Raw genomic sequence first — 70,931 nt, forward strand, 5'->3', positions numbered from 1 at the left:
GCGTCTACCTTCTGGAAGAACTGCAACAAGTCACTGCAAAAGGCGTGCAATTCTAGAACAGGCTGCGCCTGCCCTGGGGCTGCCCTGATGCGCGAGGGGCGCTGCCCAAGTAGGTTTAAGCTTGTAATTGACTTTCAAGGAAGCATAGGCCTTTCAAGTGAGTATAACTTTAGGCCACCGGACCTTCGCCTGCTTCCTTGAAGCCACTGGTGCATGTGCTTTCTCTGGGTGAAGAGGCCAGTGGCCTCCCCAGTTTCCTAGCTCCTCCCTAGCCCCACCCTAGAGTATCAGAATCTGTCATCTGTGTTCATGATTGCTGACTAATCCTCTCTGAAGCCGCCCCCCCCCCCTTTCAGGAAAGTTACATCTCTTGCTTTATCTCTCTCCTGTCTCTCTTTGTCTCTCTCCACCTTCTTGCTGAGTTAGGAATTTGCCTGCCCGCTCACCTAACTGTGCTCATGACTAGCCACCCGCCCCAATGCCACCAAAGTGTGGGTTCCCTGCTACGTGACCTGCTTCTCTGCCAATAACACGCTCTCAAAGGTCAAGTCTGTGTTTAGTGCACAGATCAGAGGAACAGAAAATGGTAAACCTCACACCTTTGGGAGGCTGCCTCTGACCTCTGGGGGAGTAAGGGGTGGTGCAAGGTGGGAAGCACCAGTTTCCTTCAGTTTGAGACAAAACTGGAGGCGGAGAGGATCCAACCTAAACTCTGAAAACAGCAGAACAAGGGCTCCCTCGAAGGGATGCAGAGCACAGCCAACAAGGATGGTAAAGGGCAGACACTCTAGGCAAGGAGCAGGAAGGAGCAGAGAATGAACCTTGAAGTGTCACCATAATAGTCAAGGACTTCGGCAAAGCTGAAAGCAGCAAGCAGGCCTGAGACAGGCAGGAGAGAGTATAGGAAAGGCTAGAAGCGCTTAACATGGCCCTTCACCACTTACTCCATCTTTTGCCATCTTGAGGGGAGGACAGAAGGTAGGAAGGGAGACAGAAAAGTACCGCATCAACCCAGGGGGGAGTGAGGCCAAACACAGACAGCAACCATGGATCAGCACAGTGGAGAGGGACACGAGGTTGGAAATTTAAAGTCGATTTTATAAACAACTGGAGACTGAAGGAAGGCTTCAAATCTTCGCTTTGAAGGGGGAGGGGGGAGGCAGGCATGGTGGCGAACACCTTTAATCTCAGCTCTCAGGAGGCAGAGGCAAGCAGATCTCAGCGAGTTCAAGGCCAGCCTGGTCCACAGAGCAAGTTCCAGGACAGCCAGAACTCTGTTACACCGTCTTGGGGGATAGGGTGGGAAAGTGGGGTGGGAATATTGTTCAGTGGTAAAGTATGCCCTGGGTTTCATCTCCAGCTCCCGGGGGGGGGGGGACGGCGGGCGAGGATCCCAGAGGACCATCAGTCTAGAGATGGAGAGATGGTCCAACCGTTAAAGCTGTTCTTGCAGAGGACTGGAGTAGGCTTCTCAGCATCCACTTCGGGGAACTCACACCTGCCCAAACAGCAGCTAGCTCCCGGGGGGGCACCGTTATACACACAGCACACACTTACACAGACATAGGCAGACAAAAAAATAAAGCACACCTTAAAAAAAAAAAAAATGCGACCTGGTCAGGTGTGCAAGGGTCAGGTGCAGAAAGCCTGAGCCAGGGTCTGGAAGACTAGAAGAAGTTGATCTGGCAGGAAGGTCTACAAAGGCTTGTGTCGTCGTCCCCCCCCCCCCGATACTGCTGAGTCAGCAGTACACGGGGTCAAGGCTGTGGGCTTGTGTGACCCATCTAAGGAACAAGGCTCTACTCCCTAACCCTAAGCAAGCAGCCGAGACACGGTTTCATTTCTTATAAATTTATTACATAATATTATAATAATTATTATTAATAATAATAATAATATAAGAAACATAGATCTCTGTGGGGTGTATCACAACGTCAGGGTCAGGAGGGCCTCAGGACTGGAGCAGGGGGTGAAAGCCCCCAGATGGAACTCCATACAAAAGGAGGGGTGAAGCAGAACTGACCCTGTAAAGTTAAAAACCCAAATTGAACAGAACCAAAAACCCACAGGTAGATGTGAGACTGTATGTGGCAGTCGGGTGCAGTGACTGCTGCTGTGTGTGACCTGCTCTGTCGGTAGAGGGTTAGTGTGGGTGTGACTCTGTGTCTAGGGGATGGGGTCGGTGGGCCAGGGTGGGGCAGGTGGGCACAGACCGGCGTGCCAAGCCCCTGGGCCATGAAAACATCTGTTTTCTGTCTTTTTTATTTATTTATTTTATTAAAAAAAGCTAGAAATAGAAACAGAAACTTGTGAGTGACGTGGATGGAGCTTAGTCCAGACTCCAAACCCTATGTTTAAAAATGCCCCAGGGCCCCCCACCCCACAGGTCATTGCTGAGTGTGAGGAGTCACAGTAAGGGGGCCAGGGTACCCTCAGGAGTCTCTGCCTCTCTCCAAGGGCTGTTGTCGCCTGATTTTAGTGGTCCCCACAATTCCCTTCGAAGCCCAAAGGGGGTACTGCCTGGAAGGGCCCCTTGAGGCCTCCTGAAGCTGAAGGGATTCACCAAGAAACCCTGCTTAAGCTGGGTGAGGCTCAGGAAGAACAGGCTGAGGAAACAGCAGGACCCAAGAGCAGGACAGCCTTTCTTTGGAGAAGACAGGGCGCGTTCACAGGCACACACCCATGCATGCACCCTGTTCCAGCTTCCACAACCTCCCACCCATCCAGAACAGCCCCCCCCCGCCCCGGGGACCACTCCACAATCAGGCACATACAGGGCACCCATGCGCTCAGCCACACCCAGTTTTCCACAAGCACACAGGCATGCGCACACGTATGTGGCGCACACACACAGGGCAGGAATTGGGGAGTCTTTGGGGTGCGAGGCAGGGAGGCTTCTCTGCTGTAGTTGCCCAAGAAGTGGGAAGGTTAGACCCCTCCTTTGGGAGAGACCCTGTGAAGATGATGGCTGGGGTTGGGTTACCGGGGCCCAGCCCCAGGGCAATAATCTCCCAGGCCACCTGGCCCTGCTAGTGCCCAGCAGGCAATGCCTGCCACCCGTACCCCTGAGCAGCACCTAAAGGGTGGGTGGGGCATACTATAGCTCAGCGAGGGGAGGGGGCTGAGCTGGGGTCCCCAGGGTGGGCTGCCAGGACCCTGGCTAACCCCAGGCCAGCTGGAGTGTCCCCTGCCCTGTATGGGGTGGCAGTGAGGGGCCGGAGATGGAAGACTGGGCAGCTGTGGCGGGGACCAGCGAGAGGACTAGAGGGGAAGAGGGTGGGAACTGTTACAGACAGAGATATTTGTTCCTTTTCTCGTTCCAAATATAGAGTGGATTAAAATATGTAAAACAGGGGGCTCCTTGGCCCCCGTCGAGAACCCCAATGTCTCCCCCCCTCCCCCCGAGTCACCAAGGCGTGTCCTGACCTCGCATGCTGGACTAGGTTCTCCCTCCGGGAGAATGGCCACCAGGAGCTGTGGAGGAGGTGGTCAGGCCAGAGCACCCTGCCCCAACCCCAACCCCCTTCCACCCAGCCCCCCTGGTCCGCGCCCTTACTGTGTGCTGGGTGGGGTTCAGCGGCAGGGGAGGGCACTAAGCAATGTACAGGGCAAGTCTCCAAGCAACAGCAAACAGGACGATTCATGCAACATTCCTGGCCCGGGCGCCGTGGTAGGGGGCGAGCCGAGCCTGCGGCCTGGAGTAGGGGTAGGGGCCCTGCCGGCAGGGCGCAGCAGGAACAGGAGAGGGCGTGGGGCGTCAGCTGCCATCCAGCTGCCTGAGCGCGCGCTCGATGTTCATGCGGTGGCCAACGCGTGTGACGCCCAGCTCCACGAAGTCTTCCTTGGTGAGCGCAGGCAGGTGTGCGCCTTCGATCTCATGGTCCTCGAAGCGGTCTCGGTGCTCGCCTAAGTGGATGCTCTCCAGCCAGTCGCCCACATCGAACTTGCTCCAGAGCTGCAGGGGCTTCTGCTGGAATGGCCGCCGCGGGCCGGGGCTGGGGCCGGAGCCGGGAGAAGGCGAGGGCAGCGGAGATGGCGAGGGGGAGCGGCTGCGCGCACTCACACTTCGCACCACGAAGCGCACTTCCTTGGGTTCGTGCGGGATGGAGAGGCTGGACGACTTGAGGATGGTGGGAGGCGTGAGGCCGAAGGGCCGCCCCGCGCCTCCCACGCCCGCCCCCAGCCCCTCCACCCGCTCCAGCGATGCGGGTTTCACTGGGCTCGGGGCTCGTCTCGCCACGGGGTACCGGCCGCTGGGCCGCACCGAGTAGGAGGCCCCTCCGCCCGGGGCCCCGGGGCTGCGCTGCGCTGAGATGGTGCTCAGCTCACCGAGGCTGCTGAAGAGCCTGCGGAGGGAGAGCGGGTGAGGGCCAGGTGAGGGGTGGAAAGTAAAGTCAGAGTGGACAGAGGGGGGACAGAGCCAGGAGGACTAGAGCTGGAGGAATATTCTGTGGCCACTTTTTCGGGGCCAGTGCCTTGCTCCGGGGGATTCTCACACTGCCTGGAATCTAAGGAGTAAGACTCGACCCCGACACTGCCCTCCATGGAGGCCCCAAGGGCAGTTCACCAAAGGAAAGAGTTTCTCATGGACAAAAGCTGCTTGCCCCTCCCTGCCAGCCTCTAACACAGTCTCCGAGTTCCATCTGTGCTTCCAGCCACAGATGCTCTCGCTGGATTGGAACAGTATCTCTGTTCTCAAGCTTGAAGAAGACCCGGAGCAACCTAGGCCAGTTTTAGGGATGGCTGGGTCAGAGTAAAGGCTGGCAGTGGCACAAGCAAGACTTAACAGGTCCATGAACGCTGGAGACAAACACCAGGCAGGGCTCACACCCACAGAACGTACGAGGCCACAGCACACCACCACAGGACACCTTCCCCACACAGGAGGGCGCACCACAGCAGCAAACCTGACGGACTGACTACATGTGCTGCAGACATGCAGCTGTAATGACAGGAATGCAGGAGCACACAGGCGGACACGCAAAGCTGATGGTTCCTCGCTTTCCAGCCTCGCCTGGCAGGACCCTGGACTTCCAGCCCAGCCACCAGTCTGCCTGGCTGGAGGGAGGCCAGCCTGAGGTGGCTGCCTGAAAGGAAGCCTAGTCCCACAGCCCCTCACTCCCACCTCTACCCCTTACTATGCCCGAGGACAGCCTCGGGAGCTGCCGGTAGCACCAAAGCCCCCACACAGCCATGCAAGAGCAGCCAGGGGCAGCCAGGCACAGCATGTGGACTGCGAGAGGCATGGGATGGGCATGCTCACTTACACAGCCGGCACTCGGGACCACCGCGCAGCTAGACAGAGCAGCCACATGCAGATGGGCAGGAGAGAGCAATGAGAGAGAGTGTTAGCAGGCCAGGCCCACAATGCCTTCAGTCACAACCACACAATGGGCAGCCAGGTTCAGGGACCCCTGTGGGACACTCTATGGAGGCTGGAACTTAGAAGGTAGTTAAGACCCATCTACTTCAGAGGGACCTGGGAAGAGAGAGTCCCTAGGGTAGCTAGGCTAGAAGGCATCTTGGCTTGCCTGCCCTGGAGGAGCTCTCTGGCTCTCTCCACTATGCGGCGCACACCATGAGGGTTGCTTAGCCGCACTGTGCGGTCTGACAGTCTCTCTACTGTCTGCCCAACCTCTCTCCAGCTGCCGTCTCATCCCCAACAACGCCCCCTCTCTCAGGCTGGCCTCAATTTCTGTCCACCCTGTTGCAGGATCGGCAGTACCTATCCCACACCAGCAGGAGTTCCCTCGACACCTCTCTTCCGGTGATGGCTCGGCCATGCAGCACCCCCCTAAAAGGTGTGCTTTTTCTGAAGGCAGAGTGGTAGGTAGATCCAGTCACTGAGAGGTGACTGGTCAGGAGGGCTCTGCCCTAATCAATGAATTAATACACTGATGGGGACTGGTTATGGTGGCACACACCTTTAATCCCAGCACTCAGGAGGCAGAGGCAGGCAGATCTCTGGGAGTTTGAGGCCAGCCTGGTCTATAGAGCAAGCTTCAGGCCAGCCAGGGCTACATGTTGAAACTTCGTCCTCCACGCACACACACACACACCCACCCCAAGAAACCAATAACAATTACAACAATAACGTCAACGATTTCATAATTTGATCATCTTATTCCTTGCCCGTCTTGTCCCTTCTTTCTTCCTGGCTGCCATGAAATGATTCTCCACAACCTCCCCCTCCCCCACTGTGATACTCTCACCAGCAATGGGGCCAAGCAATCACAGACTGAAATCTCTGAGACTGTGAACCAAAATACACCCTCCCTGCTCAGCTTGTTCCTGTGTGGTGAAATCTGTCACCGAGAAAAGAACGCTAACATGGTCCCCTAAGCAGCTTTAAAACTCTTAGCTTGAGCTGTGTGAGATTAATCCTTCCCCGGAGACCTCATTTCCATGCCTTTCGATGGCCTTCTCCTCAGCCTGTCCCTGTTGCTTCCTCCCAACTGCTCAGACCCAGGGCAGAACTTCTTGAAGAAGCCCAACAATACCCCCAACACAAAGATCCCAGGAACATCTGAGGTTTATACGGGGGAACAAACAGGGGAACAAACAGGCAAAGCCTCCAGAAACTTCCGAGCCTGTGGAACCTGGCCTTATGGAGCCGCCTTGGCGTTGGGGCAAAGTGGGTGGCAGCAGAGGTGAAGGGGTGAGGCAGTGCTAGAAGCATAGTTGTGAGGTCAGACTGTGGCCACCCACAGAGTAAAACAAGGCCAGGAAGGTCACCTTCTCTGCTTCTTCCCTGAGCTCACACTGACCCTAGCCTGAGCATCTGGATCACAGAATAGACCTACCCCAAGGCTTGGTTTTCAGCAGCATCCAGATGAAGTGGGGGCGGGGAGGACAAAACAGCTGTAAGGCAGTGCAGTGGGGAGGTTCTGGGTCCAAAGGTCTAAGCTGGGCCAAGTAGCTATACCTGTCTGGATGGCACCTACGCTTTCTTTCCTGGCAGGAGTGACCTGGTGGCCTAGGCTGAGAGCAACCTGGCTTCAGAGGTGCCTAGAGTCCAGAAAACAAGTCTGTAGCCAGTTGTCTACGAGTAGAGAGAGAGCCGGTCATATACCTCAACAAGCTCCACCAGTGCTGGTGATGGCGACAGGCCCAGAGGAGAAGCCCAAGGAAGGGTTATCCTCGGGACTGGTTTTGGTTTCCTGTCCGCCTCTTGGGGGAAAAGCACTTCCCACATTGCAGCCAGGGCAGAAACCCCAGCAGTGTGCTAAGCTGACTTTAACATGTGCGCACACCTCAGCATACCATCTCTGGCTGTTGCCACTGACTGACGCCCTTCTGGCCAGGCTGTGTCGATCACAAGGTCACCTCCCAGGATCGGCTCCCCTCTAAAGGGCTCCTGGCTAGTTCATCCTCTCAGACATCACCGAGGCTGCAGGCAGGAGCCCCTGGGATGACCTGCATCTTTGTAGGGACCCTCTCCTCAGCATCCTCCTTCCTGGATGGCTCCCTCTTTAGTAGTCTGTCCTCTGTCATCTACCCCACGTCTTTGCTATGACTAATAAGCCCAGAAATGCCGTATGTGAAGACCCTTCAGTGTCTTCTGAGCCCAAGGTTTCTACTGGGATCTCTTAACACCTTTTAACATACAGCATGTCCAACCCTGCCTCAGTGAATAGCACCCATACAAAAGGCCTGGGGCTCCTCCGCCTTTTTATCTTCAGGGAACGTCACCAATCCCTCACACTAACCCAGGTCTTCCCTCAGAGTTTCAGGGTCTTTTAGCATCCACCCTCCCTTCCTTTCTTCTCTTCCTTCTTCCTTCCTTTCTCTTTCTTATCCCTCTTCTCTTGCTCCCCCTTACTCTCTGTCAGGGATAGAACCCAGGCCTCATGCATACCAGACAAGCTCTCTACCACTGAGCGACATCCCAACCCTTCACTTCCTTCTCAGCAGCTTTCCTTGACTCCTGGAACCTGGCACAAACTCAGGAATGCAACTCACACTGACAAAACAGATGTCATCCAAAAAAAAAAAAAAAAAAAAAACAAATTAAAAAACCAGCACCCTCCTGTGATTGCCTTACCTCTGTCAGCCCACTGGTACCAACAGTCAAGAAAAGTCCTTACTCAGCCCTGGCCTCTACCTCAGGCCTACTGCCCTTCCACTCATGTGGGTCAGCCAGGTCCAGGCCTGTGGCCTTTGGCAACTTGGAGGCCTCATCATGAGACAATTCTTAGTGGGAACACAGACTAGGCAGGACTCCAGAGCTCCTGCATGTATGCCTCTCTGAGCCTCAGCCTCACTGCTCAGCGCCCGGCCTGTTCAACACTGACAGTGTCCCCGTGCCTCTTCTATGATCCCTTTCCATTCCCTAGGAGAGTCTGGGGCTTTTGAGAATGCCTCTGTGTGATCTGTGCTCGGCCAGGGCACAATGCATCCTATCCCCAGTATCCAACTGCTCTCAAGAACCTTCACGTACGATCTCCTCAGCACACACGTTTTGTCCATACCCTATACACGCAGGCAGAGCCTGTAGCAGACAGACAGGGGAGGGCTTTGTGGAGCAACCTGATTGGAAAGTGGGTCTCCCATGAGATCTCAGCAGCGACCGCAACAGGACACACTTTGACCACCCACACACAAGCATGTGATAATAAAAATAATTTTAAAAGGCACTGAAACGTACTGCAGCAAATATTTCCATAGCTATTTCACCAAGATTAAAAAAAAAAAAAAGATGTGAGGATCACCCAGGTGTAAAATTGAGTCAGCTAGCACACACCTGTGATACCAGCACTTGGGAGGCAAAAGCAGGAGGATTTTAAGCATAAGGCCAAGTTGGGCTACACAGTGAGTTCAGAACCAGCCATAGCTTTATGGGAAGACTCTATCTCAGGTTGGCGAGATGGCTCGGTTAGTGAACACGCTTGCTTGCAGGCAAGCCTGACGGCCTGAGTTCAATCCCTGGGACCCACAAAGTTCAGAGAGTATTAATTCCCATAAGCTATTCTCTGACTTCCACATGTACACCATAAAGTTTGTACAATACGCGCACGCGTGCGCACACACACACACACACACACACACACACACACACACTAAATAAATGTATGTTAAAAAAAAAAAAAAAGGAAAGGTCCCATATCTCAATAAAGCAGAGCAGGAGATGCAGCTCAGTGGCTGACCGTTCACTTAGTATGCACAGGATGAGTTCAACCCCCGGGAACCCTCCCCAGAAAGACCCTGAAAGCCAAGGTAAAAACACCATTGCTGTAGGTTCAAGCCACATGTAAGAGTCAAGTCCAAACATGAGACCCAGAAGACAAATGGAATCAGAGACAGGTGGAGCTCTACAAGTGGACTTTCCAGGTTTGGAGTCCAAAGTGGGTTTTAAATGAACAAATATGATGCAGCCCAAGCCAGGCCTGGGGCTCTCAGCAGACAAAGGACCTGTCCAGCCAAAGCCAGACCTGCTACCTGAAGTGTGCACAGGTAGGACCACACACCTGAGCAGTAGCACCAAGAACAATGTACCTAGCCAACTGCAACCCCAAAACCAACAGTGGCCCCTCTGTAAATAAGCTGATCTACAAGTTACTGAGTTTCTTCCCAGGACACACAGGGAAGTTTAACTTGTCTGCCAAAAAGAAAAAAAAAAAAAGCTCCAGTTGCTGAGCACCTGTGGCTAAAATGTATCATTGCCTGGACTGAGCCATCTGAGAAGGTAGGGTCATTTCCTTCTTGGTGGAATCCATCAAAAGAAGAGAAAGATGAGCCTGGTAGGTAAAAGTTGGGACCCATACACAGACCAAAGATGCAGCTCACGGGTGCCAGGACAGCTCCTGAGAAGGACATGGTCACACCTAGACATCAGAACTTCACACACGTTGGCCACTTCTCTAAGAGGAGGGCTCACTAGTGATTTTATCCCAAAGCAAGACATGAATGCTAGATTCCAGCCCCCGATGGCTACAAGGCCAAAGCCGAGGCACAGCCCTGAGAGACATCAAAGTCAGGGTGTCTACAAAGACCAGATAAGACCAGCTCTGAAATAAGCTAGATGTACACAAAACCACAAGTGCCCCATGCCTGTAGCCAGGAAAGAAAGAATTGTGGCAGGCGGCAGGACACACTCCAGATGGCCATTGCTTCACGCAGGTATGATGGATGATGTGATAGCTCACACTGAGGGGACGGAGGTAGGAGGATCAAAGCTAGCTCAGACTGCAGAGCAAGACCCTGTCTCCAAAATCAAAATCAAATAATAATAATAATATAAAAAAAAAGCCCAAAAGGTAAAAGAAAAGTGAGTGGGAACAGAATGGAATGATGAGCAAATGGAGGAACACAGGGTGCAAGGTGGTTTAGTGACGCAAAGCTGGCTGATGAACACTCGGTATGATTTATCGCTTATCTATCTAAGAAGTGCGTAACCACTGTACCACAAACGTCTGTCTCTGCGATGTGAAGTGACTGGACGCAAACTCAGCGTGTTATTGGAAGGCACTATCAGTGACCAGCAGGTCTTTGTCCACCTGTCCTTCCGTGAAGTTTGCCTTAGGACACCTTTTTAGATTTCAAATCACGACACAGCACTGGCATTAAACTTCCTTCTTTTATTGGCTTAATACATCTTTTTTTTTTTTTTTTTATCAAAACCCTACTCTGGGCTAGGCAATATGCTATGTACTTTTAAGTGACCTTAATTTTCATCAAGAAAAGAGTCAGAAAGAGACAGAGAGGAGATGGTGATGGGGGGGGGGAGACAAAGAAGGGATAAAAGGGTCTGGGTGAGGTTGTTTTAGGATACCCTATCTTTGAGGATCCAGTTCTGTAGACAACGCTGGGCCCCCAGCCACTTGTCCTGACTTGTCCATAGCCACTGTGCCCACTGTTAAGGACACTTTCATCGCTGAACTACTGAGAAAGGCTTTCAAGTTGGAAGAGGCCAAAAAGGGAGAAGGCCCAAGAACAGGACACTAGAAAGACAAGAATGTCCCTGAACCTCTCAAGAGACACAATGTGAGCGTCTCAAGATCCCACTCATCTTTTGGATCCTAAACTGGAAGAGTTGAAACTGGGCAGGCCCCTTCGAATAAGACCTGAAGCCCTTAAGCTGTGCACTGCTCGATACTTTGTGAGCTCTGGCTTCCACAACTGACAGCAAAGGGCCCCTGGGAAACGAGTGGGCAATCAGGAGGTGGCATCCCGCCCAAACCCAGAATAGGAGAACCTTGCAGCAGAGGCAGAAGCAGCATGAGGTGCATAGACAAGAGACTGGCCACAGGCTGGCCAGCTGTCACCAGAGCCCCTGTAGCCCACATGGGAGCTCTGGGAAAGGTTCCCAAAAAAGGGCCTGAGGGATCAACCACAGCTCTGGCAGCTTCTGCCTACAAAATGTAGCAACCTCAGCAGCACGCAGACCCCATTTCAGCACCTCCCCCTCCTCGATCACCACTGGGGGAAAGGATGAACAGGACAAGGAGGGAAAAATAGGTGAGAGAGATGTGTTGATGTGTTGAAGGATCCTAAGAGGTGCCATAACACAAATGTTTCTAGGGCGGAACGTAAGAAATGTGTATCAAGTCCCTGAAGAAAAGGAACCGGCATACTCTGGCCTGAAAAGGAAGCAAGGCAGGAGGCTGCTCCAGGAGAGGTGGCGGCGACCATACGTGGTTCTCAGAAAGAACCAAAATGGAGCCATGGGCCAGCAGACAAAGCTGCTGAGAGGGAAGCACAGCTCAGAGTACAATGTGAGAAGATCCTTAACTAAGGATCCGCTAAGGCGGTTTGAGTTAGAAGCCAGAGTATAAAGTTGCAAGCCTACAGCAGGGCCTGCAGCGGGGCCGGGAGGTCTCATGACATATCTGGGTCTCTCACGGGTACCCAGACCCACTGCCTGTGCCAAAAGGGATGCAGAGAGCAGCTGTACTAAAGAGCCTTCTATCTCAGACTGCAAAGCAAAACCGGACAAAGATAAAAAGGTAGACAGGGAGAACCCGTGCCATGGACAGATGAGAATGGGACAGAATGAGGAAGAACAGAGGGAAGCCTGTAGATGAACAAAAAGGAACAGAAGACAGGGGGACAGACCCCTCCCCACATCACCCTGCTCACCGAGCTGTTGCAATGGGCGACTTCTTAGCAGGGTCCAGCAGGCTGCCCAGGCCACCAACTGGTTCCTCCCCTAAGGAGCGTGTGTCTTTATTCAGCTGCTGCAGACGGGAGCTGAGCTCACTGATCACAGTTGGTTTGTCATCTTCAGGCCCAGGGAGCCCCCGACTCTCCACGGGGTCCCCCCACAGCTTGGACCTTCTCTGGAAGAGGTAGCGAGGGCGGGCAGGCCCAGCAGCAGAAGCCAACCCAGTAGAGGCAGCGTGGTGCTGCTGGGCCATGAGCTCACTGTCCGAGGATTGCTTCAGCAGCGGGTCCCTGAAGGTCACCGGCCCCTTCCCCAGCGGGGACTTGAGCTTGGGCTTGGGAGGCACTGGTGGCTTCTCGAGTAGAAAAGTGTGTCCATCAGCAAAGGAGGTGTGGGTGTCAGTGAGCTCCCCACTCTCCGAGCTCAGGGTGGACATGCTGGACACTGTGGAAATGGTGCTTGTGGTCTCCAGATGGGGGTCACTGGAGCTTCGAGTGTCTGCCTCCTCCACTCCAGAGTCAGCTGCAGACTCAGGGGCAGGGGGCAGCTCGCTGCTGGGCTTCCCTGAGGCCGGGCTGGGTACCGTGGTGGGCAAGGGGCCCGGTCCAGGAGGTGGGGTGGACAGCAGGATCCCGTTGGCAAACTCTTCAGGGGGTGGCACTAGCCCAATGCGGGCTAGCTCCTCCCTGGTCTCCTCGTCGCTAGAGGACAGCTGAGCAGGAGGCAGGTTCACTGCGAATACCAGCTCTGGCTCTTCCTCTGAGCTGCCTTGGCCTGGCCCGGGGTCTGCTGGGATGCTGCCAGGGGGCTGGGCCCGGGGACTTGGCATGGGCTCTGCCACAGCTGTTGCCTGCATGGGGGCTGGGGCCAGCTCCGGAGTACCGGGGCGCTCCTCTTCAGCCCCCAGCCTGTTGGGCTCCTGTCCATTGCTGGTGGCATGCACAACAATGAGGCCAGCTGGTCGCTGCAAGGACGTATCCAAGACGCTGAGGATCATGGATTTCTTGTCCTCTGGTGACTTCCGCTCTTCCCGAGGGGGCTTCTCTGCCTCTCTGCGAGCAGGCACTGGAATCCAGGCCGGGCTCCGAGGGGAGAAGGCTGGGGAGGCCAACGGCCCTCGCTCGGAGTCTCGGGTTTGCACGTCCACAAAGAGGGGTCCAGGGCGGTCAGCATCAGGACTGTGCACAGGTGTAGGGGACCGGGAAGGCGTTTGCGAGGCCAGAGCCCGCTCTCGGGCAGCCAGAGCAAGAGCTAGGGGTGAGCTAGGATCTAAGGGTTTGCCAGTGAGAGGGTGGATGAAGGTGGAGCCCGAGGGCCCAAGGCTGGGGCCACCGACCAATGGCTTCAAAGCAGAGACAGGGGAGGGAAGCAGCAAATCGCGGCCAGTGGTGGCGCCTGTCCCCAGGAGGCGCTCATCAATGGAGCGGGAGGGCTGTAGGGATGGCAGATCCGCGCTGGGAGGGCTGCCTTCGATGGCACCCACAGACAGGAACACAGTGGAACGGCGTCGCTCCTCCAGGCGCCGCTCCTTGCCGGGGCCGGGGCCGGGGCCACCAAAGGCGAGCCCCATGCCTTCTCCGGAGCTGTAGTCGAGGCCACCCGGCCGGGGCCCGCGGTGCGTTGGGGAGGGTTCTCGGGCAAAGCTTCCACCTACTGGGCCCGGGCTACCCACCGCCAGGGCCGCGCGCTCCTGAGCGTCCTCCACCTGAAGCTGCTTCACCAGCGGACTCTTGCGGCGCTGTGGTTTCGACGGAGCAAAGAGGCTGGCACTGAAGGCGCCCAGGTTGGCATAGGGACTATCAGGGCCTGCCGGCCGGGGCCGCCGCTTGGGGCGCTCAGGCGGTGTAGCTGCAGGGGGAGGCCGGGGGACGTCGCCCACCTCTGGCGCCGAGTCCTGCAAGATGATCATGGAGCGTGCACGCTTCTGACGCTCAGGGTAGGGCAGTGGGCCCAGAGGCGTGCCAGAATCATACAGGCCGGCGGCCCCCGCACCCAGGCGAGCCTCCAGGCCCGGCTTGAAGCTGGAGCGCACAGTGTCATAGGCCCGGCCGGGCGGTGGCGGTGGTGAGAAGGTGGGGGGTGGCCCGGAGTCGAAGTAGTAGGGTGCGGGCGGGGGTGGCGGGGCGGTCTGCGGCGGGGGCGGAATGCCACGACCTTCGCGCACTGTGTCCTGCATTGATGTGCTGCGTGGGAAGCGCCCTTCCAGTAGAGATGCCAGCTTCTCATCCTCCCCTGGGGACGGAGGAGCCAGGTAAGTCTGGCAAGGATGCTGGCCATTGAAAGGCCTCTCTGGACCCAGCGCCAGTGGCTTAGTCCTATCCTGTCTCCACACCAGAGTGGCAAAAGCCCCGCCAAGGAAGATGGGATCTGGGCCCATGAAAGGCCAAGGGAGAGAGCAAGAGCTCTAAGCAGGATACCCACACTGCCTGCCAAGTCCTGTGCAGGTAGGGAGCGCTCTGGTGAAGGGTCCAGGAGGAACCCCACCCACAGTGTGGAGGGCTGCTCCTGCAGAGCTTCTGGGACAGGACCCAAACTCTGACTGCCTAGACTGAGGCCAGGATCTCCCCAACCCCTGCGGGCATGGGGCAGACCATGAGAAGACACCAGAAGGGTATCGCAGCCCCCTAAAACTGCTGGAGATCACCTAGGGGTTGGCTAGGGGTTTCCCAAGCAAGGATGAGCAAAGCGACTCAGAAATGCTCAAGCAGGAGTCATCGGAAACCCTGATGGCAACCAGAGATGGAAAGAAAGGTGGTCAGAAAGGACACACGCACCTTCATACACCCAAAGTGAAACGTCAGTGAGGGGATGCCGGATAGTGGTAATGGAGACGTGAATCTGGAAGAACTGACATTGATAGCCAGGGTAGGGGGCTAAGGAACAAGTGGTTCCTTGGAAAGACTATCACGGACAAGCCTACAGGATACTGGGAAGCTGGTACCCTAGCCAGAGGCTAAAATTCAGAGAGCCTGGGTAGGTAGATGGAAGGAAAAATTGATAGGTATGCTAAAGTGGAATTGAAGGCCACACAGCCAAGGCTTGTTAGTTTTCCCCCTAGGGTCTTGTGTTGCCCCAAGGCAAGGTGTAAGCCCCATTTGGGGCTGTCCTCTTCATAGAGTACACTTCACTAAAAATGAACCCCATCCTCTTGTCTAGGGATGTCATTAGGCTAGACCCTTACAGAGCCTCCTGTGTCATTGCAGACACAATGTAGGCGCCTGTGCAGCACCCTACACAGCAAGGCTTGTAAATACAGAGTGTCCCGACCTAAGCAGCAGAAGGCTGGGTAGTGGCACACTGTCTCAGGCTCTGTTGCCTTGGGACTAACAGGGGTAAGTCTGTTGCAAACTTTGGCCTGAATTCCAGCTTCATACAAGTCACCTTTGGGAATCTGTTTCATTACAGGACCCTACCTGGCCCTGTCACAGGGCCATGCATTACAACTCAAGGCTGCAGGGAGCCACACCAAGAAAGATGGCTGAGGTCATCACCGGTATTTCAAGGTCTGCCTAGCTGGCCTTGGGCCTCCTCCTGACGCCACTCCTACACAGCACAGGAACATGTACCGAACATTCAAAAAGCCTGTGTGCTAGGTGAAGCTATGTAGGAAGAACTCGCATAGACCTCAAGGTTACAGAAGGTAGGAATGATGTGTGACAATGAAAGAGGGGGTGGAATTTAATACTAATAGCATGGTAGATTGTGCCTGAAGGTAACAGACAAAAAAGAAAAGAGAAGAAAATCACCTGCCTCCCATGGAGTAGGGGTCTGTGCTAACACCAGACTAACGAAAGACTCTCTCTGCTGCCAGTCTGGGCACTCGCTGTGTACTCAAGACACAGCCTGGATGGAGGGGCCGTTGCTGAAATCAGCTCTTAGCAGCTGTATCCATGTTTACAAACTATAGTTCCGGGATTCCAAGAGCTGTATTATATGCTCAGGGGCACACAGCCAGACAGAACCCGCGGTGGGAGTTCAAGGAGCCTGACAACTCAGCCAATGCTCTTGCTGGCAACTGGCAGTGTGCTAGCCATGGGGAACTAAAGTTGAGGACCGGCTAGCCCACGGGTCAGCTGTATCCAGGTGGGAGGAGCTGCTAGGTTTGCAAGGAAGTTGAGGCCTCCACATTATAACTGATGAACTGACCTAACTGGCCTAACAAGTACATAGGTCTGGATTGACTGTACTCAGTTCTGGGAAAGACCACCCAGGAAGAGTGAGGGCAGATAGACAACAGCGAGTGTGGGAAGATTCATGTCACAGAAAGGGAGCAACAGATCTCTCAGGTGAAGCAGGACAGGGCTGTTGCTGTGGGGACCCTGAGACAACAAGAGCCCACACGGGACCAGTTGGAGGGAGATCAGGTGATAAATGTCCTGCAGAAAGCTTCCTCTGCCAGAGAGATGGACTAGAGAACAGATTCACTGCAAGAGGACATGGGGAAGACAAAAGCTGTGGACCAGGCACAAGACAAGCTTGAACAGAGTTCAAGCTGAACAGAGTTATAAGGTAGGTGAGACAGGAAATAAAGAAACCATGAAGGATGCCCAGGATGCTTGGGAGGGCAGAAAGTGGCATCTCTTGGTTCCACAGTAGCTGCACTCTAGCCAGCTGCCCTTCTCCACCCTCCCAAGGAGGGAAATCCTCCCCGTCAGCCCATGAAGGACTCTCCCACACTTACACCTGTGTTTTTTACACACTGGCCTCTGTCAGACACAATCCGCAGGAAGCCTCTGCTTGCTCTGTTATTCTGAGTATTGAATGCTGCTGCCCCTGTGTGTCTGGACCTCCACGGTCAATCTCCATTTGTACATATACCTTGACACCCACATTATAACTGATGAACTGACCTAACTGGAGACGTGTCACCTTCTAACCAAGACCCAGACCCAGCTTAGAGTAAGCAAGAGTCCCAGGATGGGTAATGGGCACAATCAGAGTTTGGATAACTGTTTGGCTTAAGAACGAACAGGAGGTATAAGCAGGGCACCCATGTGACTTTGGGCAAGCCACTTTAACTCTCCTTAAGTAAAATAAATGACTCCCACACACACATACAATACGGCTACTGTAGGTATTAAATGAACCAGTGTGCACATAAGCACCTCAAGTCTAGCCTGTAACTGGGCTGAGCAGGAGTGTACGCTGATGTGAAACAGATGGTGAGGGTGTATGCGGACAGGTTGGAGAGGTGCGTGGGTCAGTATGTCAAGGAGACTAGGCAGGACTTGTTAGAGATCCTGGCCTAGATTTAGAACAGATAGCCAAGTGTGGAGTACAATGGTGGCCAGGGAAAGATGAAGCTCCACGGTATGACGGACAGAAGGAAAGGAGGCCGAGGACACAGCCTTGAGCTGGCCTACATTTGCGTATGCTGAACAAATGCAGCCAAGAAAGGAGGGGAGAGCAAGAAACTCACCCCCCACAATACTGGCAGTTTCACAGAGGAGGGAGCAAAGAAACGAATGCCAACTAAGGTCAGTGAAAGGGGGAGTGCCCTGAGGCTACTGGTGGCCTTAGTGGGAGCAGCCTCACTCTGGCCACAGCCAGAGACCCAGCTGCACCAAACTCATGAACAATTTATGGGTGACCTTTTGGATATGACCATGAAGGAACGGGGAGAGGATGCTACCTGGAGAGATGGAGTAGGTTCAAGGAGAGAGGAATTTTAGGATGAGAAACTAGACCTGCACTCTGGATGATGAGACAGGGGACAGCTGTCCTGGTGGCAGTTGTTATCTGTGCGAGGCAGAAGTGATGGACAGGAAGAGAAGGACTAAGGGGTACCCAGGGATGGGGAGTGGCAAACTGGGAAAAGGTGTTTCAAAGGTGCCTTCCCATGGTACATCTGTGGGTGGAAGAGCAGCCTCAGACCCATAAACAAAATGGCATCCTTGAACTTCGCAGAGAGATGGGGTCCTCCAACCCTGAACCCACCCACCCCAGCCCAGCCATCCCTAACCCCAAGTGGTCCCTCAGCCCAGCCGTACCTACAGATTTGGTCCGTGGAATCCCCTTCCGCAGAGACCCCGGCAGCTTCTCTGGGCCCGGGAGGCCCTGGCGCTCAAACAATGACTGTGGGGTCAGGGAGGAACATGGAGGTTCCAGGGCACTGGAGCACCCAGTTCTCCATCCAGCCCCACCCATCCTAAGCTAGACCAGACACCCCAAAGGCACTGGTGCCCAGGCTCAGTGGGGGCCTGCATTGTATAGGTAGTAAAATGAACCCAGAATAGAAATTAAGTGCAGACCCTGGGCACAGTCTGAGCAGAGAGGGAGAGAGAACCCATGGGTGCTGGGTGGGATATGAGTTCTAACCAGGGACATGCTGTGTGTGCCATATGCTCAGCAAAGTTGTGGACCCTCATGGCCACAGACTAACAGAATCTGACTAAGGTCAGAGGCACTAAAAGCTTCAACTATAGAAGCGAGCTGAACTACGGCCATTCTGCCGGCTGAGATGGTCCCAACTGTCTCCCAGAGAGGCTACGGAGAGCTCCACCTCTTCTGGAGAAGGGGTCCAAATAAAGAACTCTTACCTCAAAAGAGAGGCGCATGACCCTCTGATCCCCAGGCCCGGACCTGACCATCCCAGAGCCCTGGCCCAAGGCTGGCTTACGCTGATCTCGGCAGGGGTAATCCTCCGGCTGGTGGGCCGCTGCTTGACAGTGGCTGCCCTGGAGTCGGCATCTGCAATGTCTGGCCTCAGGGTCGGCTCCGCAGCAACTGCCAGGATCTCATCCAGCTTCTCTGCACAACCAAAGAGATGCCACCTCAGCCCCAGGGCTGCCTTGGCCTCACTATGCCAGCGACGTAGTACTAACAGGAGCCAACGAACCCTACCCACCCCTAGAGACCCTAGATCTTGCAACAATGCCCCTCAGACCCCAGGACGCAATTCCTCCACCAGCCAAACTCTGTCCCTAAGAAGAGCCTGCGTATCTCTGTGATCACTTTGGAGTGATGACAGTGACTGATCACAGGGTGATCAGACGGGGAGGGGGATAAACCACTTAGACCCATTTCCCTCCATCTCTCACCTCTCCTTTTTGCCCAGCACCTTTTCTCAGCAATTGGCTTATCCTCCACCACAACCCACAGTAAGCTATTTCTAGTTAGACCACTGTCCCAGGGACAGATACTAACATTCAAGCAAGAGATGCTAAATGGGTGAATTATATGATAACCGAAGAATGAACAGGCAAGAGGGGAGATATTTCCTAAAGACCCCAACAGGCTGGGGATCTAAGAGTGGCTCAATACATAACAGGAGGCCACAGCTCCCTCCTCCTCCTCCACACAGGAAGGCAGCTCCAGTGGGGCGGGAGGTGAGGAAAGAGGAGAGATAGTAGTGTGGAAAGGATTCTCCTCTCTGAAAGCCTACCCAAACTCCTCAGACCTCAGATCCATTTAAGGCTGATGCCTAAGAAGGGCTTGGTGGAGAGGCACCAGGTGGCTCTGGGCAGCTTCTTGTCACGTCCGTTATAAGATGAGAAGCTCAGTGGAGTCATATTTTTTTTTTATTAAAGTTGCTGTTCTTAAAATGGGACTTTGGGGGCCGTGAAGATAAAGCACTTGCTGAACAAGCATGAAGACCTGAGTTCAGACTCCCAACACCCACATAAAAAGCTGAGCAAGGGAGTGTATGCCTGTGACCTCAGCACCAGGAAGCGGAGACAGACAGATGTCCTTGGGACTCACTGGCCAGCCAGTCTAGTCAAAACGGGAAGCTCTGGATTCAGGGAGAGAGAGCCTGTCTCAAAGGGTGAGATGGAGAATGATCTGAGGAAGACGCTCAGCAGGATGGACCTCTCACCTACAGGCGTGCATGAACAGGTGCACACGCACATACTTACACACACCACACCCTCCCCTCAGAAGAAAGAAAAGTGGTACTTTTAGCTTATATAAAAAAAAAAGAAAAAGTACAAAATCCATGTATGATGGTTCCTGTCAACCTGACGCAGAACTCAATCACCTAGGAGACCAGCCTCCAGATATACCCGGGAGGGGCTTTCCTGACTGTGTTAACTGATGTGGGAAGGCCCACCCTAAATCCGGTAGCACCATTCCCTGAGCTAGGATCCCAGGCTGCTTAAAAAGGAAAACAAAAAACAAAACTGAGCTTAGCAAGAAAATTCATCATTCTCTCCTTCCCATCGAGGGATGGAAAAGCCCCCAAACTGAGAGCCAAATAAGCTCCTTCCTCAAGCATCTTACTTCATTGTACTTTATCACGGCAGCAGGAAAAGTAGCTGGAGGCCCCTGGAATCCCACTCTTTGGGAGACTGAGGCAAGATTACAAGTTTGAGGTCAGACTGAACTACAAAGCGAAACCATTTCAGCAGGGGAAAGGGTTTTGGAAACCTTTCAAGTGTGTAAAGGCTGTCTGAGATATGGTTACATAACCCTTGCCAAGTCCACTCGGGGTCACTGCTCAGTGAACACTAGAGGTGAGAAGCAGTGCTTTCGTCTGCCTGACTGCTACACTAGCCTTCTCACTGGGCAGCCTGGGCTCCACCCGTCCCCAGACCATCTTCAGCTCTGGAAGGTTGTCCCCACCATCAGGGGACACTTGTCCTTCCACTCTCAAAGCACCGTGGCTGAAGAGCTTCTACGGTCAGCCTGGAGAGCTCCTAGTCTTTCCAAACCCAACTCCCAGCTGCTCACCAGCACCTACTGCTCCTATGCTACTTAACAGTTGCTGCGTAGAAGAAAATTCACTACTGAGGCTATCTTAAGTAGCCTATTCAGACCTCCCGCCTTGTACACTGACTCTGTTCGGATGTATACCTCTGAGAGCCGGTGCCTTCAATGGATAAGACAGTCATAAACTGCATCTATGCCATACAGGCCTAGGGGAAATTAGGACAAGGAAGCCCACAACCACACTGGCCAATGACACTGAGGACACAGTCAGGGCATGGACCTTATCTTCCCAAACAATTCATGGGTTCCTCAGAAAGAGAATATACTGTCCCAGTGGCGCCCTGACAACACAGTACTTTGCCAGCAAAACAGGTTCCCACTGTAGAGAAATTTGTAGGGCACAAGCACAGTTTCCAGTACTACCAGCTAACAGTACAGAGGCTACAGATGGAAAAGGCCTTCTGATTTGTCTTTATAATGAAACGAATAACTTCCTTTGGAAAGGTGAAATCACCACCCTGGCCAAGTCCTTGGTGATGTTCAGAACGTGCCAAGTTTCACATGCCTATCACAGTACCCTATCATTGTACTCCTGTTTCCCAGGAACAAAAATGATGCACAGAGATCACGGGCCCTTTCTGCCACACCACCCAGAAACTGCAGAAGACAGAAGGGGAAAGAGAAGCCTGTGACACACTGGTGACGTCTCCTACCAAGGCACACTGTCACCTGAGCCCCAGACTTAAGAGGAAAAAAAAAATACAAAAGAAACCTCCTCCAAGAGAGTCAAGCAGTTTACACACAAAATTTAGAAAAGCAACTGTTAAGGGTAGTATTTCACTAGTGCTGAGGCCAAGCAAGAATTATTTCCAAGAGGAAGAATTTAAGAATTCTGTATATGAAAAACTGAACACTTTTTCCCCAACATAAATTCACAACTAAATTAGAAAAACATAATCCTAAATTGTTTTAGATATTTTTTAAATGAAATAAAATCCCTGAGGAACCAAGTATAGGCATTCCCACCAGCCTTCGAAGGGGCCATCTGGGTGCCTGGCAGAGTGTGTTGGGAATCCAAGCAGGGATGAGAAGAAGGGAGGGCCTGAGGAAGTGACAAATCAGCCATTTCTCCTATAGCTGGGAGAAATGCATCCTGGGAGCCCTACTATTACAGAGCTAGAAAACAGATCTTATGGAGATTGGGGGTTGCTTACTGGTCCTGTGCTGAGAGCTAAAGAGAGCCCCCCTGCCCAGGCAAAGCCCAGTGCATCAGAAAGAAGTAAGAGGCAGGGACTGTGGGGAGGATGCTGGATGCACAAATGTACGCACCGGACGGAGGCTATGGGTAGATCTGAGCCTGACTCTCGTCCTCTCAAGAGGCAGAGGAAACAGTAGAAGCCAGGTAAGATTTCCCCCGATGCTAGACCTCACTACCCAGCCCAGGCCCTGGGTGTCTCTCGCCCCACATGGACACTGTGTCCCCTGCTGCCATGCTGGACACACAAGTCATATGAGAAAGAGGCTCAAAGGACACTGAAGAGAGGACAGTAAAGTCAACAGCCTGGATGGGGGAAGGGGGCAATCTAAGGGGGAGTCCAGCTCCCTTCCCAGTACCACCAGATTCAAACCCTATTCGGAAGCAGCTCTGCTCTGGGCTCAATTCTACAGCTCACAAACATGAAAGTGGCTTAGGCAAAGGAAAGGACAGAAGATACAGCACAGGGCAGAGCCAAACACCCTGATACCACCTTCCCAATACAGCCCTGGCACCCACCTGGCTCCCCTAAGTTCCATGGCCTGATTCTCAGATACCATCCTCTCCCCGACTCTGGGCCATGACATTTGCAGGAGCCCCCACCAGGAGTTCTCCCACCTTCTCCCATACCAGACTATCTTCCTACGTCACATCCCCTAGCTCACCTGAATCCACAAGGGCTATGGTTGTGCTCCCTCTATTAATTCCAATGATACTGCTGGGAACCCCGCATTTACACTTTCAGGGTCCTTCCCCATGTCACTACCAGATCCCCAGGCAGGAACACTCTGACTTGGACTGGAGCCTCTTCACACACCAGTACCCCTTGGTAGGGACAGGCAAGCCAGGCCTTATTAATACAGCAGTGGACTTACCCCCTTTTCTCCTCCGAATGGAAGCTTAGAATTGAAAAACAGAGCAAAGGGGGTTAAGAGGAAGACTTAATGGCATGGTCCCTGGGCCACTCCTCACAACGGTTTCTGCACCCTGTCCTCTCCACCCCCAGCTCCCCAACAACCAGGCCCCACAAATCTGCTGCCATCTATATCTCCTTCTCAAACCAGGAGCGCAAGCCTACCAATGCTCTAAATCTCTAGAAGAGAACAAGCAGAAGCAGGAATATACACTGCGCATGCATGCACACTTACAGGCATATGCGCGCGCACACACACACACACGTGCACGCATGCACACACGGAGATATGCACAATTAAACTGTAGTACTTGGGGCAGCCAAATGTCCGTTCAGAACAAAGATGTAACTATAAAAGACAGAGTTCTGAGTCCACTATGAACCAAGGTGGTCACCTAGGAGCCTTCTGTACTGAGACCTTTGCAGTACTGCAGATGGAGCCTGGGGCCTTGAACACGCTGGGCAAACACCCCACTACTGACACGCTCTTCCATATGCCAACACAGGTTTGTAGCAGGAAGTAGGTTACAATTTTGGTAAAGACATATTTTCTAGACTAAGACAGTAGCAGGGACCTACCCTGACCTCTTGTCATAAAAATAAGACCCAAAAATCATGGGAAGTCTTCATTTTGCCTAAATAAACAGGACTAGCCTGACCACACTAGGTCCCTGACACGGGACTCCATTAACCAGTGTCCCTGATTCAAGCTGAGCATATGTGTACTTGGTAAAGGAGCCCCGGACCAGAAAGAGAGTAAGGAAAGGAGTTATTTGTACTAATTCCCTCTCCCCATCCCCATCCCTTTTTTTTTTTTTTTTTTTTTTTTTTGATACAGTCCTACAACCTAGGTAAGACTGACCTTGGACTCACTTCTGACAGGCTTGGAACTCACAGCAATCCTCCTGCCTCAACCTCCTGAGTGGTAGGTGTGTGCCATACCACAGGATCCTCCTGCTGATCTCTGCCAGACACCACCACTCTCATTTTATTCAATTAGTTCATTCAATTTGGATCAGTCTCTGCTCACTCCATTAGTTCCCAGAAACGCGTCCCTCTCCTTTCTCCTACATCGCCTTGCCTAATCCTCTACATGGCAGGAGCCTCAACCCCGGCACCCACTTCCCCTTTACATCACTGTTTTTTTTTTTTCTTTCGGTGTTCAGGTTATCTCTTTGATGAACATGGCTCCTACAGGGTCCCATCAGTGACTGGCAGGATAGACATGTTCGTAACAGTGGCGACTCAACGTGTCTACCTTTTAAGAACCCAAACAAACCCAGGCACGGCAGCACATGCCTGTCATCCCAGAACTCAAGAGGCACGGGCAGTTCAACAGCAGACTGCAGAATAACCCTGTCTCAGACAAACAAAAAGAACAAACAGTGGATTGTGGGATCTTCTTTTGGGTACTTAGAGAACTCTACGTTGGTCTGTCTTCCTCAAATCAGGCAGAATACCCAGAAGGACCAGGTCGCATCCCAAGAGGTTGTCTTTGTGACTGGGCAGTTTATTGAGCCCCCGACTTTGGTCTTTCTCTAAACATGGTGCCATTTAGAACCTGGTTCCAGTTTCAATAGCTATGACCCTGGGCCAGAACTGTAGGCAGAGGCTCCAGCTGAGCTACCCCACACCCCATCCAGCCTCTGCTCAAGAAATAACACGATACCCTTCTCCTCTGGCCCACCAAGGTCTGTGATGTAACTGTAGTGGCCCTCGCACAAGGCTTCTGGAGCAGAGGGGAAGATTCAACTCTTCTGCTTCCATCTCTACATGCAAAAGCCAGGGCCAGAAGGAGCTCTTCCGCTCTCACGGCGGTGTCTCTAGGTTCCGGATAAATAACACCTCTTTGTGCAGAATAGGAAGCACCTGCTTGGCCTGGTTATGGAGCAGCTTCTAGCAAGACACTCTGGGACTCTGCACTAAGGTCCAATGGGACCCAGCTGTCTACCATACTGGTTTAGTGATCTATGTCATAGGTCTGTTCTCTATGGCCAGCCTGGGTTAGATTAGACCCTAGAGCCAGAAGTCTGCTGGTATCTCTGCTCACTGTGGTCAACCAGTTTGGCTAGGATGTGCAAGTACATGGAAAGGTATCTTCACCCCATCTTTTCACCATCTTCCGCCTTCTCTCAGAGCTGATGAAAGGCTAAAGGCAAACCATCACTCACTTCTAAGCCAAATGGCTCCCTCTACTGGCTCTGGTATTTTTAAAGATTTTTTTTCCCCCTGCTTGTCCATGGTATTCTGAAGTTTTACTCTGACAGACCATATTTATTTGTGACATAGTTCTTCAGAACGGAGTCTTACATTTCTGTTTACTTTTGGGAAATCCTCAGGCTTCCTCCTATCTCTTTCTGGAATTCCTAGCAGTAGATGTTAAGGCTCCCTCACTTGCTCATGTATCCCATAACTGGTCCTTGATGTCCACCTCATCAGCTTCCTAAGCCATTCCGGGTAGTCTCAGATTGATCTTCTCACTCACTGCTGTTTCTTTCAGTGACTCCTGAATACTATGAATCCAAGCCACAGACTCTTCTCTGTGTAGCTTTTTTTTTGATCTTTCAATACATTAGGAATTCTTCACAAACATGGTTGTTGCTCCCCTTATCCTGTTAATTTCATTAATTCTGCTAGTTTTCTTGCCTTTATAGTAACTTAAACCTTTCGCTTTATTCTCATGCTCTTATCTCCAGGTTTGGTTTTTGTTTGGTTTTGTATTTTTTTTTTTTTTTAGTTTACTTTAATTTAGCTTTATTTATTTTTAGTGTTTTTGTCGGCCTGTAGACATGTGCAAGCATGTTCATGCCTGGTGACCCCACAGGTGAAAGGGGTTGGATCCACTAGAACCGGAGTTACGGAGGGTTGAGAGCCACCGTGTGGGTTCTGGGAACTAAGCCACGGTCCTCTGCTAAAGCAACAAGCACTCTTGAGTGCTGAGCCACCACTCCAGGCCCTCTAGCTCTTACGCCAACCCCGGTGGTCGTTTCTGGCTTTCACAAGCACGTTTCCACAGCACGTTTCTAGCCTTGTAGGGGCTTCGGAGCACAGCACCGCCCTCGAGGACCTCGACCAGGAACCAGAAGCACCCGTTTCCTACTCCCCTGGCTTTGACTTCCTGCTTTATTTCTGAAACCAGAGGGTTTCCTCCTCCTTTGCCACAATCTGAGTTTTTTGGTTTTCACATCCAGCGTTTCATCATGGAAAATCCTGATCATGTCATCCCCTTCTATCTTAGTGACTGTTTTCCAAACTAAACTGAACTTCAATCAAGGTACCTGCTTAGAATGTGGCAGCTCAGCCTATGGCCGGAACATGGCTAGCACTGAGTCAATAAGCAAAGGCAGTGATAATTCTGGGATGGATAAGGGTTTCCTCTTATGACTGAGTCAGAGGAAAGTCTGGGATTAAGACTAGGCTCAGACCACAGAAGCAAAGAGTGTTTTGACCTGTCACACGTATTGGAATATACCTATCACCAGATCATTGACAGTTAGGATGCACCCACAATAAGGCTCTCAACAGTCAATATTAGCACATGCCCACAATGACAATAAAATCACATATATCAGTTTCACATGCCTATGATGAAACTGGCAACAGCCCTATGTGTCAAGACGTGATCATGCATATAGGACATACCTATGACGAGGCTGGTAAATGTCACATGTCAGGACATGGCTGTGAATATGAGACATGCCCACGACAAGGTTAACTGGCATATGTGTCAGAATATGTCACACATATGGGACATGCCCATGACATGGCTGGTAACTGCTATACTTGTCAAGACGTGGCGGTCATGTCCATGGGATATGTCCGTGATGAGGCTGGATACTTTTGTACACATCAGAACATCATAGTCATGTACATGAGACATGCCTACAGCAAGCCTGGTAACTATCATACATGCACAGAGGAGGTGTTACGCCTATGGAGCGTGGCCATACTAGAGCTGGTAACTGTCATACGTCGGGATGGAGTCATGTCTCTATCAGTACATGCCCACAAGGAGGCTGTTTGTAGTCCGCCTGGGACTGCACCCGTCACAGCCTAACATACTTTTGCCAGCCTCCGGCAGCTCACAAGGCCCCCATCCCCTCTGTGTCAGAGGTGCTCACGACGCCTCTGTCGGGCCAGGAGACTAACTTGGCAGAGAAGTGAACAGATACCAACCGAGTAAAATAAACACAAAGGTGACCCAGCTCGTGCCCGGCAGATCCAGGAGCAGACGCTAGGTTGCCCTACCACTGCTCTTTGCCAGCTAAGTTGAAATGCAAGAGCAAAGTCTTAGTAGAGAAGCACAGAGCCAGGAGCAGCACTCACACACACATGCATGTGCATGCATGCTGGCATGCTACAGGACCAGACCTTGTTCCCCAGCCATCTGTTCCTCCTTGTCCCTGCCCAGCTCCAGCTCCTCACGCTGCCCTGAGTCCTCAGCCCCCTCAGCCTCCTCATTTGCCATCCCATTCCTCACCCACGGACACCCAATTTCTCCATCACTCCAGTCCCTACCCTAACTGCCGATCCGTCTCCAAATCCATCTGTCCTTCCTTCTTTCTCTACCTGGCCTCGGCCCCAGTCCGGCACCACTGCCCTCCCCTACTGCCGGTGTCCACCCCACCCTGGCCAGCCCATCGTGGAGCATCCACCCACTGTCCACCCGCAGTACTCACCGAGTTCCTCGAGCTCGGCCGTCATGGACTTGGAGCGCAGGGTCAGCGTGGTGCTGGGGGCCCTCTTTGGGGGTGGTGGGGCTGCAAAGAAGAGGGAGGCCTTGGCCCTCCTGTCTAGCAGCAGGCGGCGCGGTGTGGCCAGGTGTAGGTGCCACTTGCGCTCCACTGCCTGGATCTCCTCGTACTCCCTTGAAGACGAGTCACACTGTGCCAAGATCTTGTTCAGGCTGCGGCTAGATGCAAACTTCTTCATGGCGTGAGGAGCTCAGGGAACAGCGGAGCCAGGGCAGTTGTGCCCCGAGGGCCCTGAAGACCTCCCAGGGCCAAGGCCTCAAGTGGTAGTGAGAGCACCAGAAAAGGCTAGGCTGCTGGCTGACTCTGATCGGAACATCCACCCGGCGGGCTCCAAGGCCCCAGTGAGTGGGCACCACCCATGGGGGGCTGGGTGGAATCTCCTACCAGACTACCTCCCGCTGCCTAAAGCACCCCAGGCCCAGGCGCCACTGCTCTTAGTGAGACCACAGCGTGGCCTGGCAAGCGGCACACCTGGGCTGGGCCAGCCGCAGAGCCTCTTAGGCCCAGGCTGTGCCGCGTCTTTGGCGTCGGCGGCGGCGCGGGGAGAAGACGCTTTTCCTCTTCCCTCAGGTGCCGCCTCCCCCTTCCCTGCACAATAAGCAGCAGCAGCAGCAGCGTCAACCTCACAGTTGCCATGACAACCCGGCCTCCAGGCAGCTGCTGGCGTCGGGAAGGAGGGCTCTGCCACACCAGGGCTGGGGGATTCACAGAAGAAGGGGACAGGGATCTGAGGAGGGGAGATCTAGGATCAGGGGTCAGGGGTCAGGCAATCTAACACCAAGGACCTGTGCAGCAAATGAGGGCGTTTTATCCAACCTCAAGAAAGGAATGTGATGTCAGCAGGGTAGGATCAGAGATGGGGAGAGGGATGTGGGGCTGAAGTCAAAGGTCAAGCACCGACTCGGAAGGCCAGCAACCGAGCCCTCACCTCTGCGCCGAGCACTGTCCTCTTCTGGTTTCCTGGTCACAGACACGACCTTCATGACCAGGCGGTTGCCGCCCTGACGTATGAGCCCCACCACTTGCTTGTGTCCAACCTTCACAACGTTCACTCCATTCACCTGGGACAGACAAGCAGCTGGGCGGCGCGCGGAGGTGCGCCCTCCTCAGAGGGCGAGAGCTAGTGGTCCCCTCCCCCTCCCCCTCCCCCTCCCTCTGGGCGGCAGGGTCAGGACTGGGCCTCACCTCAATGAGGAAGTCCCCAGTTCGAAGCCCAGCCCTCCAGGCCACACCTTCCACATCTACAGACTCAAGGTACTGGAGTGCAGGGAAGGCAGGTGTGGGTGTAAACTCCTCGATGGGGGTCTCTGCTGCAGGGAGAGCAAGGTAAAAGGCACTCACAAGCACAGATCATGTCAGGGAGCTCCACGAGGCCGCTTCAGCCAGCTCCAGGTACCTGACTACTAAGGCATGGCAACCTGGGTGGGGTGGGCAGCGGGTGGGGATTCCCCAAGGCAGAATGCAACCCTCTGTGAAGTCTGCCCCCCCACCATTTGCCATCACCAAAAAGGTCTTAAGGAAACCGTAGGCTATAAAGAGAGAGACCTGCTGCCTTCATACTAAGACATTCCAAACCAAGACATACAACCAATGGGAGGAGGCACTTAAAAAGTGGAGCAAGGGACATATGAGGGACACAGAGGACATCACCAGCAATGCAGTACCCCCAAAACCCACACCCATTACCTTTGGCTCCCCGGAGAACAAAGCCAAAACCTTCATGGTCCCGTTTTTGCAGGATAGCCACCTTGTCATCAATGACATAATCACTGACAGAGGAAAGTGAGGTTGAGTGAGGGGAGTTTGCAGGAAGCATGACTGTCAGGCTGACCCTACAGGGTCCCATACGAACCAGGCAGCTCAGACCGACAAAGGCAGAGGCGGCTAACCACCCACTCCTTGCCCATCTCCCGCCTCCCCGTAGCCTGACTTCCCCGTTCATCAGATGCTAGGCCAGGCCCCACCTAGCATCCCTGTGTGTGCACACCCTTGCCAGTACCTGTGTGAACTGAGGCTGTCATAGGAACCCACAGTGTAGTGGCGGAAAAGACGCTTCGTCCGGTCCTCTCGGGTTTCTGGAGGGAGCACCAAGGGCTAAGAAACGGTCACAGCCCTCCACCTAGCTGAGATTTCCCCCAACCGTGCTGATCAGTCTGTGTCCCCACATACCCTGAGGCCTAGATATAAATGGTGGTGGAGTGGGGGCAAATTCTGGGACCCGGGGCCCACAAGTCCTCAGGTAGGAAGGCTCAGATAACCATACAGGGAATCTGGCCTCTGGGAGTTAGGGCCCAAGGGGGAAAGCTGCCCTGCTCATCTCTCCTTACTTAACATGCAGCTAGACACAGAAAGCCATACAAGGCCAGGCTGGTCCCCTCTGCCAGCCTTAGAGCTCAGAGCACATGTATGTGTACCCCACCGTTGGGTATAAACACTGTGTTGGTGCTTGTGTGTGTCAAGTGAGAGCCATGTCTGTCATCTGTATGTAAGCCCAGGATTTAGTAACAAACATGTGTCTGCGTAACCCAGAGTGTATATAGTGTTGAGCTCATGCACACACATGCGCCTGTGCTATCAGCCCGTGTGCACCAGTGTGGAAGCATCCTGTGTGACCACCACTTTCCTCACAATAGCCAGGTACGAAAATCCAAGGAACGAGGACAGAGATTCCAGAAGGCTCCCTCCCTCTCCTGGCTTCACTGTCTCAAAGTTCTTCATGGCCACTATGGAGCTGGCCAGGACATTCCTCCTACTGAGCCTCTCTTAGCCTTGCGGAGTTCCTGAAGGTTCAATCTACACCTAGACCTTAATGCTTCAGAATGGCTCCTCTGGCTCCACTTGCAGTGCCTCAGAAGGCCTCAAGATGGCACCACCACTATTTTCAATTCCATCCTTCAGCACCTCCCTCCTTCATTCTCTCTTGCTATAGCACTTCTCAAGACTTCAACAACCATTCACTAAGCTTCTACTACCTACCAGGCACTGTTTAGAATAGAGCAAAGTCTCCACCTTTGAGGAGTTAATAGGCTAATCTGGGAAGTGGAATAAACAAGCAATAAATATAAAAGGCTAGCTAACAGGAGAGAAGCACGCAGGAAGAGGATGTAAAAGTGCAGTTTTAGGGATAGTCAAGTCCTCATCAGAATGAAGAGCTGTGAAAAGGTCCAGACAGCCAAGGGAACAGCCTGGAGATGTGAGGGAGCAGGGCTTCTGGGGGCAAGAGGTCAAGGCAAAGGCCATGCAAATGGCATTAATCTGGAGCAAGCAGAAACATCGTAGAGTATGCAGCAGTAGAAGAGGGAGGCTCAGAAATAGGAAGTCAGGAGAAAAGAACCAGGAGACCAGAGGCAACCTGTAGGATTTTTTTTTTTTTTTTGAGTTAGGTTCTGTGTTGTTGAGTTTTTTAAATATTTTATTTGCTTTTGCTTTATGTGTTTCCCTGCATGTATATATGGGTACAACACACATGCCTGGTGCATTCAGACGCCTGAAGAGGGAGCTGGATCCCCTGCTAGGGTTACAGGCATGCACCACCATACCCAGCAAAAACATATGGGTTTTTTATGGCCTGACTTCTCAGTAACTATGAGCTAAAGCAAAAGACCAGATGAAATTACCCCTGTGGTTCCAGTGCCCAACTGGCATATAAAACACAGAACATACTTGGCTAGGTGAGTGGGTGGGTGTATGATGCATGGACAAATAGATGAATGCAGGAAGGGACAGAAGATAACCCAAAAAGTAAATGTGTGTATGAATGGAAGGGTTGTTGAAGGTTTGAGGAAATATGTGGATGGGCCAAAAGATATATAGATATATGAGTGGATGGATGGATGGACAGATGGATGGATGGATGATGAATGATGGATGGATGATGGGTGGATGGATGGTTGGTGGGTGGATAGATGGATGATGGAGGCTAGATGGATGGGTGGTGAATGCATGAATGGATAATGGATAGATGGATGATGAATGGATGGATGGATGATGGGTGGATGAATAGGATCTGTGGGTGGAGAAAAGGGGAAGCTGGGTAGGCTGTGTAGGTTGCTGGATAAGCAGATGAATAGAAGAATGAGTAAATGATAAAAAGACAGGTGGACACAGACAGGAATGGAGCATCGCTTAGATGATCTTCATATCAGATAATGTGGCTATCAACAAAAGTACTAGTCCAGACTTCAGCTTTCTGACACTCTGTTGTTACGTCTGAACCTCTCTCTACACAGTAGGAAAAGTCACGTTGGGAGGCCACTGGGTTCTAATAACCTGCTATCACTCTAGCCTCATCAGCTTGCTTACTAAGCAGCTTACTTACTCCTTCTGATTTGTCCTACCCATTTGTCTTACCCTGGCTAAGTGACAAACATACACTTGCTATCCGTTCCCAAGGCCAGTATAGGTGAAGCCTCACCACCATGCAAGTGGGGCCTCAACTTCCTCCTAGCCTCCAGCATCCTTCCTAAGGCTGACCCAGGCACATATAGGCTATGCTAGCTGAACAGGTCTGTGAGCCCTGCAGTTGACAGGAAGCCTCCCATTCCACCGCTCTCTCACTGGCATGACCTTGGCTCACCCTAGCCACCCCTCTGCTCTGCCCTACCCAGATCTTAACCCCAAACCTAAAACATATGCACAGTTAAGCAGCCCTGTCCTGGTCACGTCCTATTTCAAAGCCTCTTGTTTTTTAAATCGTTATCAACCAAACAATTTATTATATAACACAAATCCATGTTCTGGTTTTATTAATCACACCCAGAAAAGCCAGCTGCAAGTAATATGCCAGCACCAGCTCCCAAGTGGAACATTCTAGCAAGGAGAAGGTAGACAGACAGTATGGGAGGGTATGTTAGGCCTGGAGATTCTCCCACTAACTGTCAGCATTCCTCAAAAGCGCACCTCAGCAGAGTTTCTGTCCTTGGTCCTTAAAAGTCCTCCTTCATTCCCACTCTGGTTCCTGAATCAGAGTGGGGGGGGGAGGATTAGGGGGGAGACTTTTGGAAACAGCATCCTGCTGTTGCTAGGGCCCTGTGCTGTGTGGCACAACTCAGCCTGAGTCTCAAGCAAGAAGGTCTGCCCAAAGCAGTAGGACAGGCATTGTAGCTGAGGTCAGAGGTAGACCACCACTGCTCCCATCATTTCCCAAAAGGCAACCGCAGCAGGGCCCTCACCACATGTCGGCAAATGTGGCACCCTTCCACGTAGGTGCTTTTGAACCCTACCCCCTTGGGTCATCTGTGATAGCTGGGGCCCTGTTAAGGAGTCCTGTGGTTGCTAGATAGCCTCCATCTCCATCAATCTCATATCAGCTGCTCTACGACCCTCTCCTTTCACGGTGACCTTGACACACCCCACTCACCTCTCTGTTTGCCCAGATCTTGACCCTAAAATATCTGCTTGGTCAGCTCCCACTGCAAGACTATTCCTTACTTTGACCCCAAGGACGGGTGGCTAGACCCATGCTCCCCACCCCAGGCTTGCCACTCCTCCCAAAGCTAACTGCTTCCATAGCAAAATAACAAGAAAAAGCAACAACAACAAACATTCCTGCCCCTTGTGGCTACTGACATCCCAGAAACATACTAACCACTGCCCCCACCTCCCAGGATTGCTAGGATATGCCCACAACTTCATTCATACAAAAATGCTAAAATCATGTCTGGCACTGCTCAAATACAGAAGTTGGCAACGGACACAGTTCTCCAATACTGTGCTGGATCCCTGTGAACATGAGGGACCCATCTGTAAACTACACAGAGAACTCAACCTAAACACCACCTTTGCTTCGAAGCCCTCTTTGGTTTCCTCAGATGAACTTGGGATCTCCTCCTCTCAATGGCCTTTGGACCCGGGGGTACGCTTGCCATGACCACTGACAACCAGGACAAGGTCCAGCTTGAGGCAAAACTGACAAACATCTGCTCCTCTTGGATTCTGAGTCCAACTCAAACTCCTCTCCTTCCTCAGCTTCAGAACAAGGTCCAAATGTTCCTGGATCCACAGTTCTCAGAACTTTATCTCCATCCTTACGGGGAAGCACAAGACAAGCTCCCATTCAACAGGTGTGCAGCCCATCCCCCTTGTTCTTTACTCTGGAACGAAGGCCCAAACCTCTGAACTCAGTTCCACCTGGAGGGCACTCCACCTACTCTCCACAGGCAGTGAATATGTGGACTGTTCCCGTCCACACCAGGAAAGCCACTAAGGCAGGGCAGGGATAAGCCATGTAATGTAAGAAAGCAAGGCACCTAGCTAGCAGTAGGTCAGTTAATTGAGCTTCTGTGTATCCTATGCATCCATCAAGTCTGACACAGGGCCAAGGTTCCTGGCCACACGGTTGTGGGCTCCCCTGGAAAACTGCCAACTTAGGGTAGAGGCCATCACAACCCAGGGTTCAAAACCTTCTGTGTACAGAGAAAGCGACACACATATCCAATCCAGATACGCCACTAATAATCACTCCAGACCATCACTCAGGAGGAGTTCACTTGTCCTACCCACTCTCTGAGCTGGAAATGATATCATCGATCTTGTGGCCTCCCAGGATACCTGAGGGCTCAAAGAGTATATCCCAGACATGTAACCAGCCCACACAGGGGACTCCAGAGGACCGGCCACTGTTTTCACCAGCACCTAAAGGAAGCCCTCCTACAAGTCCAAGCATTCGGCAAGATTGGACCACAGTTGCTTGGCAGCCCTCACCTAACATCCCTGTGAGAACAGGGGTCAGCCATCCTTCATCAGCTGCCCTCAAACCACATCAACCCCAGGGTACCCGGAACCACTCCTTGGGGCCCAACTGGCCTCATTTCCTCTTAGCTGGCCCATGCCTCCTGCTCTGCCCACTTGGACAATCTGTCCACTTTGGAAAAACGCCTCTTCTCACATTGACCTCTTTACTTATGTGCCAGCCGTTCATGAATCAGGAGCTCCAAGAACCTGGTATTTCTGTGACGACTGTGCCAGAGGGGTGGTCACCATCACTGGAGGCTTATGTGTCAACATGCAGACAGAGGATGGCCATGAGTGTAAGTATACCTCCTGTTGGCATGGCAAAGGTCTGCACTGTTTGTAAAATGTCAGGTTCACATATGCATGTTGCTAGGTGCATGTTTGTTTACCCACAGTGTGTCTGTGCAAATGTGTGTGTACCTTGAGTGTGCTTGAGTTTATTTCTCAGTCTTAGTGAAATGTCCAGATTGGTTACCAAGAGGACCAAAGGGCGACCAGAACACGTGCCCTTTGGGAGCCACCTGGGCAAAAACTGGAGTCACTTACCATGCCGCGTCTCATACTGTCGCATCTGCACTTCCTCCACACAGTCAGCTGGGAACCAGCCTGTACGGCCCTTCACGGTTCCCTCCCAGAAACCGCCCTCCCCAATGCTGAGCACTGGGGAAAGAAGCCAGACAGGTTGTCAGGGCAAAGGAGAACTGCAGGGCGCCTCTTCCCTGCCACCTGAGGCTCAGGTTTTGCCCACAACCCTAACCCTTGCTCTCTTTCCAATCCCATATCCCCGAGGCATTTTCCCTGGGAAGATTCTGGGAGCCACAGAGAAGAGAATTGAACAGATGGCCTCAGCAAAGGATGGACATGTGGGAGACAGACAGACACAGATGGACACACTTGAAGAGGACAAAGGCAGAAGCAGGGGCCATACTCCCCCCAACCCCCAGCCCACAGTGACCACTTTCCCCCAACCGTGGTAACTGACATCCACCCAGGAGATCAGGGTCACTGCGAGGCAGCCAGTGGAGCAAGCCACATGATGTGCCAGGAGGGCTGATCGTCCCAACTACTTCCACCCCACAGGCAGAGCACTCAAGGTAGGGGCCCAATAGCGACAGAGCGCCACATGATGAGGGGGGCTTGTCTCCCCAAAGCAGGCAGCATCCGTGGAAGAAATGTGCACTGTATACAGACAACAGCAACTGTTACAGACTCCCCCGAAGATGGCAAGCCCCCCTCACCTGTATGCCAAGGATTCCCAATGAAGGAGCCCCAGAAGTGACACAGGAACCCCACAAGGCGTAGGAGCTCCGCAATTGGTCAGGGTCCAACACAAGGACCCAGTTGTCACTGGCCCCCATCATAACAAGAACCGCCCCTCGAGAGCCAAGCCTCTACCATGACAGAGCTGGAGCTTCATGCCAGGAACCCATAAAAAACAGGGCCAGAACGGAGACCCCGGCACAGCAGCTTGCTGGAATGACCCAGGGACACCCCAACCACACAGACCCCAAAACGGCATGAAACAGGCCGCGTGCCCCGGGGCCCGCCCCCCACCCGGCTCGCGCCCCTCACCCCGCCCGCGCCCCTCACCCTTCACGGCCTCGCCGCGGTGCAGCGGGATCTCGCCCTCGCCCTGCGGGCTGTGCGCCTTCACAGCGATGAACTTGCGGCCGGGGACGGCACTGTAAAGTTTCCGCTTCGGGCCCCGGGGCGGCGGCGCGGGGGGCGCGGGAGAAGCCGGGCCGGGGCCGGGCGCGGGGCCGGATCCACCGGGCCCGCTGGGGCTGTAGACGAACACGTAGGTGACGGACGCGATGCCGGGGGGCAGCGGGCATGCGAAGCCGGCGCCCGGGGCCTCCATGGCGCACGGCCCGGCCCCGCCGCCGGCCTCACCGCAGCCGCCGCCGCAGCGCCCACCGCCCGCCCGCCGCCCGCCCGCCCGCCGGGGGCCCGGCCCGGGGCCGCTCCATGGGCCGCGCCGCCGCGCCCGGCCCGCTCCCGCCAGCGCACGAGCCGCGCCCGCTCAGGGCTCGGGGGCCGCGGGGCTGCGCTCCCGGGCGCGCCGGGCTCGCTCCATGCCACGGCCGCTCCGCGCCCCGCCTCCTCCGCCAGCTCCTCCCTCTGCGGGCGGCGGCGGCCGGCGCGCCCTGAGTCCGCGGTGCCCCCCGCAGACCCCAAGCGGACGGCTGGACAGAAAGGACGAAGGCCAGGAGGTGGGCGCACGGGGGACGGCGGGCAGGACTGCCAGGTAGGAGCTGGAGAAGGGCTGGCACCGAGGCTTCGGGCGCCAGAGAAGGGCAGGCGGGGCGCAGCGGTCCGGCCTCCCTGACCACCAACATGCCCTGGGCGCCCCAGTTCTCCTGCCTCTGGGCCTGTCTCCTCTCGTCTAGGAATCTGCTCCTAGGTCCATTGTACGTGGACCGCCTTCCCGCACCACTTCTCGGGCTCGGATATAGAGTCTGAGGTCCTGATCTTCCTTTCTGTCCAGAAGCCCGCTTGGGCTCCCTAGTGCCCAGACAGGCCAAATTCACCTGCTCTTCCAATAACCAGGCTCTCCTAGACTTAGATGCGCCACACTGCTCCCACCCCTAAACAGCTGTGACCCTGCCCTTCTGGCCAGAGAGTAAGTTACTGACTGGGCTTCGGAATTGCCCTTGTGGGCTCTACTGTGGTGCGGGGGTCCAAAACCTGCAGACAATATTTCTGGGCTCTGTGCCAGGCTCAGCCAACAGGGAGCAACAAGGAGCCACTGCAGCCCCAACAGGGTCCATGCATTCCACCGTCTGGGGTTCTGTCTTAACAACAGGCAGCCTCTGCCTGAGGGTCACTTCCTTCTCAGTGCACCCAACATGCCCTGCCACATCCAGACTGGCGTCTGCCTGTCACACCGGGTACGCCCCCTTAACCTGCATCACAACTTCCTAAGTGCTTCTCCTCGGCCCGGAGCCCACCTGCTACCTCCTCAGCACCGGTCAGGACCACTGCTGTGAGAGGGGGAGTGGGTGGAGGCGGGCAGGGGCAAGCCACACACACACACACACACACACACACACACACACACACGTATGTACACACACGCACGCACACATACGCACACATATGCGCACGCACGAGAGTAGATCTGGCACTCCAGTCACCTAATAAATGTGTGGAAATAATTCTGCCCTCCCAAAGGGCAGGTGAGCTGGAGACCCCAGAGTAGAGGTGTTTTTTGTTGTTGTCGTTTCTGCGCCAGCCACAAGCGTAAACAAACACAAAGGAAAGGGGCCAGTGGCAGCCACACAGTTCCACTCACCAGCAGCCCTCCTGGCAGGCTGCGACAGCCTAGAATACGCTCGCTCTTCCAGCCACCAACCCATTAGGTTCTTAGAAAACCCGAGGGGAGATGCAAAAGCTTCGTGGGGGAGCTGTGAGGTGGGGCCAAACAGACCACCTTGGGGGTCCAGTAAGTCTACAGCGTGGAAATCAGGCTGCGTGCAGGGGTGCAGTACAGAAGGAAAAGCCCCGTCTACCAAACACCTGGACCCAGGTAAGCTGAATCCTGCTCTCTGTGACTTTAAACAAGTCTCTGACCTAACCTGGGGATCAGGACCCCTGCCTGCACAATGGTGTTCACAGACACAAGCCTAAGCGTCGACGTTAACTGATTGACATGCATGTTGCTGCCCAGTGGTACACCAAGCCCATAGGGCTAGAAGAGCTGGCTGACACTGTGAAAACAACACGCTGCTTATGTAACGCTCTCATCCAACAGGCTTCCAAACACCTTCTATCTACCTGGCTCTGGAGAAATGGCAGGAAGCAAGAAAGATGGCTCCTGACCTCAAGGCTCAGGGAATCCAGTACTACAACCAGTGGCCAACACAGGACACGGGGGGCCAAGGAGAAGACTACCCCCTCACAGGCACCCCGGAGGGCTTCTCCAAGGAAACACCTTGACACCCTTAGGACACCCTTAGGCCTACAGAGGTTAAGAGGCGCCATTCTATGCTTCCGACTCATAACTTACAGGGAAGTCAGTACTGCAAATATCCTGGTTTCTCGGGGTCCCAGGACTCATGAGGGAGGTTAAAAATACTGTAAGTATACGGGCCGGGCCGGGCCGGGGTGGGGGCTGGGGGGTGGACGGTGGACGACTATAACTCTCACCTGTAGGCTTTGAGCCCACACAGAATGACATTTCCAAACAATTCCCCACCAGTTCTCATGCTGCTGTGAGCTTCCTAACCACACGCTCACTCAGCTGCTGCTATCCTCAGAGCAAGCCCCAGCTACTCCCAGAGATCAGCACCAGTAAAGCCAGCCAGGAGCTCCACCTCGAACCCCAGCCCATCGCGGCGCTTGTGCCACCAACTACCTTTCCCTGCCTCTCCAGCTCTGGTTTGCCACAGCTCGCCACCCACCCCGAGCCCTCCAGGCTCTCCCACGCCCTCCTACCTGATCTTGTTGTGGCTGCCCCTGCCTGCTGAGGGGCCCCCGATGTCCTTTTCCGGCTCACCGTCCCTATCCCGGTCTTTCTCCTCCTGAAGCCGCTGCAGCAGCAGTTGATGAGGCAGGCTTCTGAGGGTGGGCCCGGGAGAAGCTGCCGGCTGGGCATCACCTTTCAGGTTGATATCACTGGCTGAGCGCTGTAAGGGCCGAGGGGACGCCAAGCCACTGGGGCCAGCCAGACGCCGCCGCTTTGCATAGCTGGGGGTTTCCCTGAATGGTACTAGAGTAGAGGGGCATGAGTAAGACCGGAGACTAATTGATTTTTTTTTATATTTTATAATTTTAACATTCCTTCTTTCCTTTCCTTCCCTCCAAACCGTCCCATATACCCTTCCTTGCCCTCTTTCAAATTTGTGTCCTCCTTTTTCATTGTTATTACATGCACACAGGTAGAAACATAGGTATGCCTAGACATAAGCTGTCGCATACATATAATGTTACTTGAATAGATTATTTCAGGGCTGGCCATTTGGTATCAGGTAACCAATGAGTGTGCTCTTTTCTGGGGAAGAGTATTTCTCCCACTCCCAGCATGCCTCAGTTGCCTGGAATTCTTTGTATAGAGCAAGTGATCTTTTAAAACTAAAATACTGGGAGAGAAGAGAGCTAGGCCATTAAAGTGTTTTCTGTGCAAAACAAAGGGCCTGAATCCAATCCCCAGCACCCACATGAAAATCCAGGGATGTGAAGACAGGCAGACAGATCCCTGGGGCTCACTGGCCAGCCTGCCAACCATAAATCAGTGAGCCCTAGGCCCTAGTGAGAGACGCTGTCTCCCACATCAAGGTGGGTAACTCTTGAGGAAAAATACCCAAGGCTGATTTTCGGGCTTCAGCACACATATATGCTCACCTGGCTGCATATATATATAAATTTACGCACACACACACACACAAATCTAAGATGTGTTCTTGGAAGTGCCCCCGATCCCAGGAAATCAGAGCAGTGAGCACATTAATGAGGTCACCACTGCATGACCACATCTCAGGCATGCTGCCTCCAGCCCTGACTTTACAGAGAGAAGCTTGCTCCTCTTCTCAGCCAGCGAAGGCCCGGGAATGCCCAGACCTGTTGTCAGAACTGCCCATTTCACAAGCTTCAGGATAAAGCAGGCTACCTGTGACAAACTGCATCAGACCACTGCTGCGTGAACCCATGTACTGTTACCTATAGCCAGGAAAACTAAAAAGGGCATGTCTGACCAGAGTCAGGAAACATCCTAAAAAGAATCAGACAGTAACTACTTCAGGCTCTGCAAACCACAGTCTCCAATGCTATGTCTCAAACCCTGTCACAGTCGCACGAAAACTGCCACAAATAGTATGTAAACAAACGGGTTCACCTATGTTCCAAAAAACTTTATTTTAAGAACAGATAATGAGGTCGTGAACTATATGTTGTTTATAAGAGAACCACTGTAGATCCAAAGACATAAATACATTGAAAGTTAGAATATTTTTGTTTGTTTTTGTTTTGACATAGGGTCTTCTTATGTAGCTCTAGCTGTCCTGGAACTCACTATGTACACCAGGCTGGCCTCTAATCCACAGAAACCTGCCTGCCTTTGATTCCCGAGTCCTGGGATTAAAGACAACTCTATGCCTGACTAAATATTATTTAAACTAATAAAAATAACAACATAAACAACTCATGTAAATAGTAACCAAAAGACCTGAGTTAGCCATATTAATATCAGGCTAAATAAACTCTAAAAGAAAAAAAAAAAATGTAAGCCCGGGAAGATAGCTCATACAGTAAAGTGCTTGACATACAAGCGTGAACCCGAGTTCAATCCCAAGCACCCACATAAAGTCGGTGTCGTTGCATGCACTTATTGCAGAGCTGAGGAGGCAGAGTCAGAGGTTCCACGGGGCTCACTGGCCAGCCAGCCTAATGTAAACAGCAAGCCATTCCGTGAGAGACCGTGTCTCCAACAAGCAAGGTTCAGGATGGCTGCCAAGGAACAGCACTGGAGGTTGACCTCAGGCCTATACAGGCATACAAACATACCTGCACACAGACATGCATACACAAACACCACACACACACCACACACAAATATATATATATATATATGTAACAATAGTCAGAAAGATACATTATATATCAGTAAGAAAGCCAATTCATCAAGAAGCGCTAACAATTGTCAACATTACCAAAGAACATAAAAGGAAAACCTGAGACACTGATTTAAAAAGAGAAAAAGCAGCTCCACAAAAATACCCAAAACTTTCAATACTCATTTCCAGTAATGAATAGAAGATCTAAAAAGATGGATGAGACAAGCCAGCCAGACCTAACCAACCACATCTAAGACATTTCAGCAGTATTTTATAAGGAGAAAACACCTACATTTAAAAAGCAATATGAAAATAGGGATGTAGTTCAGGGGTAGTTTGTCTAGCGTACCCAAGTGTCAGTTTCCACCCCTTGTATTGAAATAAAGAAAAAAAAAAAGTAGCAAGACTCAGCCATGGTAGCAGTGTCTATAATCCCAGCAGTGGGGAGGCAAAGGCAGGAAGATCAATGCAAGTTCAAGCCCAGCCAGGACTTTGTCTCAACAACAACAAAAGCATCAGCACACTGGGCATGGTGGAGCACACCTTTAGTCCCAACGCTGAAGGCAGAGGCAGTTGCATATCTGTGAGTTCAAGGCCAGCCTGGTCTACATAGTGAGTCCCTGGAGAGTCAGTTACATAGAGAGATAATCTCCCCCCCCCCAAAAAAAAAAAGGCATGTGAGGGGAGATAGCTCAGCCATTATTAAGAGTACTTGTTGCTCTTGCAGAGGACCTGGGCTCAACTCCTAGTACCTACATGGTAGCTTACAACAATCCATAACTCAAGTTCCAGGGATTCCCAAAGCCTTCTTCTGACTTTTGCTGGCAGCAGGTACTCACATGGTACACAGACACATGTAGGCAAAATCTTCACACACATAAATAAGATAAAATAAAATAAACCAAGAAGTCAACACAGTTTTAGCCAGGCTGACTTTTAAAAGAGAATATGGAAAAAGAAAGCTAAAATCAGAAATGTTTAGGGCAGTGGTCCTCAACCTCCTGAATGCTGTGGCCCCTAAATATAACTGGTGACCCCCCAACCATAAAATTATTTTCATTGCTACTTTATAACTGTAATTTCACTACTGTTATGAATCATAATGTGAACAGCTAAAATGCTGATGGTTCAGGAGACCCCTATGAAAGGATTAGCTGCCCCCAGCAAAGGGATCATGACCCACAGGTTAAGAACCATTGATTGAGGGTATTATTGTCAATCTTTCAAAAATAAAATACAAAATTATATTATGAATAATTATTTGCCACCAAATTGGATAAACTAGGTGGAAAAACTTTTTTAAATCCACAAACTACAAAAACTGACTGAAGAAGAAATAGAAAATTTAAAGAGACCCAAAACAAGCAAAGGAACTGACTGAGAAATCACAACCTTCCTACCAACAACAGAAAAGTGATGAGAAATGGCATTGCTACAAACACTTAAGACTCAACATCAGTTCTTCCCAGACTCTTCCAAAGAAAAAGGGAGAAGAAAACAACTTCTAACCGATTCTGTATTCCTGATACCCAAGCTAGAGAAAGCTAAGGACTCTATCAGCCAATGTAATTCATCAATAGAACGAAGAGAAAAGCCAGCAGCACTATTTGAGCTGGTGCAGAAAAAATCATCTGCAACATCCTCTAATGATAAAACATCAGGAAAGTTAACAGAAAGAAACTTCATCAATATGTTAAGGGGTCTTTCTTTATAACCCATAGATGATATCACTCTCGATGGTGAAAGACTAAAAAAAAGCTTTGCTCTGACATGAGGAGCAATGCCAGGATGCCTGCTTTTCCTACTGATATTCAACATAGTAGGAAGTTCAAGCTAGAGCACATAGGCAACAAAATCAAATACTGATGGCATGGTGGCACATGATTTTAATCACAGCCCTCAGGAGTCTGAGGCCAGCCAAGGTTACGTAGTGAGACTCCACCTCAAAAAAGGAGGAAGAAAAATAGGAGAAAGAATAGGATGGGGGGGGAGGAGAAGGAAAAAAAGACATGAAATGCATCCAAATTAGAAAAAAGAAGCAAATGCATTTCTACTTGCATAAAGAATGATGCTATATATAGAAAAATCCCAATAATCCACCAAGAAAGCCATTAAAGCTAATAAGCAAAAACAACATAGCATAAGACCAGTGTGCAAAAGGCAGCTCATTTCTATATACAGCAATGAATAACCAATGAAAGAAGAAAGCTTTCTTCAACAGATAACTGCCAAACAACTAAAGATCCACATGAAAACAGATTCTGAACTCTCACAATATACAAAAATTAAGTTACAGTTGATCAGTCACCTAAATATAAAGCTAAACCCATGAAACTTAGAAGAAAACTCGGTGGCTGGTGTGGGAACAAATGATATTTGGATTCCGTTAGCTGTGCGGACCCTCAAACTTTACATTCCATCTGAGCAAACCAACATCTAATGAACACTGTGAACCGAAACTAGAAATTGCACCAGTTAAAAAACACCAATGAACTTTGAACCAACCAAAATTGCCTTGCTTCTACAAATACCTTAAAAGTTTCTCCCTTCTCCTCCTGGCAGAGTGATACTTGCCCCTCTATTCATGAGTTACAGTATACTCTAAAACATAAGCATGCTTAAGTTTTTCTTTCATCAGATCTAGTACAAGCAGCAAAGATCTTACTGGAGCCACACACAAACAGGCGCGGTCACCTGCTAAGCCCTTATGCGTGCTCTTCATTTTGAGTGAAATTCTCTGAGTTTGAGAGTGTTTTGACTCACTGTAGCTCCTGAAAATTTCTTCTTTCTTTCTTTCTTTCTTTCTTTCTTTCTTTCTTTCTTTCTTTCTCTTATTTCAACTTCTGAAGTTGAAATAAAAACTGTCCTGGGTCCTGTAGGGAATCTCCGGATGCCTAACTGCTTAATGAAAAGATCACAGTAGGAAATCCCAGGAAGACAGGAAATAATAGGTTATTTAAATCCAGCAGCCAGACTCTATCTCAGGACTTGCTGTTTTCTAGAGAAAGGGTAAATCTTACCAAGAAAAATTACCAGCTTGGAAACAGCAATGGGCTGTGTGTGTGTCTTTCTGTCTGTCTCACTTCATACCACAATGGGTAGTGTTTGTGTGTGTGTGTGTGTGTCCGTCTGTCTCACTCCATAACACAATGGGTAGTGTCTGTGTGTGTGTGTGTGTGTGTGTGTGTGTGTGTGTTGTGTCTGGATTCATAGCCCAGGCTAGCCTCAATCTCTCATCTTCCTAACTCTACCTCCAGAATTACAGCCTATACCACAATCAAGCTCTTCAGTCTGCTTTTTAACCACTGTTAGACTTGGATCAAAATCTTGAGCTCAAAAATAAAGGTATTCCTGTCTAAATAAAAAGTGTTTTGCCGTTCTCAAAGTGCCAGCCTGATCTCATATGTAACCTAAACATGTTGACAGGACCTGGGTGTGGCAACCTGAAGATCGTACCCATGGGGTACCACATGGGGTACCCATGGGGTACCACAGGCCCCCATGGGGTCCACACACAGGCTGCATATGAACTAGAAAAAGCTAGAAATCTACTGAAAGCCATTCCTCACCCATACTACAGGCCAATCAGACATAAGGACAAAAGAAAAATGTTACCGATTTCAAAGTGCACTATGTAATTTTGAACTTTTAATTTGGGGTTGTTTGTTTGTCTCACTGTGTAGCTCTGGCTGGCCAGGAACTCACAGAGATCTGCCTGCCTCTGACTCTCAGGTGCTAGGATTAAAGACCTGTGGCACCACACCTGGCTCCTAAATTTATTTTTAATCCTAAACTAACTTTGGGACAATCCAGAAAGGCCCCTATGATACTGAAGTAATACTAAATTAATTGAGCTTGTTGGATGTATTAAAATGTATGAAGACACTGTCACATAAGTTAATACTAAACCTCCTTTTGGGGTAGGGGCTAGGGATGTACAGGAAATTCCTATGTAGCCCAAGCTGGCCCCGATTTATTATCCTGCCACATCCTCCAGAGTACTAGGACCACAGGCATACACACATCCACACCAAATTTTAAACTATATGGTCACACGCTTTCCTGACACAAACATTCTAAAATTGTATGAAATTATTAGCAATCTGACCTATCTTGGTATAATCGTATCAGTCATTAAGTCTGGCTGTGCTAAAATCTTGCACGCCACAAGAAGTAACCCAGGCCCTTGTCTGTCAACCACGGCTGATTTCTGTCTTGCCGAGTAGAGAGCTATTATTGTCATTTCTCTCTAAACGTATGTGCAGTTCCCTGCAGCCCAAAATCACTTCCCCTTCAAAGATACGGGTGGACTTCAACAAGAGCTATGGAATCTAGGTGTCCACTGACGTTAAGATCATCCCCACTGGCCTGTATAAGGATCTTCAGAACTGTACTGAAGAAATGAGAGCCAGGAATGGTGGCATGTCCCTGTAGTCACAAGCAGTTCGGAGGCTGAGACCAGAGGACGTGTGAACCCAAGGAGTTCAGGGCGATATAGTGACACGGAGAGGAGGTGGGGGCAGAAAGAAAAATAAATATCGAATGAGAGAGAAGGGAGGGGAAAGAGAGAGAGAAGAGAAAGGAGAGAGGAGGGGAGAGGGGATAAAAGAAGCTCTTAAAGAAGAGGTAGAAGACTTGCCTGGGGGTTGGGGAAGCCCACTAACCAAGTTCAAACTAAGCAAGGATTAGGGACGTGGATCTGGGACAATGGTCCACACCTGGAACCCAGCACTTTGAAGCTGCAGCAAGACGATCCCCATAAGTACAAGACCAGCCTGGACTACATGGCGAGTTCCAGGCCTTCCAGAATAAGACCCTGTCTCAAGATAATAAACAAACAGAAGAAGGAATCATGGCAGAAGACTAAAAATGAATGAGGTACCTGAGTCTGGTCAATTTCAGTGTGCTATTTTTTTTTTTTTTTTTTTTTTTTGTGGTGTTTTTGCGACAGGGTTTCTCTGTGTAGGCCTGGCTGTCCTGGAACTCAATCTATAGACCAGACTGGCCTCAAACTCACAGAGACCCACCAGCCTCTGTTAAGGGCTGAAATTAGAGGCGGGCACCATCATTGCCCTGCTCTTTTAAACTTTTTAAATAATTTTTTAAGATAAATGATTTTGCGTTTATTTTAATTTTTCATTTTCATGTTCTAGATTTAAGAAGATATGCTTCCCTTTTCTTTTACACTATCTCTGGCCCATTGGTTACTTTTTAAAAATTAGAACTGAAATATTTCCTTCTTTTCCCCACCTGATCCTTCAGCATCAGAAAAGTTAATCTGATGGATAAGTTAATGGATATTTTTAGATGGTAATGTAATTATCTGAATAAGTTCAATACGCAACTGTTCTGTTCTGTTTTGTTTTGTTTTTTAAATAGAGTACAGTTGGAAAAATTGATTCTACCACCACGGCTTTGATTAGAATGTGACCTGAGAATCTACAAAGTGTGCAACCTGCAAGAGCTGTTCTGAGCCTTGTGAGTAGAATGTCACTTCCTGCCAGGTTTCCTCCAGTAACCTGAAGACATTTGAAAGATCTGAAAAGACAACTAAGTACCCCAAGGGAAGACTGAAGTTTGTCTTCATTTTTGAACCTTGAATAATTTTCGAAAGTTCAAACAGAGGCGCCTTATCAGACATTTCAGGAAAACAAACTTAAGAAGAGTCTGTGTGGACTTTTCTTACTAAATGTGTTGTTGTGTTCTTATTGCTGTTGCTAGGAGACAGTTTCACGTAGCCCATCTCTTGCTGAGGATGACTTTGAACTTCTGATCCTGTCTCCACTGCCAGGGTGCTGGGATTCCAGGTGACTGCCTTTTTCAGTGCTGGTGATACAACCCAGAGCTTTTCAAAAGCTAGGCAGAAAGCCTACAAGGTTAGCTGTGTCCCAAGCCTTTTCTACTAAATTTCTGTAAGTAGTGTAGCGTAAGGTTCAAGAGACTGATGTGGCTACAGAAAAGAAAATTATGCTTCAGAGAAAACCTCAATACACTTTTCTAAGACTGTGGACCTGCTCACTGCTTTGGAATTTATTGCTATTATTTATTACCTACAGACTGAAGTGGTTAGTGATTTTTCTATATCCCTCCATTTGAATTTTTTTCCACCTTTCCAATGTAGAATCACTAAGAACAAGAATTGATCTGTTCCTGAAATTCCGAAGCAGGAGAGAGAGCCCTTGACGTAATTCCAGAAGCTAACCTGCCCCTGAGTGCTGGCCACCAGGAGAGGTCAGCCATCTCCCCAGTGCCAGAAATAGCAGTATTCAAGGAGCAAGCCTGGAGTCATGCCTTGAGCTCAACTCCAGAAATCTTGGCTAACTTCTTTCCAGACTCTGATTGATTTTGTTTGCTCTGATGATTTCATCTTTCCTGTGCTTTTGTTCCACAGAAAGATTATTTTGAGGCAGGTGTGGTGGCACATACCTCTGGGAGGCAGAGGCCAGCCTGGTCTACAGATCAAGTTCCAGTACAGCTGGGGCTACACAGAGAAATCTCTCTAAAAAAAAGAACCATAAAATAATAGGTTTCTGTTTTTATGATGACAGACGCCTATAGTCCCTGCTACTAAGGCAGGAAATCGCCTGAGAGCAGAATTCAAAACCAGTCTGGGCAAGAAGCAAAGCAGTGCATGGTAGCTCCTTTCTGTAATCCCTGCACTCAAAAGCTAAGGCAGAAGAACTGTCAAAAGTTTGGGGCCAGCCTGGGCTACATACTAAGTTCAACACCAATCTGAGCTACAGTGAAACCCTATCTAAAAAAAAAAAAAAAAAAAAAAAAAATATATATATATATATATATATATACACACAATGTATTTTCTAATTTGTTACATCTATTTGTGTATTATATCTATGAGCACATGCGTGTGTCATGACCCACAAGTGGAGGTCCTGAAGGCCTCAGCTCTCTCCTTCTACCATGTGGGTTCCCAGGGTTAGCAGTAAGTGCCCTTACCCACTAAGCCATCTTGCTGGCCCTATATTGTTTATATATTCAAAATATACGAAGAATTTTTTTTTTCAAGACAGGGTTTCTCTGTACAGGCTTGGCTGTCCTGGACTCGCTTTGTTGAACAGGCTGGCCTCAAACTCACAGAGATCTGACTCCCTCTGCCTCCCCAAGGGCTGGGGTTACAGGTGTGGGCCACCACTCCCGGTTCAAAGATGTCTTATAGTTCAACAATATGAAAAAAAAAAAAATTAAAAAAAAAAATTAAAAAAAAAAATTTTTAAGTGAACAAAGGCCTTCACTTTTCTCCAAAGACACACAAATGAGCAACAAACTCAGGAAAATAAGCTTAATATCACCGGGCATTACGAAACCACAAAACCACAATGAAATACCACACCATTATCCAACAGGACTACAATTAAAATAATAATAATAAAGCACCAGACAGTCATCGGAAAGAATGTAAAGATGCTGGATGCTCATATAAACAGCTGATAATAAAGTCTGGTGGAAAACAGCTTAGGAACTCCTCAAAACTGGAAGAACTGTCATAGCACCTAGAGGTTCCATTCCTTGGAATAAACCCAGAAGAAATCTAAACAAGTGTTCATAGAACTACATGTACAGACATGCTTGTGACAGCAATACTCATCCATCAGAAACCAGCTGGAGGGATGGCCCAGCTGTTAAGACTGGATACTGTTCAGCCAGGTAGCAATGCACGCCTTTAATCCCAGCAGGTGGATCTCTGAGTTCCAGGCCAGCCTGGTCTACAGAACTAGCTCCAGGATAGACAGGGCTGTGGCACAAAGAAACCCTATCCTGGGGGGAAAAAAAGAAAAGAAAAGAAAAAAGAAAAAGAAAAAAACGCTCTTGCAGAGGGACACAGGTTTGGTTCCCAGTATCCACACTGTGTAGCTCACAACCATCTCTAGCTCCAAGGGATCAGATACCCTCTTCTGGCCCCCAAGGACACCTGTGTGCATGTGATGCACAGATAGACAGGCAGGCAGGAGTGCACATGAATGCACACTCACACACTCACACACACACACATTTTAAAGTAGAAACAACCTATATATCCACCAGCAGATGAATGGATAAGCCAGACACCATGCATAAAGACAATATAATGTTTTTAGCCTTAACACAGAATGAAGGGAAGTGATCTTTCAAGGCAGATGAGGCTCAAAAAGACAATGAGTAAAAGAAGCTAAATACAAAGGGCCATATTATAATTCCATTGATATGAAACAGCAAGAACAGGTAAATGCAAAAAGAAATTATGTTCTCAGCTGACAGGTTAGCAAAAGAGGGTAACGCTGAAAAATTGCCTAATATATCTGAGGTATTCTTTGGAGCAGTGAAAATATTTTGGGATTCAACAACATTTGCCTACAATACTGTTAATGTAAGGACTGCCACTGGATTGTCAATAAATCTCAATTTTATGTAAGGAATATTTCACCTTTTTTTTTTTCTGAGACAGGGTTTCTCTGTGTAGCCGTGGCTGTCCTGGACTCACTTTGTAGACCACGCCAGGGCTGGCCTCAAACTCACAGAGATCTGTCTGCCTCTGCCTCCCTGAGTGCCAGAATTACAGGCGTGCACCATGGCGCCCGGCTCATTTCACCTTACTTTAAAAGCAAAATCAATACTGTGGACAGCCTTGGGCCTGTAGCACTACCTGCCAGGCTTGTCTAGGCCCATGCTAAAGAGTCCAGCCGGGACCAGCAGAGAAAACTTCGCCTTGAGTTGTTGACCAGTGCAGAAGCTCAGGCCCACCCAGCCGAGACTCAGAACCTGCACTGCACAAGCTCTGCAGGTGACGTCAGCAGCAGAAGCATTTCCCAAGGCCCTTAACAGAAACAAGACAGCCGGTCCGTGAGAACACATGTGCATAGAATGTCTTTGTATGCACAGGAGGTTGCCTGAAAGAAGACAGCCCAGTGACAGCAACTGGAAGCAGAGAAAGCCGCTGACAGGACAGAGTCCCACCCAAGGTCCCTAAAGAGGCCACCAAGAGACAGGAAGTATCCCATCTCTTGAAGCAGGTCATCGGTGCCTACCAGACACTGCCCCAAGGAAGGAGGCAGAGAACGAACAGGCAGAGAGTTCCATACGACTCTCCTAGGTGTGGGCTTCTGCCCAAGGACCACAGTGAGACATAGTGACTCACAAGTGTCACTTGAGCCAGGCGGTGGTGGCACACGCCTTTGATTCCAGCACTCAGAGGCAGGTGGATCTTTGTGAGTTCAAGGCCAGCCTGGTCTTCAGGATGAGTTTCAGGACAGCCAAGCCTACACAGAGAAACCCTGTCTCAAAAAACAACAGAAACAACTGTCACTTAAGAAATGTCCTGGGAGTGAATATGCACAAAGAGCAGTGGGCCACCCAGACCTGAGTCCCCAGGTCTAAGGAGGGGTTTTGTCATTAATGCTGAGTTCTGGTTTCCTTCTCAATAAAAAGGCCCAATAATCAACTTCACAAAAGGACACTGGGAAGGTAGACTGAGATAAGAGGGTCCATAGTAAATCTCATGACTACCTCATCCTACACAGGGACAAGATATACGCTGGCTAGTTTTGTTTGCTTGTTTGTTTGTTTGTTTGTTTGTTTGTTTTTGTCAACTCTGCATAAGCCACGGTCATCTAGGAAGAAGAAACTTTAATTGAGAAGATGCCCCTATTTTCCTATAGGGGGCTAGAGAGGTAGCTCAGTGGTTAAGAGCGATGGCTTCTCTTCCAAACAGTCCGGGTTCAATTCCCAGCACCCACATGGCAGCTCACAACTGCCTGCAATTCCAGTTCCAGGTCATCAGACATCCTCACAGACATACATGCAGGCAGGACACCAGTGTACACATAATATGAAATAAATTCATTAAAAAGAAACAAGACAACATAGACAAGTCTGTGGGATATTGTGGAAGGGCCCAGCCCAGTATAAGTGATGCCACCCCTGGGCAGGTGGTTCTGGATCATGTAAGAAAACAAGCTGAGCAGGCCATAAGGGGCGCGCCACAAAGCAGCACTTCTCCACGGCCTTTGCTTCAGTGCCTGCTAACTTCGGTTCCTACACTGACTTCCCTTCATGATGGACTGTGTTTGGGAGTTGTAAACCCTTTCCTCCCCAAGCTGCTTTTACTACAACAACGGAAGCTAACAAAAAGAGGCTGTAACATCAAAATGTGTGACGACGTACAGCTACAAAAGCAGCCACCTACATCGGGACCACGTGATGGAGATGCCCACCCCACTCAGCAGCCATGTACCTAACCTCAACTGAGCAAGCGCACTTGGGTAAAACGGGCAATGAGCTGGTGACCCTCAGAGTCCTAGGGTGAAGGGTAGAGGAATATTTCTACCTCTCATCCTAGACAATATACAAGCTCCTCATCCCTTGCAAATCAGTTACAAACAGGCCACTTCCTAGAATCGAGCCCCTTTCAGGATCAAATGCTAAAGCAGACCAAGGTGAAAAGAAGAGGCGATGACAGTAAGACACGGATTTCACTTACGACAAAGTAAAGCACCACGCTTGTCAGCACATCTCTCAAGATTAGACAATCAGGCATAACAAAGATCCCGGACATCCACAAGCAGGGTGATCCCAGAAAATACTATCTCTAATTCTGTCAGCCTCAGTCACACTGTACCAGTCTCTTGCCTCTGTATCAACCACAAAACTACGCCCTGCCCTTTCTACCTGAGTCTGAGCCCGGCTTTGTACCATGGATCATGAGGTCACCCAGCACGGCTGCAGAAGCTCTCTTGGGGAGGCCATCTGCCCTCAGTTCAACCGTTATCATGGTCCTGCCTTGCAAGGTTCAAGGGGCTCATAACCAAGCCTTATTAGCAGAGAGCAGCTCAGGGGAGAACTCGAAACTTAACGTAATCTTAACCCCACCCAAAGACGAACCCCCAGGCCAGGCTGACACAGAACCAAGGAATACTCGAACCTTAATGCGAGCCCCAGCCCTCTGCTGCCCAGTGTCACCGCAAATTGAAACGAGAAATGGGGACACTTCAAGGAACACTCACAGAAGAAAAGAGGAGCCTGGGGCTCCATGTTCCAGAAAGTCACAGGCAGAAAAGCCTACCCTAAACATTAAGGAATCCCCACGGCTAGAAGGCTTTGCTGCAGCCAGACAGCTACCCTTTACTGGAGGAGGGGCCCACAGTATGGTACAGGCTTAGTCACCTGTACCCGGGATGAACCAGCCTGGATCCAGAAACACACACACACACACACACACTTCTGCCTGCCTGTCTTGGAGCTAAATCTATACATGCAGCTTCTGGTCCTCCTTCTAGGACTTACACATATGCCGATCTCTTTTAAGCGCTGCCTGCTGGGAACTCATATCCACTGGCCCAGTAGCCAACCACAAGCCTATTCCCACTTCAGCCTTCATCCTCACCATTGTGGGGTTTTTGTTTTGTTCTGTTTTCCTCCTCGGGTATGTTCATGGGATCTTGTCACGCACAAAGCCATAGGAAGCTAAACACTGTCATGTCCCAGATGACCCATACTAGCACCTGAGGGGAACTGCAAACGCTGACCTAAGGGTTATCTGCTAGGCCTGGTGCTATCCCAGCCCGGAGACCTGCTCTAGGCACTGACAGAGAATTCTGTTCAAGCCTCACAGGCCCCATGTGTGCAAGGGTCACTAGCAGACATTATATTTGGAGTACGGGGTCCCTGTTACACCACCACTGCTTTTGACAACCATAGCACGCTCAGTAAGGATCTATGAGTGGACAGGACTCACCGACATCCGAGTCTTTGTGGGTCTTGATTACCTCAGCAAGCTCAAAGTTCCCTGCAATAATGGCCACCTGGGAGAGAAAAGTCAAGACATGGAGGGCCAGGAGGGAGGCTCAGCAACCCAGATTCGACCCCACCCCAGCTGCTCCGCCTGGAATCCTCTGAGGAGCATTTCCTCCCAAAGCCACTCTTCTCTGGAGCCACAGCAGTCAGTCTGCTGCGACATCACTTCTTACAGACAAGAGACAAGGAGACCAGTAGCTAGAGTTGGCCCACTGCCGTCATCCACCTCAGTCTAAGAGTGCTTCTGGGACACAGGCTTAAAGTCAAAACATGAACACATCTGATCACACTAGAACTTTTAACCTGCCCCTACATGCAGCCACAGTTCCTATCTCCATCACGGCCACACAGCTTTTCAAGCCTCATTCTTCCTGCCTACTTCCCCAAACCTGACCATCGAACTGGCCCCGATAGATGTACCTACTTCCAGATGTGCCCACATCTCCTTCGAGTCCCAGGTGTGACTCGACCTCAGCAGCTTGCCATTCTGACATTCTCAGGGGCCGTGCTCCCATTAAGAACGACAGACATTAAGAAAGCCGCCCTTCCCTGCGGCTTTCACGGTCCATAAATGCCATGACCCCCTCAACTCAACCAAAGCTCCAGGCCACAGAGATGACAGCTCCCAGGTTATCCAGCGCCAACCAGCCTGGTAGACAGACGGCTCGGAAAGCTAACATAGGTCAAGTCAGGTGGAGTAGAGATCACACCTGCCCCAGGTCTGCCCTCTGCACTCCCACCTGCTCCTGAGGAGTCAGGCCCCCACACCTGTCCTTCTGTCCTCTCGGCTTGGCCCTTCCCCAGAGTCCTGCAGTCATATGGTGTTAATCCATAAAGAATAGAGAGGGAACTACCATGCCAAACATTTCCCTCAAATTCTGGGCACCACCCTAGCCCCCTCACAGCTCCACCTGCTGTGGCCGTCCCGAGAGGGAACCACCCCTTCTTGCCCTCTGAAGAAGAATCCAGGTTGGGAGTCAAGCGGCACCAGGACACACAAGCAACCCCCTGCCCGGGTGAGCCTTCCGACCCCTGTACCTGGAAGGCTGTCTGGCTGTTGTAATTGCGGACGTCCTTGTTGGCACCACGGAAAAGCAGGACACGAGCACAGCTCTCCTGTCGGGAGGCAGCAGCCATCAGGCTGGGCAGCAGGGGAGGCAGCGCCAGACCACGGCAGGCATGCACTCGGGAGTACATCCACAGGTATGCGGAGCACAAGAATCATTCACACACACACACACGCACACACACTACGCCGGTTCAGTGCACACCCAGGATAGGTAGAATTACATAAGCAGCTCTCATCCGAGAGCCGGCCGTTAAGAACATGCATGTGGACATACTGACACATGCGTGTGTTCAGAGAGCAGATGGGTTGAAGTGGGCCATCCAGTAACCACCACCCAGTAACCGGGCCGGGCACAGAACGCACACACAGAGTGTCACACAAGCCAGGGTGTGCGGTCACTGTGTGCAGGCACATACGCGCACGCGTGTAGTCACGCCACACACGGAAAACGTAGGTGAGCCCACGGAGGGGCGACACGCAAGGCACACCTGGTTGTAGAGGGCACAGATGTGCAAGGCTGTGTTTCCCGAGGCATTCTGGGCACCCATGTTGGCCCCATAGAACAGCAAGTGTTCCAAGTGCTGCACATGCCCAAAGCGGCAGGCCTGAGGAAAAGAGAGGTACTGAGGCATCCCAGAGAGAGGCTGGGGTGGGCTGCACACAGCCTGGACCCAGCCTGGGCCCCCTGCTCACCTGATGGATTTCTTGCCAGCCATTCTCATCAGTCGTCCCCAACTGGGCATGATCATGGAGAAGCAGCTCGCAACAGAGGGCATCCCCACCCCCTAGGGCACTGTGGTACAGGGGCGTCAGGCCGCGGCTGTCCTTGTAGTCAGGCGAAGCCCCCAGGTCCAGCAGTGTCTGAGGGTAAGGCACCTCAGGATCCACGCCAAGCCCAGCTTTCCGCATGAGCCCTCCAGACCAGGGTCCCACCCTCACTAACCGTCAACGCCCCCGCATTCCGCTGGCGGGTGGCACAGTGGACAGCTGTGAGCCCGTCCCGGGTCCGGAAGTCCAGGTGAGCACCGCCATTGCGAAGAACCTTTAGGAGGTCAGTGGCGTTGTCCAACTGGGCCGCAAGGCTCAAAGGGCACTCTGGGTTTGAAGATAAATAAAGGTTAGGGTCCCCGACACTCAAAAATAAACAAACAAAACAACCCATAACCATCCCTGCTCTTCTCCTCACCTCCCGAGTCAGGGTCATGGAAATTGGGGTCCAGCCCCTTGTCCAGCAGGCGGGCCACCTTGTCTGTGCTATGTAGCTGGACATAGTCCATGAACTTCTTCAGGTTTGCCTAGAACACCAGCCATCCCAGTCAGCTGGGTGCCACAGCCATGGTCATCTTACCATCACCCCCTTCCTCCAGGAAGCTCCAGACCACCTGTAAGGCATACACTATCCCTAACCCCAACCCGTGTAACCTGTCACCCAGCATGCACATATCCTCAACCCCAAGCTCTTCCCTCAACTCTCATTCCAGCATGGCAAGACCCATGTGTTTTTAAAGCCCTTCTTTGCAAACCCATATCAGCGATCAGCCTGAGCCTGGCCACGCCCATCACAGCCAGGTTCACCTTAATCACAGCCCCCAACTGAGTCCCCTCCCTAAGCCTAAGAGAGCACTGAGTCCATTCTGACTTGAGCCAAATCCTAACAACTGTCTAGTCTCATTCCTCTGGCCCATCTTACCAGCTCCTCCTACACTCCATGGTTGACCCCTGGAACACCTATGTCATGACTCTGCCTTCTGTTCCTTCACCCAGCAAAGCCATACTAGCCTTGTCCAGTGGCACAGATGCCAGACAAACAGGGCAAGGTGTCCCAGCCGGGGCATCTAGAAACAGCATGTATCACAGATGGGAAGCAGAGCTTCATGGACCAGTATCATAGGTCAGGGTGATGTAACCAAGAGGAAGAATTTATACAAATCCTCTAGGAAGACCTTAGCCAGCCCCAAGGTAACAGAGAGAGGGTAGGGACAGCTGGGACCCCAGGCAAGCAAGAGGACTGGGCTGCAGCGTGTTCAGCCTCATCCTAAAGACAAACAAGATTCACTGAACAGCAAGTTGCTCCTGAGACAAGAGCTAGAGAACCTAGGGTGACAGGGTCACACAAGGGCCAGTGGAGGGAGACAGAGATCTCCCTGACTCGGTATCTGGACAGCACAGAGCCAGGGCCACTGACTGTCGCCTGCCCTGGAAGAGCAGAAAAGTCTGCCATAAAAGCCTGGAGATCTAGGACCACCGAAGGGTCACAAAGGCCTTTTCCTAAACTCCAGGGCCATCAGTGAAGTATCCCAGGAGCAAATCCCCACTGGCCCACGAGCTGGGGGATTTGGAAAAGGGCTATGACACCCACTCTGCCCCTGGACACCCAGAGGAGGAGTGTAGTACTTCCTCAGAAAAAAAAAAAAAAGTAAATGCAGTCAGGCCCTCCTGGGACAAGGTCCCAGAAGAAGAGACAGGGCACATGTGGACCCAGGCCACAGGGCCTAACCAGTCACACAGACGTGGGCCGCCTTCACTGGGCAGTCACAGCGCGTGACTCCACCCCTCTGCCTCACCTGTGAAATGAGATTGTGTTCCCTGTACTAGGGAACACTGAGGACTGTTCTTGCCCTCACACCCAACACACTGGACACTCACTTGCTTCCCTCTCCCCCAGCTTGTAACAAGGCACTCACCCCTACACCAGCAAAAGAATCTGATTTAACTGGAACCTATCACTGGACCAGTCATAGGCATAGAACCCATGACCAGCCTCAGACCAGGTCCTGAAACCCACTTCAGGGAGAGCAGGCTGGGCCCACCCAGAACATGGGCGGCGGTCATGGGGAGTCCCCTCCGGTGACTGCCTCTTTACCTTTGTGTGTAGCTTCGCAAACTGCTTGTCATCTATGAGGTTCTGCGCATACACTCTCCGCTTGTATCGAAACTGCTCAGATAAAGAGAAGGTGGAGAGAAGGCACCCACACAGGTCCAGTGAGCAAGCGGTGGCCGCCTCCCCGTGCCCCTCACTGCTCACCTCCCTCTTGCCCACGCTGTCACTGCAACACAGCCATCCAAGTCCCGGACACACACTTACAAAGCGGACAAGTGAGATTGGATGGCTACTGACCACCCACTACACGGAAACAACGCGTGGTCCAGAGAAGACACGGGCCCTACAGCCTGTCCGTCTCATTCCCACCACCACCAGGTCTTGGAAAACTCCGCCGCTCTCCCAGGATCTGAAACTCAGCTTTCCTTCCCAGACATTTCCTCTCCAAGTAGAAATAACCCAAATCCTAGTGCTACCACGAGGGTTAGACCAACTCTGACCTTAGTTTACACACACACACACACACACACACACACACACAAAGACCTTCACTCTCCATCCCTATACCTAAAATAGCACTAAAATCACCCTGATGTGTCATAAATGGTGCTGATATCCCGGGCCAACCTCAGAAGACTTGGGAGTGACAGGCCAGAGACAAACGCGCACACCGCACGACCCGAGTCTTCCTCACACCTCTCCCTCCAGCGTTCAAACCACACATTCCGAGTGCACGCGTGCTGCACTCCCCGGGTGCTGTCCATACTGCTCGCGCGATCACCCTACACACTGCTCCCGCTGCCCTCCGTGCTCAAGCCGCAGACACACCACTCAGCCACACATGCAGCCTCGCGCCTCACCCGACCCACTGCCCTCAACGTGCCCACCTCCCGCTCTCAGCACACTGCTCAGGCTGCACACAGCCCCCCACCGCTCCTGCTGCCAACTCCCCCCGGCCTGCCCTTCAACGCTCCAGCCACGGGGCTCAAAGATCACACACCCTGCGCGCTCCACTCCACCCCCACCCTGGTCTGCCCAGCACCTCCAGATAGGGCAGGGGCGTGTCCAGGTTAGGCGGGTAGTCCTGTAAGAGCCGCTCTTCATCCAGGAACTTGCCGGCGCGACCCCGGGAGGGCGGCTGGAAGAGCCCATAGTTGAGCGCGTCCTGAAGGCTGTGGTTGAGGGCGCAGAGCACTCGCTGCTTGGCGGCCCACACGGGCGCGGTTGGGTCCAGACGCAGGCACTTCTGCAGCGGAGCGAGTCGTGAGCCCGGCCCTGCGGGCGCAGGGTACCGCGCCCCGGGCCCTGGTGGGAGGGCCACTCGGGGAGCAAGAGCAGGGACCCCGCGCCACCGCGCAGAGGCCGAGGCCCCGCCCCGGGGCTGGGCTTCCAGGGCCCCGCCCCGGCGGTGGGGAGGGTCCCGCGGAGGCGGCGGGGGAGGGGCGAGTGGCCGCGGCCGGGGGTCCTGGCGCAGGGCGCGCCCGGCGGGGGTCACCACTAGCGGGCTACACAAGGGTACGGCGAGATCGCGAGGGCTCACCGTTTGTTGCAGGTCCGGGATGCCGACGCGCACGACCACGGCGCTCGCCCCGGGGCCGTCCATCCCGGTGCTAGCTCCCGGGCCCGGACCGTTCCCGGTGGAGAGGGGAGCGCACGGGGACTCCGCGCGGCGCCCTGGCCCCCCCTGACCCCCCGCCGGAGCCCCGCCGACCGCGCTACGCGGGAGGGGGCCGGGGGGGGCCGGGGCCGGGGCCAGCGCGGGGGATAGCGGCTCCGGGGGCTCCGCAGGCGCAGCGGCGGCGGCGGCGACGGCGGCACGGTTTAGCTGCATCGGCCCCGGCTTCGAGCGGCGCCTGCCTTCCCCGGGGGCGGGGGCGGCGGGGGGAGGGGGCCCGAGCCCGGAGCGGAGCGGAGGCGGGGAGGGGGCCGCGCCGGAGGCGGGGATGGGAAGCCCGGGGCCGGGAAACTGGGGTCCCCCGCGGGGTCGGGGCGGCGTGGGCGTGTGGTGCAGAGGGCGGGGGCCGGGGACCCGCGCCGGGGAAGGGGGGTGGCTGTCGAGGGGGAGTGGCTGACACGGCGGGGGGTGGCACGCCGCGCTTCCGCTGCAGGCGAGCGTCGCAGACCACCGTACTGGGGTGACGGAGGGTTCTTGGAGCTGGGTGGGGGACGCGTCGGGGCCAGAGGACCACTGGCTGACTGAGAGGGCGAGACAAGCGGGGAAATCGGTGTCCCGGGGTGGAAATCTCCCCCAGTCTGCCGACCCCACTCCAGACCGGGAGAGGGTGGTGGGATCAGCCCGCGCACGGTGCTGGGTGGGAGTCGGAGGGCCGCAGACCCAAGGCGCGAGCAGGGCGGAGCTGCGGTCCACGGAAGCGCCCCCCAGATGAGCCCTCCCAACCGCGCCCAGGGTGTTCCTCTCGGCCCCCACCGCAGCCGAGTTTGGGGAATCTGTCCGGACCCTGCGGGCTCCCCCACCTTGGCTGGCCCAACCCTGCCGCTGGTCGCCCCCTCCCCGTCACCTTAGCGACAGCAGGCTGGGGGCGCGACCTACGAGGAAAGGCTTAGGGGAGGGGGCGCCACTAGTCTCCACCTGCGACGGGGAACTGAATTTTAGTTTCACACGTTGTCGTGGCAACGCAGGAGGGGGTGACGAGTGGGCGGGGAGGGGAACGCTGCGAGTGAACCAACTCAGGCGCCGCCCGCGTGGCGTGCCAGCCTTAGCCCGGCGCTGCCTCGGAAGTGCCCAACGCGCGGGGGCCCCTTCTCCCGAAGCCCAGAGAGGGGCAGCCCCTGAATGGATGAATTGCCCTACGCTCAGTGGGGTCTATTCCTGCCTTCCGCCGCACTCTCCCACCCACCCTGACTTACACCTCACCCCCTAACGGCCCCAGAGAGCCACCCATCGCTGGCGGCACACACTGGACAGCTTTTGCGGAGCCGCCCGGCCGGGAACTCTGCCAGTGGCAGGCAGAAAGCGTCCCCTCAGCTCCAGCCTCCCCTACCCTTTCCGTGAGCAGCCCTAGATCGCCCACAAAACTGGTTATTCCTGCGCATCCCAGGAATAACCCTGGACTGCCCTGGTCCACCATCGAGTCTCACGAGATCCCCCACCCCCTGACCACCTGGGTCACCTTAGAAATACCCTGACCCCACAAAGAACAGTGATTGGTTAGACAACCCCCCCCCAGAACAGCCTGCGCTCCCCCCACGGATCCACCACCTTCCCGAAATGTTCCATGACTCCACAGAGGACTCTATGACCAATCCCAACCCCACAGCATGGTCCTCCGTGGACCACCTGGCTCGCTCCCACATCACCACCCTTGAGGAACAATCTCTCCCCTCACAGAACTGCTTACCCGGCTGAGCTAGGTCTCTGGCGCTTCTGAGCCTCTGTTCCCAGCTACCCTCTAGCCTGGGTGGACCCCTCCCAGCTTGGGGAAGTGAAGTCCCAGTAGGCTCTGACCTCCAGGCCCCTCCCAAGGTTTGACTGAGCGGCACAACTTAGGGTGCCCTAGGGGCTAGGGCAGGATGTAAGAGGGGCAGGAGCAGGAAAGAGCCTCGCTTATCTCCAGGAAGCACCTTGGGAAGCTCAGGGCTGGGTTTCCTGTGTTCCAGCCCAGAGAGGAAACCGTGCTTCCTGGCCCTGGAGTCTCCACCATCTTCCTCCCTCGCCTCTTTCCTCTCCGCCTTGACCCAGGCCCCAACTCCCTTCTGGCTAAACCCAATCCCTCCCACCAAAACCTCCACCCACCTTTCCAGCCTCCCCTTTCCCTAAAGTAGCTGCCTGCTGGTGGAAAATGATGACCAGCATCCACCAACGATGAAACTGAAATGGAGGAAATCCATGTCCTCAATAAGACAACAGGCCAGCCCTGAGCCTCTGTAAACCCGTCCTTGACCCCAGTGGACCTAGAGCTCCCGGTCTTACCCTTTCAGCCTTGATGTCCCAAAGGGACCTTACGGGAACCCTCAAGCCTCCCCTGACAGTTCCCTTGATGGCTGAATCTACTAGCCATCCCCAGGCCTATGGCCTTTGTTGCCAAGCTTTTGGGGAGAAAGTCTTGCATTTTGTTAACCTGCAGAATGATGGTCTCTGGCCTCTGCCAGAGAGTTTTCAGGCTCCCAGGGTGACATCAAGCCTGTGGCCTGAATAATGTCTGACCCACGCTTAAGGAGTCTCACAGTACCCCACCGGCTTTCTACTAAACAGCAACAGAAACAGTGGCCAGAGCACTTACACATGGATGTCTTCCCATTGTGTTCCTGGAGAAGAAATTTAAGGGACAGGGGGTGTTTTAGCCACTGTTTTGTTGAAAATAACTCCGGATTCCTCCCTACCTCTACGGGGAGCCTCTTGAGCAGCCCCAGCTGTCCTTCCTCAGGCCCACCAGACCCCATCTCCCAGGCAAGGTGACGCTTTGCCCGGCCCTACCTTCAAATACCAACATCTTCTGCTTACTCCTTCCCGTCACCGGGGCCAAAATGCTGGGGGGGACAAATCTTATTTTGACCATCCACAGTTTCTTCCCACCACCTAACGCACTTTCAGCTACACAGCGTCAAAGAGCTTCGGGGGTGGAGAGAGATTTGTGATTAGTGCATCCAGAATAGTGCATGGCACGTGGATTGGGAGCAAATGTCCGAACTGTAGTCCTCAGGCCACTGCCCTGCAGCTGTTTCCTGGGCCAAAGGCTACTGCCAAGGGGCCACAGCTGTAGCATTCACTGGAGACACCCAAACCTCCAGTGACAGTCTCCATGCTGTGGCCATTCTACGTCTTAAATATACTCTGTGCTGTGATTCATAGTCCCATTCTACTCTTTGATCCTCTGGTTGACTTCACTTAGCCTCTCCTGTTTGCTAGGTAATTTGCCTCATTTCCACCTCAGGGTATATCCCTCCCTTCCATCCATCACTCCTGCAGGCACGCTTCTCCCTCCTGCCACTTAGCTCACATTGGCCTGTCCTCTAGTTACCGAGTGCATGCATGGCCCTTTTGCTGAAAGCCTCACCAGCATCGTTCTGGCCAGTCCTCCCTGACTCAGACTGAAGCTCCTACTTCTTTGATTTCCATAATATCAGGAGGCTCTGCAGCCAGACCGTCTCCTAAATGTCTTCCTCTCCCAGGCTGCATCTATCCCTGTGTGGACCCACCTCACCCCATGGTTCTTTACCGGCCTACCCTGTTCTGTACTGATCTGGCTTCTCTTTTGTAAAGCTGCCTTTGTCTTTCAACACACTGGAATTCCTCTATTTGTTGCTTAGCATCTGTCTTTCCCTGCCAGAGGGTGGGCTCCCTGCAGAGACAGGTCTTATTCCGCTCTGTGGTTCTGCTGTGTCCAAGCCTTGGTACGCCATGCAGCTCGGCTTGTTTGCTGTGTAAGTGAGATAGAGATTAAACCATCACCTAGAAGACTACACCCAACTTCAGCTCAGACCTCCTCGCTGTGGAGCAGCTGGAATGCTTTAAGTGCTAGATTGACTGTAAAGCTGTCTAGATCCAGGTGTGTGTGTGTGTAGTTTTTATTGCTTCTGGTTATATAATATCTAAATGTATATTCATGTTCTAACTCATCTTGAGTCTGATTTTTTTTTCTGGGAATAAGAATCTCTTAAGATTTAGCTTTTTGGGTGTTTTTGCTTTCTGATGTTTGAGATGGCGTCTTGCTCGGTATCCCAGGCTGCCCCCAAACTTACCATCAGTGCATCAGCCTCTGTGTTCATCTCTTTTTCTTTCATTTCACACTAATTTGTTCCTCCCTACATTTCTTTTTATTTTTGCTAAACTCACCAAGCTGGATATTTATCTGATTCACTTCTAGTGTTTCCCGTTTCTCTAAGGTCCTCACAAGCATTCAACACTGTTAGTTTCCAAGTTTCATTTGAGTTATAGTGTTGATATGTAATAATTTTTATCTCCTTTTTTATGATTTTACGATATATATTTGGGCTTGGAGATTACAAAAATATGCTTATTTACATTTATTTTTGTGGACTAATAACTATTAATGTTTTCTTCCTGCTTTACGGTCAGAAAAGATGGTCACGACAATACTGATATTTGTGCAGTTTGTGAAGATTTTCCTTTTTCCTGGAGCTGAAGGAGGAAAAATGACAAGTTCTAGGCCAACCTGGACTACATAATGAGATTACATCTCAAAAATAAAGCAAGCCGGGGATTGTGGTGAACAGATGGATGGCTGAGCTCAAGGCTAGCGTCCTCTACAGAGAGAGTAGCCCCAGGGCTACACAAACATACCCTGTCTCAGGGAGGGGAAAAGGCTGGAGAGATGGCTCAGCGATTAAGAACACTTACAACCTGTGGAGAGGACCCAGTGTAGTTCCCAATACGGAAAAGATGGCTCACATGATAAGGAACTCTGGTTTCAGTGGTTCGGACGCCCTCTTCTGGCCTCTGTAAGCTCTGCATGTATTCAGTGCACATACATAAAGTGCGTGCAAAACACTCCTACACATAAAATTGTTTAAAATTTCTTTTTAAGTTTTAATACAAGTAATATATGTTCAATACATGTAATACATGTTTTAAACACTAAGAAAAAAGCCAGTCTGACTATTTGCACCTGTCTGTTTATTGGGATGTAGAACTCTCAGCTCCTTCTCCAACACCACATCTGCCTGGCACCCTGCTACCCACCACGCCGACAATGGACTGAACCTCTGAAACTGTAAGCAAGCCCCAATTAAATGCTTTCTTTCATAAGAGTTGCCTTGGTCGTGGTGTCTCTTCTCAGCCACAGAACTCTGACTACAACACAGAGACTTACCATGCAGCCCAGGTTGGCCCTAACCTGGCAATCCTGCCTCAGCCTTGGTGATAGGAATAGAGATCTACTCCACCATGTTGACAGATGTATACTGCCGTGCCTGGGTCTTTATTATTTGAATGACAACTGTGCCAACACACAATCCTAAACCGATAGTTGTTTGACTCAGTGTTTCTTGAAGTCTTTTTTTTTTTTTTTTTTTCTTTTCAGCACTGGGGCCTTATGCATGCTAAGTAATCATTCTAACACTAAGTTACGTCCCCAGCCCAGCTCCACTTGGAAGCATTTTTTTCCTGTTTGTTACAGTTCTCTGTGGGGATCAAGAACTGAGGGGAAAGGGGGGAGAGTGGCCACAGAGCCTACACAGAATCCCGGGAATCAGACTCCAGAGACCTGACTCAAAGGTGCAGATCTAACTTCATTGTCCAGTGTAACAGCCTTTAAATGAAAAGCCCATCAGACCATCCCTGATTGTAACTCCCAATCAGGAATGTGGGAGATGGGGGGGCAAGGTCAAGGTCACCTTAGGCAACTTCCTTAAAGAAGGGGAAGCAGTCTCAGTCCTAGCCTGGGATCCATTTTGAGGCTTCACTCCTGTGCTAGGAGTCTCTAGTGGATCAACATTGTGTGCAGTGGATCAGCACCTTTCCGGGACTCTTAGGAGTCTCTGACGCTTCACTTGTCACTCCCTATGAGCCTTTGAAAGGCTTACCTCAACCTTCCCCAGAGGTTCCCCCTCTGTTTTAATTTCAAGGTTAAAAAATGTTCAGTAGGAGAGCTTTGGTGCACTGATTTTGGAGCCGTATAAGATTTTTAAGTCATATCAGGAAAAAATCTGATAAGACTACAATTACCATGGCATAAAGAAAGAAACTACTGGGTGAAAATAAAGTGGTTTGCATCCTGAAAGTAATGTCCCAGATCAGATAGGGTCTGGCACCTGGAACCCTGGAATGGTGGTCACCACCCTCTCCTTCCCCCAGGGATAGATTCTGCAGAGCCATCTGGAGCGGATCCATCGTTTCCCTCAGAGCAGGTGTATGGCTGTATGGCTTGACCAGGAACCCAAACAGGCTTGACTGCTCCTTCTGGGAAAACAAACAAACAAACATGAAAACCCTCTTCCCATGGTTAAGAGGTGGGCAGCACCCTCCACGTATTGTCCATAGAATCCCACCAGTAGGCTAAGGATACAGGCGTGATCCTGAAGCATCTCTCCCCAATGTTTATAGGCAGGGGAATGACTGTCTTTTGTCAAATTTTTAGAAATTAATGGTAAAAAGATCCTCAGTTAATTTATCCTGTGGTCATATCCCTGATGTCCTCCCTGTTAATTGTCTCTTAAGAGAGGCATGGGCTCTTTCCACTATGACTCGTCCTTGGGGGTTATAAGGAATCCCAAAGGTATGTGTTCTATTCCATTCAGAGCAAAAGGCTGGAAAAGCAGGGCTAGCATGAGCTGGCCCGTTGTCGGTCTTAATGGTATATGGCACACCCATAACCAACATGGAAGTTTTAGCGGTAGCAATAACCATCTTGGCATTTTCTTTAGGCTGAGCCACAGCAAACTGGAATACGAAAAAGGTGTCTATAACGACATGCACATGTTTCAGACGACCAAACTCTGGAACATGGGTCCCGTCCATTTGCCGTAAGCTGTTGGGACTAAGACCTCTAGGAGTAGCTCCAGCTGGTTATAAGGGACCTAAAGGCGACAAGGGCACATAAGTAGAACAGGTGCTTAGTAAATGCTTACAGGAACTTATGGATAAATTTGGGAAAAGCTTATGGAGTGATTGCGCCAAATTGTGAAACCTAGAGTGGAGCGATCCTGCTTGTTCTAGCAGAGATGACAGGAAGGCCATCCCTAAACGATCAGATTCTCCTTTTCCCCCAAAATGGCGCCAGGAAGCCCTAAATGAGAGCATGCATGCATGCTAAATAAAGAAAGGAGCCTGTCTTTGTTCAATAACTATCTGAAGCTGAATCATGGCGGACCCTCACCCAGTTTAAAAAACAGCTAAAGGTATAGCCATAACAACACTAGTAGCATACTGGCTGTCACTGAAACCCTTAATTGGGCCTTGCCAATCTGTTAAAAGGGCTTAGATAGCCAACAATTCTCCTAACTGCACAGATCCCCTCAGAGCAATTAGTAAACACTTTGGGTTTGTGGGGATGGTAAGCCTGAATAACACACCCAAGACATGTCTTTGAGGAGTCTGTGAAGCCTGAAGCGACCCCAGGAAGGGGTTTTTCTAAGACATACCGTCTATGAATCACAGATGTTAAAGGAAGCGTGGACAGGATCTTATTTTTAGGGAAATGGTTATCAATTTTGCCCTGGAAGTTTAACAAAAAGAGCTGAGCATTATAGTGGGATGAAAGCGTCCAGGCAAGTTAAGTCCTGGGAAATTGGAAGAATAGCTGTATCTGGCTTTTTACCCAATAATAAAAAGGATGTTGTAAGCACCTTCAGTGCAAGAGTGAAAATATTATCTGTAATAGATGTAACATTGGAAAGAGAAGAATAAGCCAGACAAACCCAGTGTAGTATTTTCTTGGGCAGCTGGAAAAGCACTGTAGATGGTCCCTGTGTGGGTATTGTAAGGCCCCAAACCTTACTAGTGGGATCAAACCTATGCAGAAGGGCTTGATTAAGGCCTGCATTAACATCTTTCAAGACCGTTTTGCCTCCTCTGTAATGTTTCAAATCTCCTCTGACCACGAAGCAGGAGAAAGAGGGTAGTGAGCTGTCCTGGGGTAACAGGGAGGTGAGGTCTAACCCATGCCAAGTTTCCCAGAAAGGGCCGCATGGAAGCCAGTGTAGGGAGTGTGGGAAAGGAGAACTGTAACTTTTGGAGTTTAATAACATCGAAGGTAACCACGTGCCCCCCCAAAGCAAATATGGTTCTTGAGTCTGCACCTTTTCAGCTGCACTGTGAAAACCAGCTGCCCTTAAAGCAGCGGAGATATCTTGGAGCTTGAGCTGTAAGGCATGTTGCTTAGGGTGACCAATCAAAATACCATCCATATAAAGGATCACATTACAGCCCCTGGCCACCCCTTTAATAGCCTCCCACACACAAATCTGACAAATGGTGGGAGTATTTTTCATCCCCTGAGGCAACACCTTCCACTGATATCTATTTATAGGTGTATTGTTATTAATAACAGGCACCAAGAAGGCAAGTCTTTGTCTGTCCTCCAGATGAAGAGGGGTAAAGAAAAAGCAATCTTTAAGATCTATGGTGGCAATATAGCATTCACGAGGGACTGAGGATAATGCAGGGAGGCCAGGCTCGGTAGCCCCCGACGCCTGCATAGTAGCATTGATAGCTCTGAGGTCATGTAAGAATCTGAAGTTGCCTGACTTCTTTTTTATAACAGGAGCAGGAGGAGGATTCCCAGGACGCATGGAAAGTTCTGTACGATTACAGTACGCTGTTCTTGGACAAGTTACAGCAATTCCTGGTGTGTCTCTGTCCTTACCGGCCATCCACCCACTCCACACAGGTTTATCCTATATCATTTAACCACATCCGTATCTTCTAAGGCATACCTCCCCGAGAGGTTATTGGGAAGGCCTACCAGCCCTCGATTACCATCTTTGTCACACCATGTCGTCGGCTAATCTGTCAAGACTGTGTCAGGCCGCCAATACCCTTGACCAAGGCGGCCTACGGCAAAGTTCCCAAAAAGTAGAAACCTCGACCTTCATTAAACGAGTTCTCTCTACCCCGGTATTAATAATTCTACAAAACATACTAGCCTCTAGTTTTAACAGAAGACAGGCCTGACGCATACTGACAGGAACTGTGCATCATATTCTCGTGAGCTTCTCCCTTAGTCGCAGTGCTTAGACGGTCCATTTTCGGAGGTTTGGGAGTAGCGAGAGCAATCTTTGGCCCAGTGAAATCCTTTTTTTTTTTTTTTTTTCCCACATTTTGGGCAGATGGATGGGGGACCTTTTTCAGCTCTGTCTCAACATTGATCGGCAAAGTGGCCCTGTCCCCCACATGTCCAACATCCTGGATGCCTTGCTTTTACCTTCAGCGTCCTGGGTTTTCAAGCGCGTAGCTAGAGCAGCTGCCAAGCTTCCTGTCTGCTTGGAGGTAGTACCTAGGTCTCTGGAGGCAGTCAGTCCAGTCCTCTAATTCTCCACCCGGCACCAGAGCGATGGCTCTATGTGCCTCTGCGGTAGCCCCGTCCCGTAGGAGCGCCTTTGTTAAAGGCGTCTGCCGCTGCGTGATGTTGTGCCTGTGGCCTGACCGCTTCCTGCACTCTGCAAAGTGCTCCTCTGGTTTTTGTTCCCTTTGCCGACGGCTTCTCCTTCATGATAGAAGGCAGATGAAGGAACTGTCCCTCAGATAAGATTGCTCGCATAAATAATATATTTCCAGTCCTGGGGAGTATTTAAAGTAGTGGCCATAGACTCAAAACATTTGACTAACCTAAACTGTGGATGTGATCCGTTCTCGCTAACTACTTTTCTAAATTTTTGTAGAGTCTCCATGGAATGGGGCTCCCAAAATCTTTGAGTAGGGTTGTCGCTACCCTGAGGCTGGAGAATTACGGGGATCGCTTGGGTGGAAGAGGAGTCCTTCTTTGTAGGGTTTAACATAGCCTCGCATAGGGGGAGAACTTGAGGGGGCCGCCCAAGGATTTACATGGGAGGCTGCTCCCTCAACCACACTGGGCCGTTTACCTACGAGGCAACAGAAAGATGCTGTGGGTCCCTTTGAGGCTGCGCATTCAGTCTCAGTTTCACCGCGTTGAGCCAGCTCCGGGTGTAGGGTTACTTTTGGCTTGGCTGGGTCTTTATCTACGGAGCCAGCAGTGGTCAAAGCATTCCTGGCAGAATCCTCAGCTTTCTCTGTCTCCCCAGGCTCTGCCATCAAGGTCAAAGAAGGCCCAGTGATAGCAGATCCTATAAGGCAACTAGGAATAGCGGAAACTATGAGGGGGAGGGGGAGAAAGCATGGTGGAAGAAGTTCGTCCTCTCTCTCTCTCTCTCTCTCTCTCTCTCTCTCTCTCTCTCTCTCTCTCTCTCTCTCTCTCGCAAAAATTGCAGCCTGCTCCCAAGTTCGCTCATCCCAGATGTCTCCTACCAGCATCCAAGGACTCAGTTTAAGAACCTTGTCACAGAAATGATTAAGTTTTGTTTGTTTGTTTGTTTGTTTGTTTTTATCAGAGAAAGAAAGTCGCTCACTCTCCAGCATGCCATCCAGGATTTTTAACTGATTCTCTTTACGCTGAGAGTTTGAGTTACCCATCATGAGGAGAGAGGTCCGCTCACGCGCAATGATTCGCAGGTCTCTGATGTCCCTGTTCGGGCACCGGCTGTGGGGAGCAGGCACTGAGGGGAAGGGGGGTGAGTGGCGACGGAGCCCACGCAGAATCACACTCCGGAGACCAGACTCAAAGGTGCAGATCTAACTTTATTGTCCAGTGTAACAGCCTTTAAATGATTGAAAGGCCCATCAGACCATCCCATGCTAGCCTCAAGCACCGGTAACAATCAATCAGGTTGGTGCCACTATAAGGAAATGTGGGAGACTGGGGCACGGGGGAGGGGGGGTCACCTTAGGAGACTTCCTTCAAGAAGGGGAAGCAGCCACGGCCCTAGCCTCGGATCCATTTTGAGGCTTCACTCCTGTGCTAGGAATCTAGTGGATCAACACTGTGTGCAGTGGATCAGGACCTTTCCAGGACTCTTAGGAGTCTCTGACGCTTCACTTGTCACTCCCTATGGGCCTCCGAAAGACTTACCTCAACCTTCCTCCCAGCTCTTTAACTGTGTTTAATCTGCTATCAAATCTGTTTGCATTTTAGTAACCAAAATTTTTATTTTCCGAAGCTCTACATGGTACATTCTTAAATCCTTATGTTTTGTTTTGTTTGTTTGTTTGTTTGTTTGTTTTGGCTGTTTGTTTTGTTTGTTTTTGGTTTTTCGAGACAGGGTTTCTCTGTTGTAGCCTTGGCTGCCCTGGAACTCACAGAGGCCTGCCTCTGCCTCCCTGAGTGCTGGGATTAAAGGCGTGTGCCACAGCACCGGGCTTATATTCTGTTTTTGTATTTACTTTCCTTGCTGTTTTCTTTTTCACTTGAATTCAGTTTTGAAGTTTCTTTCATTCTTACTCTTTTCAAATGTATCTATGTTAAATTTTTACTTTTGTTGTGTGATGTTTCAGTGATGCGGCCTGGATTCTGCCTTTGGGATTTCTGCAGTGCCCCACTGGGACAGGTGGGTTCAGGGAAGGTTTGATGATTCAAGGTTACAAGTTCATACTCAGCTTAGATTTATGTGAAATCCCAAGGAACCTAGATGCGTCCCTCCAGAGGAGAACCACTAGCCCAAGACAGCTCTTAGGTGGCCCTGAGGAACACAAAGGTTTCCAAAACTAGGAAGGGCCGGCAATGGTTACTATTTCATACAGAGAGACCTTTCACCAGATCTTGACAAAGCTTTAGGAAAACTGCTTGAGTTAAAAGGAAATAAGCACCAGCAACTATGGGGTTCACCTAACATGCCATTCTAAGCATATGTATTAATTTATTCAGGGGGCTCCCAGAATCCCTCAGCCAATCAGACGTTGTCTTTATTTAACAAACGAGATTAAGCAAGTCTCCTTAAAGCCAAAGATACAGTCGAGAGAGCAGTGGGTGCCATTTATGGCAGTGCGAGCCTGTAATCCAGCACTGTGGAGGTTGAGGCAGGAAGACCACAAGTATGAATTCTGGGCCAACCTGGGCTACATAGACCTGAGGCTAGGGAGTTAGGGGTGGAAAGTACACATCCAGGGAGAGAGGTAGGAGGGAAAGAGAAAGAGAAGGGAGGGAATCAGAGAAAGAGAAAACGTACATTTTGCTTATCTATCTTCGGATGTGACCATCTGAGTGTCTTAGTTACTGGTTCATTGCATGACCAAGGTAACTTTTTTGTTTTGTTTAGTTTTTTATTTTATGTATATTGGTGTTTTGCCTGCACGTATGCCTCTGTGAGGGTGTCGGACGCCTTGGAACTTGAGTTGCACACAGTCACGAGCTGCCTCTTAGGTGCTGGGAATTGAACCCAGGCCCATCTGGAATAGTAGCCAGTGCTCTTAACCACTGAGCCATCTCCCCAGCCCAAACGAAAACATTTTAATTGGAGGCTTGCCTACATTTTTCAGAAGGTGAGTCCGTGACCATCATGGTGGGGAGCATGATGGCAGGTAGGCTGGCAATGTGCTGGAGCAGGAGGCGAGAGCTTATATCCTGATCCTCAATCAGAGAGAGAGAGAGCAGACTATGGCCTTTTGAAACCTCCAGCCAGCCCACAGTGACACACCTCTTCACACACAACCCCTCGTGTTTCCACCAACTGGGAACTAATCATTCAAATACATGAGCCTGTGAGGGTCATTCTCATCCGAACCACCACACTGAGTCATTTCCAGGTGAGAAGAATTATGAATAAAACTGCTTTGAATATTTGTGTGTGTTTTGATCTAAACTTGACAC

General features: G+C 51.4%; 1 protein-coding gene and 1 long non-coding RNA gene across 5 annotated transcripts; one reads left to right on the forward strand and one right to left on the reverse strand.

Annotated features, from left to right (window-relative positions):
- Positions 1-1,835: 1,835 nt before the first annotated feature.
- On the reverse strand, positions 1,836-58,480 carry Shank3 (SH3 and multiple ankyrin repeat domains 3). 4 transcript variants are annotated; one of them, XM_021664323.2, is made up of 23 exons: positions 58,175-58,480; positions 57,677-57,880; positions 56,677-56,748; positions 55,000-55,108; positions 54,757-54,908; positions 54,507-54,674; positions 54,302-54,418; positions 53,783-53,860; positions 52,686-52,752; positions 38,844-39,117; positions 35,997-36,190; positions 34,953-35,066; positions 29,674-29,749; positions 29,361-29,443; positions 28,860-28,984; positions 28,603-28,735; positions 27,600-27,680; positions 22,883-22,906; positions 18,723-18,853; positions 18,094-18,178; positions 12,079-14,335; positions 5,268-5,295; positions 4,185-4,346 (listed from the first exon to the last, which is right to left on the reverse strand). In XM_021664323.2, exons 1-23 carry the CDS (start codon positions 58,463-58,465, stop codon positions 4,326-4,328), a joined length of 4,884 nt encoding a protein of 1,627 aa, XP_021519998.2. In that variant the 5' UTR covers positions 58,466-58,480; the 3' UTR covers positions 4,185-4,325. The 4 variants fall into 4 exon arrangements, with proteins under 4 accessions (XP_021519993.2, XP_021519994.2, XP_021519996.2 ...); XM_021664318.2 differs by lacking the exon at positions 5,268-5,295 and having other exon boundaries at positions 1,836-4,346; XM_021664321.2 differs by lacking the exons at positions 4,185-4,346; positions 5,268-5,295 and adding an exon at positions 3,913-4,120.
- LOC132655765 (uncharacterized) lies at positions 34,602-49,367 on the forward strand. Its single transcript, XR_009593586.1, has 3 exons — positions 34,602-34,702; positions 38,161-38,485; positions 46,337-49,367. It is a non-coding gene; the product is annotated as an uncharacterized LOC132655765 (long non-coding RNA).
- Positions 58,481-70,931: the final 12,451 nt, after the last annotated feature.

The sequence above is a fragment of the Meriones unguiculatus genome, chromosome 8 (genome assembly GCF_030254825.1).
Source record: "Meriones unguiculatus strain TT.TT164.6M chromosome 8, Bangor_MerUng_6.1, whole genome shotgun sequence".
NCBI classification, from domain to species: domain Eukaryota; kingdom Metazoa; phylum Chordata; class Mammalia; order Rodentia; family Muridae; genus Meriones; species Meriones unguiculatus.

What these genes read in the sequence shown, in the direction of transcription:
- Shank3 (XM_021664318.2), bottom strand. Translation starts at nt 58,465, where the DNA reads ATGCAGCTAAACCGTGCCGCCGTCGCCGCCGCCGCCGCTGCGCCTGCG. An exon ending in CCATGACCCTGACTCGGGAG is followed by an intron (nt 54,909 to 54,999) that starts GTGAGGAGAAGA and finishes CTTCAAACCCAG; the next exon opens with AGTGCCCTTTGAGCCTTGCG. An exon ending in GGAATGCGGGGGCGTTGACG is followed by an intron (nt 54,675 to 54,756) that starts GTTAGTGAGGGT and finishes CCTTACCCTCAG; the next exon opens with ACACTGCTGGACCTGGGGGC.